This window comes from Syngnathus scovelli, chromosome 10 (genome assembly GCF_024217435.2).
Source record: "Syngnathus scovelli strain Florida chromosome 10, RoL_Ssco_1.2, whole genome shotgun sequence".
NCBI classification, from domain to species: domain Eukaryota; kingdom Metazoa; phylum Chordata; class Actinopteri; order Syngnathiformes; family Syngnathidae; genus Syngnathus; species Syngnathus scovelli.
The window spans coordinates 12,420,552-12,491,930 of NC_090856.1; the positions used below are offsets into that span (position 1 = coordinate 12,420,552).

Sequence of the window (71,379 nt, forward strand, 5' to 3'; positions counted from 1 at the left end):
AAGTGGGGGTGAAGGGGGTGAATATGGTAAGCATAAGGTGAACAAAGTGAATAAAGTTGGAATGGGTTGAATCGGTCGAAAAATATAGAAATTAGAAGGGAAAAACTAAATTTTTGGAAAATTTGGTGTGAATTTCAAAATTGAAAATTTGGAAATTTTGCTAAGTGGGAAGGGGTGGAATAGGTAGGCAAAAGATGAACAGTTGAAAGTTGGAACGAGTTGAATCGGTGGAAAAATGTAGAAATTAGAAGTGAAAAACTAAATTTAGTGAAATTTTGCAAAATTTTGTGCAAATTTTAAAAGTGAAAACGTGAATTTTTTTAATTTGGCAAGTTTGGGAATGTCCCCAATGTGATTTGAATGTGTTGAAATAAGTGAATTTCAAACTGGAACAACAAAAATGTGAAATGTTGAATCTGCCATTAAGAATGAATGGGGAAGAATTTGCCGGAATTTTGTGAATTTTGCGAAAACGGAAAATTTTTTGAACGAAAAAAATGTAAGCACCCGTGTCATGAATATTTGGAATCAGGGAAAAGTGGAATGGAGTGAATCGGTTGAAGTATGTGGAAGTAGTTAACGGACAAAAAAGTGAGCGGAATAAGTAGAATAATAATAATAACTAGAATTTGCAATTCCTGAAGAAATTGCGTGTGAAGGTGAAGAGGTTGAATAAATACTTGGGGAATGTTGCAGAATGATGTTGAAAAGAGTTGAATCGGTTGAAAAATGTAGAAATTACAAGGGGAAAAGGAAATTTGGGAAAATTGGGTGTGAATTTCAAAATTGAAAATTTGGAATTTTGGGTAAGTGGGAAGTTGTGAAATAGGTAGGAAAATGATGAACAGTTGAAAGGTGGAATGGGTTGAATAAGTTGAAAATGTAGAAATTAGAGTAGAAAAACAAAATTGTAGAGAATTTTTGGTAAGTGGGAAGTTGTGGAATAGGAAGGCAAAAGAGGAACAGTTGAAAGTTGGAACGAGTTGAATCAGTTAAAAAATGTAGAAGTTAGAGCAAATCTTGAATCCTAATAGAGAATGAATGGGAATTAAAAGAAAAAAAAATTGCACCAAAAGTTTCTGAAATTTGGAACAAAAGGAAAAAAACGGCTTCAGGAGGTTCACTTTTGGGGTTAAAATGTTGAAATGGGTTTAATCGGGCAAAATTTGCAAAAGTTAGCGCAAATGTAGGTATTTAGGGCACTTAATGTTGAAATATGGTCACTTCCGGTTTGATTTGGGTCACTTCCGGTTTGATTAGAGGCACTTCCGGTCTAGCTGAGGTCACTTCCGGTTTGTTTGGGGTCACTTCCGGTTGAAAAAGGTCACTTCCGGTTGAAAAAGGTCACTTCCGGTTTGATTTGGGGTCACTTCCGGTTTACCTGAGGTCACTTCCGGTTTATTTGGGGTCACTTCCGGTTTGATTTGGGTCACTTCCGGTCTATTTAGGTCACTTCCGGTTTGATTAGAGGCACTTCCGGTCTATTTAGGTCACTTCCGGTTTGATTAGAGGCACTTCCGGTCTAGCTGAGGTCACTTCCGGTTTATTTGTGGTCACTTCCGGTTGAAAAAGGTCACTTCCGGTTTGATTTGGGGTCACTTCCGGTTTGATTTGGGGTCACTTCCGGTTTACCTGAGGTCACTTCCGGTTCATTTGGGGTCAATTCCGGTTTGATTTGGGGCACTTCCAGTTCATTCCGCGTACATTGGGGCACTTCAGGGTCAATCCAAGATGGCCGCCACTCTGGAAGTGGGGGTCAAGGGTTGAATTGTGGAAGTGGGGGTGAAGGGGGTGAATATGGTAAGCATAAGGTGAACAAAGTGAATAAAGTTGGAATGGGTTGAATCGGTTGAAAAATATAGAAATTAGAAGGGAAAAACTAAATTTTTGGAAAATTTGGTGTGAATTTCAAAATTGAAAATTTGGAAATTTTGCTAAGTGGGAAGGTGTGGAATAGGTAGGCAAAAGATGAACAGTTGAAAGTTGGAACGAGCAGAATCGGTGGAAAAATGTAGAAATTAGAAGTGAAAAACTAAATTTAGTGAAATTTTGCAAAATTTTGTGCAAATTTTAAAAGTGAAAACGTGAAATTTTTTAATTTGGCAAGTTTGGGAATGTCCCCAATGTGATTTGAATGTGTTGAAATAAGTGAATTTCAAACTGGAACAACACAAATGGGAAATGTTGAATCTGCCATTAAGAATGAATGGGGAAGAATTTGCCGGAATTTTGTGAATTTTGCGAAAACGGAAAATTTTTTGAACGAAAAAAATGTAAGCACCCGTGTCATGAATATTTGGAATCAGTGAAAAGTGGAATGGAGTGAATCGGTTGAAGTATGTGGAAGTAGTTAACGGACAAAAAAGTGAGCGGAATAAGTAGAATAATAATAATAATAATAAAGGACAGCAATAACAATAGTGTGAAGGTCTTCACCTTCACACTAACTAGAATTTGCAATTCCTGAAGAAATTGCGTGTGAAGGTGAAGAGGTTGAATAAATACTTGGGGAATGTTGCAGAATGATGTTGAAAAGAGTTGAATCGGTTGAAAAATGTAGAAATTACAAGGGAAAAAGGAAATTTGGGAAAATTGGGTGTGAATTTCAAAATTGAAAATTTGGAATTTTGGGTAAGTGGGAAGTTGTGGAATAGGTAGGAAAATGATGAACAGTTGAAAGGTGGAATGGGTTGAATAAGTTGAAAATGTAGAAATTAGAGTAGAAAAACAAAATTGTAGAGAATTTTTGGTAAGTGGGAAGTTGTGGAATAGGAAGGCAAAAGAGGAACAGTTGAAAGTTGGAACGAGTTGAATCGGTTAAAAAATGTAGAAGTTAGGTCAAATCTTGAATCCTAATAGAGAATGAATGGGAATTAAAAGAAAAAAAAATGCATCAAAAGTTTCTGAAATTTGGAACAAAAGGAAAAAAACGGCTTCAGGAGGTTCACTTTTGGGGTTAAAATGTTGAAATGGGTTTAATCGGGCAAAATTTGCAAAAGTTAGCGCAAATGTAGGTATTTAGGGCACTTAATGTTGAAATATGGTCATTTCCGGTTTGATTTGGGTCACTTCCGGTTTGATTAGAGGCACTTCCGGTCTAGCTGAGGTCACTTCCGGTTTATTTGAGGTCACTTCCGGTTTAAAAAGGTCACTTCCGGTTTAAAAAGGTCACTTCCGGTTTGATTTGGGGTCACTTCCGGTTTGATTTGGGGTCACTTCCGGTTTACCTGAGGTCACTTCCGGTTCATTTGGGGTCAATCCCGGTTTGATTTGGGGCACTTCCAGTTCATTCCGCGTACATTGGGGCACTTCAGGGTCAATCCAAGATGGCCGCCACTCTGGAAGTGGGGGTCAAGGGTTGAATTGTGGAAGTGGGGGTGAAGGGGGTGAATATGGTAAGCATAAGGTGAACAAAGTGAATAAAGTTGGAATGGGTTGAATCGGTCGAAAAATATAGAAATTAGAAGGGAAAAACTAAATTTTTGGAAAATTTGGTGTGAATTTCAAAATTGAAAATTTGGAAATTTTGCTAAGTGGGAAGGGGTGGAATAGGTAGGCAAAAGATGAACAGTTGAAAGTTGGAACGAGTTGAATCGGTGGAAAAATGTAGAAATTAGAAGTGAAAAACTAAATTTAGTGAAATTTTGCAAAATTTTGTGCAAATTTTAAAAGTGAAAACGTGAATTTTTTTAATTTGGCAAGTTTGGGAATGTCCCCAATGTGATTTGAATGTGTTGAAATAAGTGAATTTCAAACTGGAACAACAAAAATGTGAAATGTTGAATCTGCCATTAAGAATGAATGGGGAAGAATTTGCCGGAATTTTGTGAATTTTGCGAAAACGGAAAATTTTTTGAACGAAAAAAATGTAAGCACCCGTGTCATGAATATTTGGAATCAGGGAAAAGTGGAATGGAGTGAATCGGTTGAAGTATGTGGAAGTAGTTAACGGACAAAAAAGTGAGCGGAATAAGTAGAATAATAATAATAACTAGAATTTGCAATTCCTGAAGAAATTGCGTGTGAAGGTGAAGAGGTTGAATAAATACTTGGGGAATGTTGCAGAATGATGTTGAAAAGAGTTGAATCGGTTGAAAAATGTAGAAATTACAAGGGAAAAAGGAAATTTGGGAAAATTGGGTGTGAATTTCAAAATAGAAAATTTGGAATTTTGGGTAAGTGGGAAGTTGTGGAATAGGTAGGAAAATGATGAACAGTTGAAAGGTGAAATGGGTTGAATAAGTTGTAAATGTAGAAATTAGAGTAGAAAAACAAAATTGTAGAGAATTTTTGGTAAGTGGGAAGTTGTGGAATAGGAAGGCAAAAGAGGAACAGTTGAAAGTTGGAACGAGTTGAATCGGTTAAAAAATGTAGAAGTTAGAGCAAATCTTGAATCCTAATAGAGAATGAATGGGAATTAAAAGAAAAAAAAATTGCACCAAAAGTTTCTGAAATTTGGAACAAAAGGAAAGAAACGGCTTCAGGAGGTTCACTTTTGGGGTTAAAATGTTGAAATGGGTTTAATCGGGCAAAATTTGCAAAAGTTAGCGCAAATGCAGGTATTTAGGGCACTTAATGTTGAAATATGGTCATTTCCGGTTTGATTTGGGTCACTTCCGGTTTGATTAGAGGCACTTCCGGTCTAGCTGAGGTCACTTCCGGTTTATTTGGGGTCACTTCCGGTTGAAAAAGGTCACTTCCGGTTGAAAAAGGTCACTTCCGGTTTGATTTGGGGTCACTTCCGGTTTGATTTGGGGTCACTTCCGGTTTACCTGAGGTCACTTCCGGTTCATTTGGGGTCAATCCCGGTTTGATTTTGGGCACTTCCAGTTCATTCCGGGTTCATTGGGGCACTTCAGGGTCAATCCAAGATGGCCGCCACTCTGGAAGTGGGGGTCAAGGGTTGAATTGTGGAAGTGGGGGTGAAGGGGGTGAATATGGTAAGCATAAGGTGAACAAAGTGAATAAAGTTGGAATGGGTTGAATCGGTTGAAAAATGTAGAAATTAGAAGGGAAAAACTAAATTTTGGGAAAATTTGGTGTGAATTTCAAAATTGAAAATTTGGAAATTTTGCTAAGTGGGAAGGTGTGGAATAGGTAGGCAAAAGATGAACAGTTGAAAGTTGGAACGAGTTGAATCGGTGGAAAAATGTAGAAACTAGAAGTGAAAAACTAAATTTTGTGAAATTTTGCAAAATTTTGTGCAAATTTTAAAAGTGAAAACGTGAAATTTTTGAATTTGGCAAGTTTGGGAATGTCCCCAATGTGATTTGAATGTGTTGAAATAAGTGAATTTCAAACTGGAACAACAAAAATGTGAAATGTTGAATCTGCCATTAAGAATGAATGGGGAAAAAAATGCCACAAAATCGTGAATTTTGTGCAAACGGAAAATTTTTCGAACAAAAAAAATGTAAGCAGCCGTGTCATGAATATTTGGAATAAGTGAAAAGTGGAACGGAGTGAATCGGTTGAAGTATGTGGAAGGAGTTAAGCGTCAAAAAAGTGAGCGGAATAAGTAGAATAATAATAACTAGAATTTGCAATTCCTGAAGAAATTGCGTGTGAAGGTGAAGAGGTTGAATAAATACTTGGGGAATGTTGCAGAATGATGTTGAAAAGAGTTGAATCGGTTGAAAAATGTAGAAATTACAAGGGAAAAAGGAAATTTGGGAAAATTGGGTGTGAATTTCAAAATTGAAAATTTGGAATTTTGGGTAAGTGGGAAGTTGTGGAATAGGTAGGAAAATGATGAACAGTTGAAAGGTGGAATGGGTTGAATAAGTTGAAAATGTAGAAATTAGAGTAGAAAAACAAAATTGTAGATAATTTTTGGTAAGTGGGAAGTTGTGGAATAGGAAGGCAAAAGAGGAACAGTTGAAAGTTGGAACGAGTTGCATCGGTTAAAAAATGTAGAAGTTAGAGCAAATCTTGAATCCTAATAGAGAATGAATGGGAATTAAAAGAAAAAAAAATTGCACCAAAAGTTTCTGAAATTTGGAACAAAAGGAAAAAAACGGCTTCAGGAGGTTCACTTTTGGGGTTAAAATGTTGAAATGGGTTTAATCGGGCAAAATTTGCAAAAGTTAGCGCAAATGTAGGTAATTAGGGCACTTAATGTTGAAATATGGTCACTTCCGGTTTGATTTGGGTCACTTCCGGTTTGATTAGAGGCACTTCCGGTCTAGCTGAGGTCACTTCCGGTTTATTTGGGGTCACTTCCGGTTTAAAAAGGTCACTTCCGGTTGAAAAAGGTCACTTCCGGTTTGATTTGGGGTCACTTCCGGTTTGATTTGGGGACCCTTCCGGTTTTAAAAGGTCACTTCCAGTTTGATTTGGGGTCACTTCCGATTTACCTAAGGTCACTTCCGGTTCATTTGGGGTCACTTCCAGTTTGATTTGGGTCACTTCCGGTCTATTTGAGTCACTTCCGGTTTGAATAGAGGCACTTCCGGTCTAGCTGAGGTCACTTCCGGTTTATTTGGGGTCACTTCCGGTTTAAAAAGGTCACTTCCGGTTTAAAAAGGTCACTTCCGGTTTGATTTGGGGTCACTTCCGGTTTACCTGAGGTCACTTCCGGTTCATTTGGGGTCACTTCCGGTTTGATTTGGGTCACTTCCGGTCTCTTTAGGTCACTTTCGGTTTGATTAGAGGCACTTCCGGTCTATTTAGGTCACTTCCGGTTTGATTAGAGGCACTTCCGGTCTAGCTGAGGTCACTTCCGGTTTATTTGGGGTCACTTCCGGTTTAAAAAGGTCACTTCCGGTTTGATTTGGGGTCACTTCCGGTTTGATTTGGGGTCACTTCCGGTTTACCTGAGGTCACTTCCGGTTCATTCGGGGTCAATTCCGGTTTGATTTGGGGCACTTCCGGTTCATTCCGAGTTCATTGGGGCACTTCAGGGTCAATCCAAGATGTCCGCCACTCTGGAAGTGGGGGTCAAGGGTTGAATTGTGGAAGTGGGGGTGAAGGGGGTGAATATGGTAAGCATAAGGTGAACAAAGGGAATGAAGTTGGAATGAGTTGAATCGGTTGAAAAATGTAGAAATTAGAAGGGAAAAACTAAATTTTTGGAAAATTTGGTGTGAATTTCAAAATTGAAAATTTGGAAATTTTGGTAAGTGGGAAGGTGTGGAATAGGTAGGCAAAAGATGAACAGTTGAAAGTTGGAACGAGTTGAATCGGTGGAAAAATGTAGAAATTAGAAGTGAAAAACTAAATTTTGTGAAATTTTGCAAAATTTTGTGCAAATTTTAAATGTGAAAACGTGAAATTTTTGAATTTGGCAAGTTTGGGAATGTCCCCAATGTGATTTGAATGTGTTGAAATAAGTGAATTTCAAACTGGAACAACAAAAACGTGAAATGTTGAATCTGCCATTAAGAATGAATGGGGAAAAAAATGCCACAAAATCGTGAATTTTGTGAAAACGGAAAATTTTTTGAACGAAAAAAATGTAAGCAGCCGTGTCATGAATATTTGGAATCAGTGAAAAGTGGAACGGAGTGAATCGGTTGAAGTATGTGGAAGTAGTTAAGCGTCAAAAAAGTGAGCGGAATAAGTAGAATAATAATAATAAAGGACAGCAATAACAATAGTGTGAAGGTCTTCACCTTCACACTAATAAAGGACAGCAATAACAATAGTGTGAAGGTCTTCACCTTCACACTAATAACTAGAAATTGCAATTCCTGAAGAAATTGCGTGTGAAGGTGAAGAGGTTGAATAAATACTTGGGGAATGCTGCAGAATGATGTTGAAAAGAGTTGAATCGGTTGAAAAATGTAGAAATTACAAGGGAAAAAGGAAATTTGGGAAAATTGGGTGTGAGTTACAAAATTGAAAATTTGGAATTTTGGGTAAGTGGGAAGTTGTGGAATAGGTAGGAAAATGATGAACAGTTGAAAGGTCGAATGGGTTGAATAAGTTTCTGAAATTTGGAACAAAAGGAAAAAAACGGCTTCAGGAGGTTCACTTTTGGGGTTAAAATGTTGAAATGGGTTTAATCGGGCAAAATTTGCAAAAGTTAGCGCAAATGTAGGTAATTAGGGCACTTAATGTTGAAATATGGTCATTTCCGGTTTGATTTGGGTCACTTCCGGTTTGATTAGAGGCACTTCCGGCCTAGCTCAGGTCACTTCCGGTTTATTTGGGGTCACTTCCGGTTTAAAAAGGTCACTTCCGGTTGAAAAAGGTCACTTCCGGTTTGATTTGGGGTCACTTCCGGTTTGATTTGGGGTCACTTCCGGTTTACCTGAGGTCACTTCCGGTTCATTTGGGGTCAATCCCGGTTTGATTTGGGGCACTTCCAGTTCATTCCGCGTACATTGGGGCACTTCAGGGTCAATCCAAGATGGCCGCCACTCTGGAAGTGGGGGTCAAGGGTTGAATTGTGGAAGTGGGGGTGAAGGGGGTGAATATGGTAAGCATAAGGTGAACAAAGTGAATAAAGTTGGAATGGGTTGAATCGGTCGAAAAATATAGAAATTAGAAGGGAAAAACTAAATTTTTGGAAAATTTGGTGTGAATTTCAAAATTGAAAATTTGGAAATTTTGCTAAGTGGGAAGGTGTGGAATAGGTAGGCAAAAGATGAACAGTTGAAAGTTGGAACGAGTTGAATCGGTGGAAAAATGTAGAAATTAGAAGTGAAAAACTAAATTTAGTGAAATTTTGCAAAATTTTGTGCAAATTTTAAAAGTGAAAACGTGAAATTTTTGAATTTGGCAAGTTTGGGAATGTCCCCAATGTGATTTGAATGTGTTGAAATAAGTGAATTTCAAACTGGAACAACAAAAATGTGAAATGTTGAATCTGCCATTAAGAATGAATGGGGAAGAATTTGCCGGAATTTTGTGAATTTTGCGAAAACGGAAAATTTTTTGAACGAAAAAAATGTAAGCACCCGTGTCATGAATATTTGGAATCAGTGAAAAGTGGAATGGAGTGAATCGGTTGAAGTATGTGGAAGTAGTTAACGGACAAAAAAGTGAGCGGAATAAGTAGAATAATAATAATAACTAGAATTTGCAATTCCTGAAGAAATTGCGTGTGAAGGTGAAGAGGTTGAATAAATACTTGGGGAATGTTGCAGAATGATGTTGAAAAGAGTTGAATCGGTTGAAAAATGTAGAAATTACAAGGGAAAAAGGAAATTTGGGAAAATTGGGTGTGAATTTCAAAATTGAAAATTTGGAGTTTTGGGTAAGTGGGAAGTTGTGGAATAGGTAGGAAAATGATGAACAGTTGAAAGGTGGAATGGGTTGAATAAGTTGAAAATGTAGAAATTAGAGTAGAAAAACAAAATTGTAGAGAATTTTTGGTAAGTGGAAAGTTGTGGAATAGGAAGGCAAAAGAGGAACAGTTGAAAGTTGGAACGAGTTGAATCGGTTAAAAAATGTAGAAGTTAGAGCAAATCTTGAATCCTAATAGAGAATGAATGGGAATTAAAAGAAAAAAAAATTGCACCAAAAGTTTCTGAAATTTGGAACAAAAGGAAAGAAACGGCTTCAGGAGGTTCACTTTTGGGGTTAAAATGTTGAAATGGGTTTAATCGGGCAAAATTTGCAAAAGTTAGCGCAAATGCAGGTATTTAGGGCACTTAATGTTGAAATATGGTCATTTCCGGTTTGATTTGGGTCACTTCCGGTTTGATTAGAGGCACTTCCGGTCTAGCTGAGGTCACTTCCGGTTTATTTGGGGTCACTTCTGGTTTAAAAAGGTCACTTCCGGTTGAAAAAGGTCACTTCCGGTTTGATTTGGGGTCACTTCCGGTTTGATTTGGGGTCACTTCCGGTTTACCTGAGGTCACTTCCGGTTCATTTGGGGTCACTTCCGGTTTGATTTGGGTCACTTCCGGTCTATTTAGGTCACTTCCGGTTTGATTAGAGGCACTTCCGGTCTATTTAGGTCACTTCCGGTTTGATTAGAGGCACTTTCGGTCTAGCTGAGGTCACTTCCGGTTTATTTGGGGTCACTTCCGGTTTAAAAAGGTCACTTCCGGTTTGATTTGGGGTCACTTCCGGTTTGATTTGGGGTCACTTCCGGTTTACCTGAGGTCACTTCCGGTTCATTTGGGGTCAATTCCGGTTTGATTTGGGGCACTTCCAGTTCATTCCGGGTTCATTGGGGCACTTCAGGGTCAATCCAAGATGGCCGCCACTCTGGAAGTGGGGGTCAAGGGTTGAATTGTGGAAGTGGGGGTGAAGGGGGTGAATATGGTAAGCATAAGGTGAACAAAGTGAATAAAGTTGGAATGGGTTGAATCGGTTGAAAAATGTAGAAATTAGAAGGGAAAAACTAAATTTTGGGAAAATTTGGTGTGAATTTCAAAATTGAAAATTTGGAAATTTTGCTAAGTGGGAAGGTGTGGAATAGGTAGGCAAAAGATGAACAGTTGAAAGTTGGAACGAGTTGAATCGGTGGAAAAATGTAGAAACTAGAAGTGAAAAACTAAATTTTGTGAAATTTTGCAAAATTTTGTGCAAATTTTAAAAGTGAAAACGTGAAATTTTTGAATTTGGCAAGTTTGGGAATGTCCCCAATGTGATTTGAATGTGTTGAAATAAGTGAATTTCAAACTGGAACAACAAAAATGTGAAATGTTGAATCTGCCATTAAGAATGAATGGGGAAAAAAATGCCACAAAATCGTGAATTTTGTGAAAACGGAAAATTTTTCGAACAAAAAAAATGTAAGCAGCCGTGTCATGAATATTTGGAATAAGTGAAAAGTGGAACGGAGTGAATCGGTTGAAGTATGTGGAAGGAGTTAAGCGTCAAAAAAGTGAGCGGAATAAGTAGAATAATAATAATAATAAAGGACAGCAATAACAATAGTGTGAAGGTCTTCACCTTCACACTAATAACTAGAATTTGCAATTCCTGAAGAAATTGCGTGTGAAGGTGAAGAGGTTGAATAAATACTTGGGGAATGTTGCAGAATGATGAATCGGTTGAAAAATGTAGAAATTACAAGGGAAAAAGGAAATTTGGGAAAATTGGGTGTGAATTTCAAAATTGAAAATTTGGAATTTTGGGTAAGTGGGAAGTTGTGGAATAGGTAGGAAAATGATGAACAGTTGAAAGGTGGAATGGGTTGAATAAGTTGAAAATGTAGAAATTAGAGTAGAAAAACAAAATTGTAGAGAATTTTTGGTAAGTGGGAAGTTGTGGAATAGGAAGGCAAAAGAGGAACAGTTGAAAGTTGGAACGAGTTGAATCGGTTAAAAAATGTAGAAGTTAGAGCAAATCTTGAATCCTAATAGAGAATGAATGGGAATTAAAAGAAAAAAAAATTGCACCAAAAGTTTCTGAAATTTGGAACAAAAGGAAAGAAACGGCTTCAGGAGGTTCACTTTTGGGGTTAAAATGTTGAAATGGGTTTAATCGGGCAAAATTTGCAAAAGTTAGCGCAAATGTAGGTATTTAGGGGACTTAATGTTGAAATATGGTCATTTCCGGTTTGATTTGGGTCACTTCCGGTTTGATTAGAGGCACTTCCGGTCCAGCTGAGGTCACTTCCGGTTTATTTGGGGTCACTTCCGGTTGAAAAAGGTCACTTCCGGTTTAAAAAGGTCACTTCCGGTTTGATTTGGGGTCACTTCCGGTTTACCTGAGGTCACTTCCGGTTCATTTGGGGTCACTTCCGGTTTGATTTGGGTCACTTCCGGTCTATTAAGGTCACTTCCGGTTTGATTAGAGGCACTTCCGGTCTATTTAGGTCACTTCCGGTTTGATTAGAGGCACTTCCGGTCTAGCTGAGGTCACTTCCGGTTTATTTGGGGTCACTTCCGGTTTAAAAAGGTCACTTCCGGTTTGATTTGGGGTCACTTCCGGTTTGATTTGGGGTCACTTCCGGTTTACCTGAGGTCACTTCCGGTTCATTTGGGGTCAATTCCGGTTTGATTTGGGGCACTTCCAGTTCATTCCGCGTACATTGGGGCACTCAGGGTCAATCCAAGATGGCCGCCAATCTGGAAGTGGGGGTCAAGGGTTGAATTGTGGAAGTGGGGGTGAAGGGGGTGAATATGGTAAGCATAAGGTGAACAAAGTGAATAAAGTTGGAATGGGTTGAATCGGTTGAAAAATATAGAAATTAGAAGGGAAAAACTAAATTTTTGGAAAATTTGGTGTGAATTTCAAAATTGAAAATTTGGAAATTTTGCTAAGTGGGAAGGTGTGGAATAGGTAGGCAAAAGATGAACAGTTGAAAGTTGGAACGAGCAGAATCGGTGGAAAAATGTAGAAATTAGAAGTGAAAAACTAAATCTAGTGAAATTTTGCAAAATTTTGTGCAAATTTTAAAAGTGAAAACGTGAAATTTTTGAATTTGGCAAGTTTGGGAATGTCCCCAATGTGATTTGAATGTGTTGAAATAAGTGAATTTCAAACTGGAACAACACAAATGTGAAATGTTGAATCTGCCATTAAGAATGAATGGGGAAGAATTTGCCGGAATTTTGTGAATTTTGCGAAAACGGAAAATTTTTTGAACGAAAAAAATGTAAGCACCCGTGTCATGAATATTTGGAATCAGTGAAAAGTGGAATGGAGTGAATCGGTTGAAGTATGTGGAAGTAGTTAACGGACAAAAAAGTGAGCGGAATAAGTAGAATAATAATAATAACTAGAATTTGCAATTCCTGAAGAAATTGCGTGTGAAGGTGAAGAGGTTGAATAAATACTTGGGGAATGTTGCAGAATGATGTTGAAAAGAGTTGAATCGGTTGAAAAATGTAGAAATTACAAGGGAAAAAGGAAATTTGGGAAAATTGGGTGTGAATTTCAAAATTGAAAATTTGGAATTTTGGGTAAGTGGGAAGTTGTGGAATAGGTAGGAAAATGATGAACAGTTGAAAGGTGGAATGGGTTGAATAAGTTGAAAATGTAGAAATTAGAGTAGAAAAACAAAATTGTAGAGAATTTTTGGTAAGTGGGAAGTTGTGGAATAGGAAGGCAAAAGAGGAACAGTTGAAAGTTGGAACGAGTTGAATCGGTTAAAAAATGTAGAAGTTAGGTCAAATCTTGAATCCTAATAGAGAATGAATGGGAATTAAAAGAAAAAAAAATGCATCAAAAGTTTCTGAAATTTGGAACAAAAGGAAAAAAACGGCTTCAGGAGGTTCACTTTTGGGGTTAAAATGTTGAAATGGGTTTAATCGGGCAAAATTTGCAAAAGTTAGCGCAAATGTAGGTATTTAGGGCACTTAATGTTGAAATATGGTCATTTCCGGTTTGATTTGGGTCACTTCCGGTTTGATTAGAGGCACTTCCGGTCTAGCTGAGGTCACTTCCGGTTTATTTGAGGTCACTTCCGGTTTAAAAAGGTCACTTCCGGTTTAAAAAGGGCACTTCCGGTTTGATTTGGGGTCACTTCCGGTTTGATTTGGGGTCACTTCCGGTTTACCTGAGGTCACTTCCGGTTCATTTGGGGTCAATCCCGGTTTGATTTGGGGCACTTCCAGTTCATTCCGCGTACATTGGGGCACTTCAGGGTCAATCCAAGATGGCCGCCACTCTGGAAGTGGGGGTCAAGGGTTGAATTGTGGAAGTGGGGGTGAAGGGGGTGAATATGGTAAGCATAAGGTGAACAAAGTGAATAAAGTTGGAATGGGTTGAATCGGTCGAAAAATATAGAAATTAGAAGGGAAAAACTAAATTTTTGGAAAATTTGGTGTGAATTTCAAAATTGAAAATTTGGAAATTTTGCTAAGTGGGAAGGGGTGGAATAGGTAGGCAAAAGATGAACAGTTGAAAGTTGGAACGAGTTGAATCGGTGGAAAAATGTAGAAATTAGAAGTGAAAAACTAAATTTAGTGAAATTTTGCAAAATTTTGTGCAAATTTTAAAAGTGAAAACGTGAATTTTTTTAATTTGGCAAGTTTGGGAATGTCCCCAATGTGATTTGAATGTGTTGAAATAAGTGAATTTCAAACTGGAACAACAAAAATGTGAAATGTTGAATCTGCCATTAAGAATGAATGGGGAAGAATTTGCCGGAATTTTGTGAATTTTGCGAAAACGGAAAATTTTTTGAACGAAAAAAATGTAAGCACCCGTGTCATGAATATTTGGAATCAGGGAAAAGTGGAATGGAGTGAATCGGTTGAAGTATGTGGAAGTAGTTAACGGACAAAAAAGTGAGCGGAATAAGTAGAATAATAATAATAATAATAAAGGACAGCAATAACAATAGTGTGAAGGTCTTCACCTTCACACTAATAACTAGAATTTGCAATTCCTGAAGAAATTGCGTGTGAAGGTGAAGAGGTTGAATAAATACTTGGGGAATGTTGCAGAATGATGAGAGTTGAATCGGTTAAAAAATGTAGAAATTACAAGGGAAAAAGGAAATTTGGGAAATTTGGGTGTGAATTTCAAAATTGAAAATTTGGAATTTTGGGTAAGTGGGAAGTTGTGGAATGGGTAGGAAAATGATGAACAGTTGAAAGGTGGAATGGGTTGAATAAGTTGAAAATGTAGAAATTAGAGTAGAAAAACAAAATTGTAGAGAATTTTTGGTAAGTGGGAAGTTGTGGAATAGGAAGGCAAAAGAGGAACAGTTGAAAGTTGGAACGAGTTGAATCGGTTAAAAAATGTAGAAGTTAGGTCAAATCTTGAATCCTAATAGAGAATGAATGGGAATTAAAAGAAAAAAAAATGCATCAAAAGTTTCTGAAATTTGGAACAAAAGGAAAAAAACGGCTTCAGGAGGTTCACTTTTGGGGTTAAAATGTTGAAATGGGTTTAATCGGGCAAAATTTGCAAAAGTTAGCGCAAATGTAGGTATTTAGGGCACTTAATGTTGAAATATGGTCATTTCCGGTTTGATTTGGGTCACTTCCGGTTTGATTAGAGGCACTTCCGGTCTAGCTGAGGTCACTTCCGGTTTATTTGGGGTCACTTCCGGTTTAAAAAGGTCACTTCCGGTTGAAAAAGGTCACTTCCGGTTTGATTTGGGGTCACTTCCGGTTTGATTTGGGGTCACTTCCGGTTTACCTGAGGTCACTTCCGGTTCATTTGGGGTCAATCCCGGTTTGATTTGGGGCACTTCCAGTTCATTCCGCGTACATTGGGGCACTTCAGGGTCAATCCAAGATGGCCGCCACTCTGGAAGTGGGGGTCAAGGGTTGAATTGTGGAAGTGGGGGTGAAGGGGGTGAATATGGTAAGCATAAGGTGAACAAAGTGAATAAAGTTGGAATGGGTTGAATCGGTCGAAAAATATAGAAATTAGAAGGGAAAAACTAAATTTTTGGAAAATTTGGTGTGAATTTCAAAATTGAAAATTTGGAAATTTTGCTAAGTGGGAAGGTGTGGAATAGGTAGGCAAAAGATGAACAGTTGAAAGTTGGAACGAGTTGAATCGGTGGAAAAATGTAGAAATTAGAAGTGAAAAACTAAATTTAGTGAAATTTTGCAAAATTTTGTGCAAATTTTAAAAGTGAAAACGTGAATTTTTTGAATTTGGCAAGTTTGGGAATGTCCCCAATGTGATTTGAATGTGTTGAAATAAGTGAATTTCAAACTGGAACAACAAAAATGTGAAATGTTGAATCTGCCATTAAGAATGAATGGGGACGAATTTGCCGGAATTTTGTGAATTTTGCGAAAACGGAAAATTTTTTGAACGAAAAAAATGTAAGCACCCGTGTCATGAATATTTGGAATCAGGGAAAAGTGGAATGGAGTGAATCGGTTGAAGTATGTGGAAGTAGTTAACGGACAAAAAAGTGAGCGGAATAAGTAGAATAATAATAATAATAACTAGAATTTGCAATTCCTGAAGAAATTGCGTGTGAAGGTGAAGAGGTTGAATAAATACTTGGGGAATGTTGCAGAATGATGTTGAAAAGAGTTGAATCGGTTGAAAAATGTAGAAATTACAAGGGGAAAAGGAAATTTGGGAAAATTGGGTGTGAATTTCAAAATTGAAAATTTGGAATTTTGGGTAAGTGGGAAGTTGTGAAATAGGTAGGAAAATGATGAACAGTTGAAAGGTGGAATGGGTTGAATAAGTTGAAAATGTAGAAATTAGAGTAGAAAAACAAAATTGTAGAGAATTTTTGGTAAGTGGGAAGTTGTGGAATAGGAAGGCAAAAGAGGAACAGTTGAAAGTTGGAACGAGTTGAATCAGTTAAAAAATGTAGAAGTTAGAGCAAATCTTGAATCCTAATAGAGAATGAATGGGAATTAAAAGAAAAAAAAATTGCACCAAAAGTTTCTGAAATTTGGAACAAAAGGAAAAAAACGGCTTCAGGAGGTTCACTTTTGGGGTTAAAATGTTGAAATGGGTTTAATCGGGCAAAATTTGCAAAAGTTAGCGCAAATGTAGGTATTTAGGGCACTTAATGTTGAAATATGGTCACTTCCGGTTTGATTTGGGTCACTTCCGGTTTGATTAGAGGCACTTCCGGTCTAGCTGAGGTCACTTCCGGTTTATTTGGGGTCACTTCCGGTTGAAAAAGGTCACTTCCGGTTGAAAAAGGTCACTTCCGGTTTGATTTGGGGTCACTTCCGGTTTACCTGAGGTCACTTCCGGTTTATTTGGGGTCACTTCCGGTTTGATTTGGGTCACTTCCGGTCTATTTAGGTCACTTCCGGTTTGATTAGAGGCACTTCCGGTCTATTTAGGTCACTTCCGGTTTGATTAGAGGCACTTCCGGTCTAGCTGAGGTCACTTCCGGTTTATTTGTGGTCACTTCCGGTTGAAAAAGGTCACTTCCGGTTTGATTTGGGGTCACTTCCGGTTTGATTTGGGGTCACTTCCGGTTTACCTGAGGTCACTTCCGGTTCATTTGGGGTCAATTCCGGTTTGATTTGGGGCACTTCCAGTTCATTCCGCGTACATTGGGGCACTTCAGGGTCAATCCAAGATGGCCGCCACTCTGGAAGTGGGGGTCAAGGGTTGAATTGTGGAAGTGGGGGTGAAGGGGGTGAATATGGTAAGCATAAGGTGAACAAAGTGAATAAAGTTGGAATGGGTTGAATCGGTTGAAAAATATAGAAATTAGAAGGGAAAAACTAAATTTTTGGAAAATTTGGTGTGAATTTCAAAATTGAAAATTTGGAAATTTTGCTAAGTGGGAAGGTGTGGAATAGGTAGGCAAAAGATGAACAGTTGAAAGTTGGAACGAGCAGAATCGGTGGAAAAATGTAGAAATTAGAAGTGAAAAACTAAATTTAGTGAAATTTTGCAAAATTTTGTGCAAATTTTAAAAGTGAAAACGTGAAATTTTTTAATTTGGCAAGTTTGGGAATGTCCCCAATGTGATTTGAATGTGTTGAAATAAGTGAATTTCAAACTGGAACAACACAAATGGGAAATGTTGAATCTGCCATTAAGAATGAATGGGGAAGAATTTGCCGGAATTTTGTGAATTTTGCGAAAACGGAAAATTTTTTGAACGAAAAAAATGTAAGCACCCGTGTCATGAATATTTGGAATCAGTGAAAAGTGGAATGGAGTGAATCGGTTGAAGTATGTGGAAGTAGTTAACGGACAAAAAAGTGAGCGGAATAAGTAGAATAATAATAATAATAATAAAGGACAGCAATAACAATAGTGTGAAGGTCTTCACCTTCACACTAATAAAGGACAGCAATAACAATAGTGTGAAGGTCTTCACCTTCACACTAATAAAGGACAGCAATAACAATAGTGTGAAGGTCTTCACCTTCACACTAATAAAGGACAGCAATAACAATAGTGTGAAGGTCTTCACCTTCACACTAACTAGAATTTGCAATTCCTGAAGAAATTGCGTGTGAAGGTGAAGAGGTTGAATAAATACTTGGGGAATGCTGCAGAATGATGTTGAAAAGAGTTGAATCGGTTGAAAAATGTAGAAATTACAAGGGAAAAGGAAATTTGGGAAAATTGGGTGTGAATTTCAAAACTGAAAATTTGGAATTTTGGGTAAGTGGGAAGTTGTGGAATAGGTAGGAAAATGATGAACAGTTGAAAGGTGGAATGGGTTGAATAAGTTGAATGGATTGAATAAGTTGAAAAAAGTAGAAATTAGAGTAGAAAACCAAAATTGAACAGTTGAAAGTTGGAACGAGTTGAATCGGTTAAAAAATGTAGAAGTTAGAGCAAATCTTGAATCCTAATAAAGAATGAATGGGAATTAAAAGAAAAAAAAATTGCGCCAAAATCTTTTGAAATTTGGAACAAAAGGAAAAAAACGGCTTCAGGAGGTTCACTTTTGGGGTTAAAATGTAGAAACGGGTTTAACCGGTCAAAATTTGCAAAAGTTAGCGCAAATGTAGGTATTTTGGGCACTTAATGTTGAAATATGGTCACTTCCGGTTTGATTTGGGTCACTTCCTGTCTATTTGAGTCACTTCCGGTTTGAATAGAGGCACTTCCGGTCTAGCTGAGGTCACTTCCGGTTTATTTGTGGTCACTTCCGGTTTAAAAAGGTCACTTCCGGTTTAAAAAGGTCACTTCCGGTTTGATTTGGGGTCACTTCCGGTTTACCTGAGGTCACTTCCGGTTCATTTGGGGTCACTTCCGGTTTGATTTGGGTCACTTCCGGTCTATTTAGGTCACTTCCGGTTTGATTAGAGGCACTTCCGGTCTATTTAGGTCACTTCCGGTTTGATTAGAGGCACTTCCGGTCTAGCTGAGGTCACTTCCGGTTTATTTGGGGTCACTTCCGGTTTAAAAAGGTCACTTCCGGTTTGATTTGGGGTCACTTCCGGTTTGATTTGGGGTCACTTCCGGTTTACCTGAGGTCACTTCCGGTTCATTTGGGGTCAATTCCGGTTTGATTTGGGGCACTTCCAGTTCATTCCGGGTTCATTGGGGCACTTCAGGGTCAATCCAAGATGGCCGCCACTCTGGAAGTGGGGGTCAAGGGTTGAATTGTGGAAGTGGGGGTGAAGGGGGTGAATATGGTAAGCATAAGGTGAACAAAGTGAATAAAGTTGGAATGGGTTGAATCGGTTGAAAAATGTAGAAATTAGAAGGAAAAAACTAAATTTTGGGAAAATTTGGTGTGAATTTCAAAATTGAAAATTTGGAAATTTTGCTAAGTGGGAAGGTGTGGAATAGGTAGGCAAAAGATGAACAGTTGAAAGTTGGAACGAGTTGAATCGGTGGAAAAATGTAGAAACTAGAAGTGAAAAACTAAATTTTGTGAAATTTTGCAAAATTTTGTGCAAATTTTAAAAGTGAAAACGTGAAATTTTTTAATTTGGCAAGTTTGGGAATGTCCCCAATGTGATTTGAATGTGTTGAAATAAGTGAATTTCAAACTGGAACAACAAAAATGTGAAATGTTGAATCTGCCATTAAGAATGAATGGGGAAAAAAATGCCACAAAATCGTGAATTTTGTGAAAACGGAAAATTTTTCGAACAAAAAAAATGTAAGCAGCCGTGTCATGAATATTTGGAATAAGTGAAAAGTGGAACGGAGTGAATCGGTTGAAGTATGTGGAAGGAGTTAAGCGTCAAAAAAGTGAGCGGAATAAGTAGAATAATAATAATAACTAGAATTTGCAATTCCTGAAGAAATTGCGTGTGAAGGTGAAGAGGTTGAATAAATACTTGGGGAATGTTGCAGAATGATGTTGAAAAGAGTTGAATCGGTTGAAAAATGTAGAAATTACAAGGGAAAAAGGAAATTTGGGAAAATTGGGTGTGAATTTCAAAATTGAAAATTTGGAATTTTGGGTAAGTGGGAAGTTGTGGAATAGGTAGGAAAATGATGAACAGTTGAAAGGTGGAATGGGTTGAATAAGTTGAAAATATAGAAATTAGAGTAGAAAAACAAAATTGTAGAGAATTTTTGGTAGGTGGGAAGTTGTGGAATAGGAAGGCAAAAGAGGAACAGTTGAAAGTTGGAACGAGTTGAATCGGTTAAAAAATGTAGAAGTTAGGTCAAATCTTGACTCCTAATAGAGAATGAATGGGAATTAAAAGAAAAAAAAATGCATCAAAAGTTTCTGAAATTTGGAACTAAAGGAAAGAAACGGCTTCAGGAGGTTCACTTTTGGGGTTAAAATGTTGAAATGGGTTTAATCGGGCAAAATTTGCAAAAGTTAGCGCAAATGTAGGTATTTAGGGCACTTAATGTTGAAATATGGTCATTTCCGGTTTGATTTGGGTCACTTCCGGTTTGATTAGAGGCACTTCCGGTCTAGCTGAGGTCACTTCCGGTTTATTTGAGGTCACTTCCGGTTTAAAAAGGTCACTTCCGGTTTAAAAAGGTCACTTCCGGTTTGATTTGGGGTCACTTCCGGTTTGATTTGGGGTCACTTCCGGTTTACCTGAGGTCACTTCCGGTTCATTTGGGGTCAATCCCGGTTTGATTTGGGGCACTTCCAGTTCATTCCGGGTTCATTGGGGCACTTCAGGGTCAATCCAAGATGGCCGCTACTCTGGAAGTGGGGGTCAAGGGTTGAATTGTGGAAGTGGGGGTGAAGGTTGGTGAATATGGTAAGCATAAGGTGAACAAAGTGAATAAAGTTGGAATGGGTTGAATAGGTTGAAAAATGTAGAAATTAGAAGGGAAAAACTAAATTTTGGGAAAATTTGGTGTGAATTTCAAAATTGAAAATTTGGAAATTTTGCTAAGTGGGAAGGTGTGGAATAGGTAGGCAAAAGATGAACAGTTGAAAGTTGGAACGAGTTGAATCGGTGGAAAAATGTAGAAACTAGAAGTGAAAAACTAAATTTTGTGAAATTTTGCAAAATTTTGTGCAAATTTTAAAAGTGAAAACGTGAAATTTTTGAATTTGGCAAGTTTGGGAATGTACCCAATGTGATTTGAATGTGTTGAAATAAGTGAATTTCAAACTGGAACAACAAAAATGTGAAATGTTGAATCTGCCATTAAGAATGAATGGGGAAAAAAATGCCACAAAATCGTGAATTTTGTGAAAACGGAAATTTTTTCGAACAAAAAAAATGTAAGCAGCCGTGTCATGAATATTTGGAATAAGTGAAAAGTGGAACGGAGTGAATCGGTTGAAGTATGTGGAAGGAGTTAAGCGTCAAAAAAGTGAGCGGAATAAGTAGAATAATAATAATAAAGGACAGCAATAACAATAGTGTGAAGGTCTTCACCTTCACACTAATAATAAAGGACAGCAATAACAATAGTGTGAAGGTCTTCACCTTCACACTAATAAAGGACAGCAATAACAATAGTGTGAAGGTCTTCACCTTCACACTAATAATAATAATAATAATAGAGAATGGTGTAGAATAACATATGTGTGAAGGCCATCGCCTTCACACAATAACTAGAATTTGCAATTCCTGAAGAAATTGCGTGTGAAGGTGAAGAGGTTGAATAAATACTTGGGGAATGCTGCAGAATGATGTTGAAAAGAGTTGAATCGGTTGAAAAATGTAGAAATTACAAGGGAAAAGGAAATTTGGGAAAATTGGGTGTGAATTTCAAAACTCAAATTTTGGAATTTTGGGTAAGTGGGAAGTTGTGGAATAGGTAGGAAAATGATGAACAGTTGAAAGGTGGAATGGGTTGAATAAGTTGAATGGGTTGAATAAGTTGAAAAAAGTAGAAATTAGAGTAGAAAACCAAAATTGAACAGTTGAAAGTTGGAACGAGTTGAATCGGTTAAAAAATGTAGAAGTTAGAGCAAATCTTGAATCCTAATAAAGAATGAATGGGAATTAAAAGAAAAAAAAATTGCGCCAAAATCTTTTGAAATTTGGAACAAAAGGAAAAAAAACGGCTTCAGGAGGTTCACTTTTGGGGTTAAAATGTAGAAACGGGTTTAATCGGTCAAAATTTGCAAAAGTTAGCGCAAATGTAGGTATTTTGGGCACTTAATGTTGAAATATGGTCACTTCCGGTTTGATTTGGGTCACTTCCGGTCTATTTGGGTCACTTCCGGTTTGATTAGAGGCACTTCCGGTCCAGCTGAGGTCTCTTCCGGTTTATTTGGGGTCACTTCCGGTTTAAAAAGGTCACTTCCGGTTTGATTTGGGGTCACTTCCGGTTTGATTTGGGGTCACTTCCGGTTGACCTGAGGTCACTTCCGGTTCATTTGGGGTCAATTCCGGTTTGATTTGGGGCACTTCCAGTTCATTCCGGGTTCATTGGGGCACTTCAGGGTCAATCCAAGATGGCCGCCACTCTGGAAGTGGGGGTCAAGGGTTGAATTGTGGAAGTGGGGGTGAAGGGGGTGAATATGGTAAGCATAAGGTGAACAAAGTGAAAAAAGTTGGAATGGGTTGAATCGGTTGAAAAATGTAGAAATTAGAAGGGAAAAACTAAATTTTGGGAAAATTTGGTGTGAATTTCAAAATTGAAAATTTGGAAATTTTGCTAAGTGGGAAGGTGTGGAATAGGTAGGCAAAAGATGAACAGTTGAAAGTTGGAACGAGTTGAATCGGTGGAAAAATGTAGAAACTAGAAGTGAAAAACTAAATTTTGTGAAATTTTGCAAAATTTTGTGCAAATTTTAAAAGTGAAAACGTGAAATTTTTGAATTTGGCAAGTTTGGGAATGTCCCCAATGTGATTTGAATGTGTTGAAATAAGTGAATTTCAAACTGGAACAACAAAAATGTGAAATGTTGAATCTGCCATTAAGAATGAATGGGGAAAAAAATGCCACAAAATCGTGAATTTTGTGAAAACGGAAAATTTTTCGAACAAAAAAAATGTAAGCAGCCGTGTCATGAATATTTGGAATAAGTGAAAAGTGGAACGGAGTGAATCGGTTGAAGTATGTGGAAGGAGTTAAGCGTCAAAAAAGTGAGCGGAATAAGTAGAATAATAATAATAACTAGAATTTGCAATTCCTGAAGAAATTGCGTGTGAAGGTGAAGAGGTTGAATAAAGACTTGGGGAATGCTGCAGAATGATGTTGAAAAGACTTGAATCGGTTGAAAAATGTAGAAATTACAAGGGAAAAAGGAAATTTGGGAAAATTGTGTGTGAATTTCAAAATTGAAAATTTGGAATTTTGGGTAAGTGTGAAGTTGTGGAATAGGTAGGAAAATTATGAACAGTTGAAAGGTGGAATGGCTTGAATAAGTTGAAAAATGTAGAAATTAGAGTAGAAAAACAAAATTGCAGAGAATTTTTGGTAAGTGGGAAGTTGTGGAATAGGAAGGCAAAAGATGAACAGTTGAAAGTTGGAACAAATTGAATCGGTTAAAAATTGTAGAAGTTAGAGCAAATCTTGAATCCTAATAGAGAATGAATGGGAATTAAAAGAAAAAAAAATTGCAACAAAATTTTTTGAAATTTGGGACAAAAGGAAAAAAAAGGCTTCAGGAGGTTCACTTTTGGGGTTAAAATGTTGAAACGGGTTTAATCGGCCAAACTTTGTAAAAGTTAGCCCAAATGTAGGTATTTAAGGCACCCAATGTTGAAATATGGTCACTTCCGGTTTGATTTGGGTCACTTCCGGTCTATTTGGGTCACTTCCGGTTTGATTAGAGGCACTTCCGGTCTAGCTGAGGTCACTTCCGGTTTATTTTGGGTCACTTCCGGTTTAAAAAGGTCACTTCCGGTTTGATTTGGGGTCACTTCCGGTTTGATTTGGGGTCACTTCCGGTTTACCTGAGGTCACTTCCGGTTCATTTGGGGTCAATTCCCGTTTGATTTGGGGCACTTCCAGTTCATTCCGGGTTCATTGGGGCACTTCAGGGTCAATCCAAGATGGCCGCCACTCTGGAAGTGGGGGTCAAGGGTTGAATTGTGGAAGTGGGGGTGAAGGGGGTGAATATGGTAAGCATAAGGTGAACAAAGTGAATAAAGTTGGAATGGGTTGAATCGGTTGAAAAATGTAGAAATTAGAAGGGAAAAACTAAATTTTGGGAAAATTTGGTGTGAATTTCAAAATTGAAAATTTAAAAATTTTGCTAAGTGGGAAGGTGTGGAATAGGTAGGCAAAAGATGAACAGTTGAAAGTTGGAACGAGTTGAATCGGTGGAAAAATGTAGAAACTAGAAGTGAAAAACTAAATTTTGTGAAATTTCGCAAAATTTTGTGCAAATTTTAAAAGTGAAAACGTGAAATTTTTGAATTTGGCAAGTTTGGGAATGTCCCCAATGTGATTTGAATGTGTTGAAATAAGTGAATTTCAAACTGGAACAACAAAAATGTGAAATGTTGAATCTGCCATTAAGAATGAATGGGGAAAAAAATGCCACAAAATCGTGAATTTTGTGAAAACGGAAAATTTTTCGAACAAAAAAAATGTAAGCAGCCGTGTCATGAATATTTGGAATAAGTGAAAAGTGGAACGGAGTGAATCGGTTGAAGTATGTGGAAGGAGTTAAGCGTCAAAAAAGTGAGCGGAATAAGTAGAATAATAATAATAATAACTAGAATTTGCAATTCCTGAAGAAATTGCGTGTGAAGGTGAAGAGGTTGAATAAATACTTGAGGAATGTTGCAGAATGATGTTGAAAAGAGTTGAATCGGTTGAAAAATGTAGAAATTACAAGGGAAAAAGGAAATTTGGGAAAATTGGGTGTGAATTTCAAAATTGAAAATTTGGAATTTTGGGTAAGTGGGAAGTTGTGGAATAGGTAGGAAAATGATGAACAGTTGAAAGGTGGAATGGGTTGAATAAGTTGAAAATGTAGAAATTAGAGTAGAAAAACAAAATTGTAGAGAATTTTTGGTAAGTGGGAAGTTGTGGAATAGGAAGGCAAAAGAGGAACAGTTGAAAGTTGGAACGAGTTGAATCGGTTAAAAAATGTAGAAGTTAGAGCAAATCTTGAATCCTAATAGAGAATGAATGGGAATTAAAAGAAAAAAAAATTGCACCAAAAGTTTCTGAAATTTGGAACAAAAGGAAAGAAACGGCTTCAGGAGGTTCACTTTTGGGGTTAAAATGTTGAAATGGGTTTAAAGGGGCAAAATTTGCAAAAGTTAGCGCAAATGTAGGTATTTAGGGCACTTAATGTTGAAATATGGTCATTTCCGGTTTGATTTGGGTCACTTCCGGTTTGATTAGAGGCACTTCCGGTCCAGCTGAGGTCACTTCCGGTTTATTTGGGGTCACTTCCGGTTGAAAAAGGTCACTTCCGGTTGAAAAAGGTCACTTCCGGTTTGATTTGGGGTCACTTCCGGTTTGATTTGGGGTCACTTCCGGTTTACCTGAGGTCACTTCCGGTTCATTTGGGGTCAATTCCGGTTTGATTTGGGGCACTTCCAGTTCATTCCGGGTTCATTGGGGCACTTCAGGGTCAATCCAAGATGGCCGCCACTCTGGAAGTGGGGGTCAAGGGTTGAATTGTGGAAGTGGGGGTGAAGGGGGTGAATATGGTAAGCATAAGGTGAACAAAGTGAATAAAGTTGGAATGGGTTGAATCGGTTGAAAAATGTAGAAATTAGAAGGGAAAAACTAAATTTTGGGAAAATTTGGTGTGAATTTCAAAATTGAAAATTTGGAAATTTTGCTAAGTGGGAAGGTGTGGAATAGGTAGGCAAAAGATGAACAGTTGAAAGTTGGAACGAGTTGAATCGGTGGAAAAATGTAGAAACTAGAAGTGAAAAACTAAATTTTGTGAAATTTTGCAAAATTTTGTGCAAATTTTAAAAGTGAAAACGTGAAATTTTTGAATTTGGCAAGTTTGGGAATGTCCCCAATGTGATTTGAATGTGTTGAAATAAGTGAATTTCAAACTGGAACAACAAAAATGTGAAATGTTGAATCTGCCATTAAGAATGAATGGGGAAAAAAATGCCACAAAATCGTGAATTTTGTGAAAACGGAAAATTTTTCGAACAAAAAAAATGTAAGCAGCCGTGTCATGAATATTTGGAATAAGTGAAAAGTGGAACGGAGTGAATCGGTTGAAGTATGTGGAAGGAGTTAAGCGTCAAAAAAGTGAGCGGAATAAGTAGAATAATAATAATAATAACTAGAATTTGCAATTCCTGAAGAAATTGCGTGTGAAGGTGAAGAGGTTGAATAAATACTTGGGGAATGCTGCAGAATGATGTTGAAAAGAGTTGAATCGGTTGAAAAATGTAGAAATTACAAGGGAAAAGGAAATTTGGGAAAATTGGGTGTGAATTTCAAAACTGAAAATTTGGAATTTTGGGTAAGTGGGAAGTTGTGGAATAGGTAGGAAAATGATGAACAGTTGAAAGGTGGAATGGGTTGAATAAGTTGAATGGGTTGAATAAGTTGAAAAAAGTAGAAATTAGAGTAGAAAACCAAAATTGAACAGTTGAAAGTTGGAACGAGTTGAATCAGTTAAAAAATGTAGAAGTTAGAGCAAATCTTGAATCCTAATAAAGAATGAATGGGAATTAAAAGAAAAAAAAATTGCGCCAAAATCTTTTGAAATTTGGAACAAAAGGAAAAAAACGGCTTCAGGAGGTTCACTTTTGGGGTTAAAATGTAGAAACGGGTTTAATCGGTCAAAATTTGCAAAAGTTAGCGCAAATGTAGGTATTTTGGGCACTTAATGTTGAAATATGGTCACTTCCGGTTTGATTTGGGTCACTTCCGGTCTATTTGAGTCACTTCCGGTTTGAAAAGAGGCACTTCCGGTCTAGCTGAGGTCACTTCCGGTTTATTTGTGGTCACTTCCGGTTTAAAAAGGTCACTTCCGGTTTAAAAAGGTCACTTCCGGTTTGATTTGGGGTCACTTCCGGTTTACCTGAGGTCACTTCCGGTTCATTTGGGGTCACTTCCGGTTTGATTTGGGTCACTTCCGGTCTATTTAGGTCACTTCCGGTTTGATTAGAGGCACTTCCGGTCTATTTAGGTCACTTCCGGTTTGATTAGAGGCACTTCCGGTCTAGCTGAGGTCACTTCCGGTTTATTTGGGGTCACTTCCGGTTTAAAAAGGTCACTTCCGGTTTGATTTGGGGTCACTTCCGGTTTGATTTGGGGTCACGTCCGGTTTACCTGAGGTCACTTCCGGTTCATTTGGGGTCAATTCCGGTTTGATTTGGGGCACTTCCAGTTCATTCCGGGTTCATTGGGGCACTTCAGGGTCAATCCAAGATGGCCGCCACTCTGGAAGTGGGGGTCAAGTGTTGAATTGTGGAAGTGGGGGTGAAGGGGGTGAATATGGTAAGCATAAGGTGAAGAAAGTGAATAAAGTTGGAATGGGTTGAATCGGTTGAAAAATGTAGAAATTAGAAGGGAAAAACTAAATTTTGGGAAAATTTGGTGTGAATTTCAAAATTGAAAATTTGGAAATTTTGCTAAGTGGGAAGGTGTGGAATAGGTAGGCAAAAGATGAACAGTTGAAAGTTGGAACGAGTTGAATCGGTGGAAAAATGTAGAAACTAGAAGTGAAAAACTAAATTTTGTGAAATTTTGCAAAATTTTGTGCAAATTTTAAAAGTGAAAACGTGAAATTTTTTTAATTTGGCAAGTTTGGGAATGTCCCCAATGTGATTTGAATGTGTTGAAATAAGTGAATTTCAAACTGGAACAACAAAAATGTGAAATGTTGAATCTGCCATTAAGAATGAATGGGGAAAAAAATGCCACAAAATCGTGAATTTTGTGAAAACGGAAAATTTTTCGAACAAAAAAAATGTAAGCAGCCGTGTCATGAATATTTGGAATAAGTGAAAAGTGGAACGGAGTGAATCGGTTGAAGTATGTGGAAGGAGTTAAGCGTCAAAAAAGTGAGCGGAATAAGTAGAATAATAATAATAATAAAGGACAGCAATAACAATAGTGTGAAGGTCTTCACCTTCACACTAATAACTAGAATTTGCAATTCCTGAAGAAATTGCGTGTGAAGGTGAAGAGGTTGAATAAATACTTGGGGAATGTTGCAGAATGATGTTGAAAAGAGTTGAATCGGTTGAAAAATGTAGAAATTACAAGGGAAAAAGGAAATTTGGGAAAATTGGGTGTGAATTTCAAAATTGAAAATTTGGAATTTTGGGTAAGTGGGAAGTTGTGGAATAGGTAGGAAAATGATGAACAGTTGAAAGGTGGAATGGGTTGAATAAGTTGAAAATGTAGAAATTAGAGTAGAAAAACAAAATTGTAGAGAATTTTTGGTAAGTGGGAAGTTGTGGAATAGGAAGGCAAAAGAGGAACAGTTGAAAGTTGGAACGAGTTGAATCGGTTAAAAAATGTAGAAGTTAGAGCAAATCTTGAATCCTAATAAAGAATGAATGGGAATTAAAAGAAAAAAAAATTGCACCAAAAGTTTCTGAAATTTGGAACAAAAGGAAAGAAACGGCTTCAGGAGGTTCACTTTTGGGGTTAAAATGTTGAAATGGGTTTAATCGGGCAAAATTTGCAAAAGTTAGCGCAAATGTAGGTATTTAGGGCACTTAATGTTGAAATATGGTCATTTCCGGTTTGATTTGGGTCACTTCCGGTTTGATTAGAGGCACTTCCGGTCCAGCTGAGGTCACTTCCGGTTTATTTGGGGTCACTTCCGGTTGAGAAAGGTCACTTCCGGTTGAAAAAAGGTCACTTCCGGTTTGATTTGGGGTCACTTCCGGTTTGATTTGGGGTCACTTCCGGTTTACCTGAGGTCACTTCCGGTTCATTTGGGGTCAATTCCGGTTTGATTTGGGGCACTTCCAGTTCATTCCGGGTTCATTGGGGCACTTCAGGGTCAATCCAAGATGGCCGCCACTCTGGAAGTGGGGGTCAAGGGTTGAATTGTGGAAGTGGGGGTGAAGGGGGTGAATATGGTAAGCATAAGGTGAACAAAGTGAATAAAGTTGGAATGGGTTGAATCGGTTGAAAAATGTAGAAATTAGAAGGGAAAAACTAAATTTTGGGAAAATTTGGTGTGAATTTCAAAATTGAAAATTTGGAAATTTTGCTAAGTGGGAAGGTGTGGAATAGGTAGGCAGAAGATGAACAGTTGAAAGTTGGAACGAGTTGAATCGGTGGAAAAATGTAGAAACTAGAAGTGAAAAACTAAATTTTGTGAAATTTTGCAAAATTTTGTGCAAATTTTAAAAGTGAAAACGTGAAATTTTTGAATTTGGCAAGTTTGGGAATGTCCCCAATGTGATTTGAATGTGTTGAAATAAGTGAATTTCAAACTGGAACAACAAAAATGTGAAATGTTGAATCTGCCATTAAGAATGAATGGGGAAAAAAATGCCACAAAATCGTGAATTTTGTGAAAACGGAAAATTTTTCGAACAAAAAAAATGTAAGCAGCCGTGTCATGAATATTTGGAATAAGTGAAAAGTGGAACGGAGTGAATCGGTTGAAGTATGTGGAAGGAGTTAAGCGTCAAAAAAGTGAGCGGAATAAGTAGAATAATAATAATAACTAGAATTTGCAATTCCTGAAGAAATTGCGTGTGAAGGTGAAGAGGTTGAATAAATACTTGGGGAATGCTGCAGAATGATGTTGAAAAGAGTTGAATCGGTTGAAAAATGTAGAAATTACAAGGGAAAAGGAAATTTGGGAAAATTGGGTGTGAATTTCAAAACTGAAATTTTGGAATTTTGGGTAAGTGGGAAGTTGTGGAATAGGTAGGAAAATGATGAACAGTTGAAAGGTGGAATGGGTTGAATAAGTTGAATGGGTTGAATAAGTTGAAAAAAGTAGAAATTAGAGTAGAAAACCAAAATTGAACAGTTGAAAGTTGGAACGAGTTGAATCGGTTAAAAAATGTAGAAGTTAGAGCAAATCTTGAATCCTAATAAAGAATGAATGGGAATTAAAAGAAAAAAAAATTGCGCCAAAATTTTTTGAAATTTGGAACAAAAGGAAAAAAAACGGCTTCAGGAGGTTCACTTTTGGGGTTAAAATGTAGAAACGGGTTTAATCGGTCAAAATTTGCAAAAGTTAGCGCAAATGTAGGTATTTTGGGCACTTAATGTTGAAATATGGTCACTTCCGGTTTGATTTGGGTCACTTCCGGTCTATTTGGGTCACTTCCGGTTTGCTTAGAGGCACTTCCGGTCTAGCTGAGGTCACTTCCGGTTTATTTGGGGTCACTTCCGGTTTAAAAAGGTCACTTCCGGTTTGATTTGGGGTCACTTCCGGTTTGATTTGGGGTCACTTCCGGTTTACCTGAGGTCACTTCCGGTTCATTTGGGGTCAATTCCGGTTTGATTTGGGGCACTTCCAGTTCATTCCGGGTTCATTGGGGCACTTCAGGGTCAATCCAAGATGGCCGCCACTCTGGAAGTGGGGGTCAAGGGTTGAATTGTGGAAGTGGGGGTGAAGGGGGTGAATATAGTAAGCATAAGGTGAACAAAGTGAATAAAGTTGGAATGGGTTGAATCGGTTGAAAAATGTAGAAATTAGAAGGGAAAAACTAAATTTTGGGAAAATTTGGTGTGAATTTCAAAATTGAAAATTTGGAAATTTTGCTAAGTGGGAAGGTGTGGAATAGGTAGGCAAAAGATGAACAGTTGAAAGTTGGAACGAGTTGAATCGGTGGAAAAATGTAGAAACTAGAAGTGAAAAACTAAATTTTGTGAAATTTTGCAACATTTTGTGCAAATTTTAAAAGTGAAAACGTGAAATTTTTGAATTTGGCAAGTTTGGGAATGTCCCCAATGTGATTTGAATGTGTTGAAATAAGTGAATTTCAAACTGGAACAACAAAAATGTGAAATGTTGAATCTGCCATTAAGAATGAATGGGGAAAAAAATGCCACAAAATCGTGAATTTTGTGAAAACGGAAAATTTTTCGAACAAAAAAAATGTAAGCAGCCGTGTCATGAATATTTGGAATAAGTGAAAAGTGGAACGGAGTGAATCGGTTGAAGTATGTGGAAGGAGTTAAGCGTCAAAAAAGTGAGCGGAATAAGTAGAATAATAATAATAATAATAATAATAATAATAAAGGACAGCAATAACAATAGTGTGAAGGTCTTCACCTTCACACTAACTAGAATTTGCAATTCCTGAAGAAATTGCGTGTGAAGGTGAAGAGGTTGAATAAATACTTGGGGAATGCTGCAGAATGATGTTGAAAAGAGTTGAATCGGTTGAAAAATGTAGAAATTACAAGGGAAAAGGAAATTTGGGAAAATTGGGTGTGAATTTCAAAACTGAAAATTTGGAATTTTGGGTAAGTGGGAAGTTGTGGAATAGGTAGGAAAATGATGAACAGTTGAAAGGTGGAATGGGTTGAATAAGTTGAATGGGTTGAATAAGTTGAAAAAAGTAGAAATTAGAGTAGAAAACCAAAATTGAACAGTTGAAAGTTGGAACGAGTTGAATCGGTTAAAAAATGTAGAAGTTAGAGCAAATCTTGAATCCTAATAAAGAATGAATGGGAATTAAAAGAAAAAAAAAATGCGCCAAAATTTTTTGAAATTTGGAACAAAAGGAAAAAAACGGCTTCAGGAGGTTCACTTTTGGGGTTAAAATGTAGAAACGGGTTTAATCGGTCAAAATTTGCAAAAGTTAGCGCAAATGTAGGTATTTTGGGCACTTAATGTTGAAATATGGTCACTTCCGGTTTGATTTGGGTCACTTCCGGTCTATTTGGGTCACTTCCGGTTTGATTAGAGGCACTTCCGGTCTAGCTGAGGTCACTTCCGGTTTATTTGGGGTCACTTCCGGTTTAAAGCGGTCACTTCCGGTTTAAAAAGGTCACTTCCGGTTTGATTTGGCGTCACTTCCGGTTTACCTGTGGTCACTTCCGGTTCATTTTGGGTCACTTCCGGTTTGATTTGGGTCACTTCCGGTCTATTTGGGTCACTTCCGGTTTGATAAGAGGCACTTCCGGTCTATTTAGGTCACTTCCGGTTTGATTAGAGGCACTTCCGGTCTAGCTGAGGTCACTTCCGGTTTATTTGGGGTCACTTCCGGTTTAAAAAGGTCACTTCCGGTTTGATTTGGGGTCACTTCCGGTTTGATTTGGGGTCACTTCCGGTTTACCTGAGGTCACTTCCGGTTCATTTGGGGTCAATTCCGGTTTGATTTGGGGCACTTCCAGTTCATTCCGGGTTCATTGGGGCACTTCAGGGTCAATCCAAGATGGCCGCCACTCTGGAAGTGGGGGTCAAGGGTTGAATTGTGGAAGTGGGGGTGAAGGGGGTGAATATGGTAAGCATAAGGTGAACAAAGTGAATAAAGTTGGAATGGGTTGAATCGGTTGAAAAATGTAGAAATTAGAAGGGAAAAACTAAATTTTGGGAAAATTAGGTGTGAATTTCAAAATTGAAAATTTGGAAATTTTGCTAAGTGGGAAGGTGTGGAATAGGTAGGCAAAAGATGAACAGTTGAAAGTTGGAACGAGTTGAATCGGTGGAAAAATGTAGAAACTAGAAGTGAAAAACTAAATTTTGTGAAATTTTGCAAAATTTTTTGCAAATTTTAAAAGTGAAAACGTGAAATTTTTGAATTTGGCAAGTTTGGGAATGTCCCCAATGTGATTTGAATGTGTTGAAATAAGTGAATTTCAAACTGGAACAACAAAAATGTGAAATGTTGAATCTGCCATTAAGAATGAATGGGGAAAAAAATGCCACAAAATCGTGAATTTTGTGAAAACGGAAAATTTTTCGAACAAAAAAAATGTAAGCAGCCGTGTCATGAATATTTGGAATAAGTGAAAAGTGGAACGGAGTGAATCGGTTGAAGTATGTGGAAGGAGTTAAGCGTCAAAAAAGTGAGCGGAATAAGTAGAATAATAATAATAATAATAACTAGAATTTGCAATTCCTGAAGAAATTGCGTGTGAAGGTGAAGAGGTTGAATAAATACTTGGGGAATGTTGCAGAATGATGTTGAAAAGAGTTGAATCGGTTGAAAAATGTAGAAATTACAAGGGAAAAAGGAAATTTGGGAAAATTGGGTGTGAATTTCAAAATTGAAAATTTGGAATTTTGGGTAAGTGGGAAGTTGTGGAATAGGTAGGAAAATGATGAACAGTTGAAAGGTGGAATGGGTTGAATAAGTTGAAAATGTAGAAATTAGAGTAGAAAAACAAAATTGTAGAGAATTTTTGGTAAGTGGGAAGTTGTGGAATAGGAAGGCAAAAGAGGAACAGTTGAAAGTTGGAACGAGTTGAATCGGTTAAAAAATGTAGAAGTTAGAGCAAATCTTGAATCCTAATAGAGAATGAATGGGAATTAAAAGAAAAAAAAATTGCACCAAAAGTTTCTGAAATTTGGAACAAAAGGAAAGAAACGGCTTCAGGAGGTTCACTTTTGGGGTTAAAATGTTGAAATGGGTTTAATCGGGCAAAACTTGCAAAAGTTAGCGCAAATGTAGGTATTTAGGGCAGTTAATGTTGAAATATGGTCATTTCCGGTTTGATTTGGGTCACTTCCGGTTTGATTAGAGGCACTTCCGGTCCAGCTGAGGTCACTTCCGGTTTATTTGTGGTCACTTCCGGTTGAAAAAGGTCACTTCCGGTTTAAAAAGGTCACTTCCGGTTTGATTTGGGGTCACTTCCGGTTTACCTGAGGTCACTTCCGGTTCATTTGGGGTCACTTCCGGTTTGATTTGGGTCACTTCCGGTTTGATTAGAGGCACTTCCGGTCTATTTAGGTCACTTCCGGTTTGATTAGAGGCACTTCCGGTCTAGCTGAGGTCACTTCCGGTTTATTTGGGGTCACTTCCGGTTTAAAAAGGTCACTTCCGGTTTGATTTGGGGTCACTTCCGGTTTGATTTGGGGTCACTTCCGGTTTACCTGAGGTCACTTCCGGTTCATTTGGGGTCAATTCCGGTTTGATTTGGGGCACTTCCAGTTCATTCCGGGTTCATTGGGGCACTTCAGGGTCAATCCAAGATGGCCGCCACTCTGGAAGTGGGGGTCAAGGGTTGAATTGTGGAAGTGGGGGTGAAGGGGGTGAATATGGTAAGCATAAGGTGAACAAAGTGAATAAAGTTGGAATGGGTTGAATCGGTTGAAAAATGTAGAAATTAGAAGTGAAAAACTAAATTTTGGGAAAATTTGGTGTGAATTTCAAAATTGAAAATTTGGAAATTTTGCTAAGTGGGAAGGTGTGGAATAGGTAGGCAAAAGATGAACAGTTGAAAGTAGGAACGAGTTGAATCGGTGGAAAAATGTAGAAACTAGAAGTGAAAAACTAAATTTTGTGAAATTTTGCAAAATTTTGTGCAAATTTTAAAAGTGAAAACGTGAAATTTTTGAATTTGGCAAGTTTGGGAATGTCCCCAATGTGATTTGAATGTGTTGAAATAAGTGAATTTCAAACTGGAACAACAAAAATGTGAAATGTTGAATCTGCCATTAAGAATGAATGGGGAAAAAAATGCCACAAAATCGTGAATTTTGTGAAAACGGAAAATTTTTCGAACAAAAAAAATGTAAGCAGCCGTGTCATGAATATTTGGAATAAGTGAAAAGTGGAACGGAGTGAATCGGTTGAAGTATGTGGAAGGAGTTAAGCGTCAAAAAAGTGAGCGGAATAAGTAGAATAATAATAATAATAATAAAGGACAGCAATAACAATAGTGTGAAGGTCTTCACCTTCACACTAATAATAATAACTAGAATTTGCAATTCCTGAAGAAATTGCGTGTGAAGGTGAAGAGGTTGAATAAATACTTGGGGAATGCTGCAGAATGATGTTGAAAAGAGTTGAATCGGTTGAAAAATGTAGAAATTACAAGGGAAAAGGAAATTTGGGAAAATTGGGTGTGAATTTCAAAACTGAAATTTTGGAATTTTGGGTAAGTGGGAAGTTGTGGAATAGGTAGGAAAATGATGAACAGTTGAAAGGTGGAATGGGTTGAATAAGTTGAATGGGTTGAATAAGTTGAAAAAAGTAGAAATTAGAGTAGAAAACCAAAATTGAACAGTTGAAAGTTGGAACGAGTTGAATCGGTTAAAAAATGTAGAAGTTAGAGCAAATCTTGAATCCTAATAAAGAATGAATGGGAATTAAAAGAAAAAAACATTGCGCCAAAATCTTTTGAAATTTGGAACAAAAGGAAAAAAAACGGCTTCAGGAGGTTCACTTTTGGGGTTAAAATGTAGAAACGGGTTTAATCGGTCAAAATTTGCAAAAGTTAGCGCAAATGTAGGTATTTTGGGCACTTAATGTTGAAATATGGTCACTTCCGGTTTGATTTGGGTCACTTCCGGTCTATTTGGGTCACTTCCGGTTTGATTGGAGGCACTTCCGGTCCAGCTGAGGTCACTTCCGGTTTATTTGGGGTCACTTCCGGTTTAAAAAGGTCACTTCCGGTTTGATTTGGGGTCACTTCCGGTTTGATTTGGGGTCACTTCCGGTTTACCTGAGGTCACTTCCGGTTCATTTGGGTCAATTCCGGTTTGATTTGGGGCACTTCCAGTTCATTCCGGGTTCATTGGGGCACTTCAGGGTCAATCCAAGATGGCCGCCACTCTGGAAGTGGGGGTCAAGGGTTGAATTGTGGAAGTGGGGGTGAAGGGGGTGAATATGGTAAGCATAAGGTGAACAAAGTGAATAAAGTTGGAATGGGTTGAATCGGTTGAAAAATGTAGAAATTAGAAGGGAAAAACTAAATTTTGGGAAAATTTGGTGTGAATTTCAAAATTGAAAATTTGGAAATTTTGCTAAGTGGGAAGGTGTGGAATAGGTAGGCAAAAGATGAACAGTTGAAAGTTGGAACGAGTTGAATCGGTGGAAAAATGTAGAAACTAGAAGTGAAAAACTAAATTTTGTGAAATTTTGCAAAATTTTGTGCAAATTTTAAAAGTGAAAACGTGAAATTTTTGAATTTGGCAAGTTTGGGAATGTCCCCAATGTGATTTGAATGTGTTGAAATAAGTGAATTTCAAACTGGAACAACAAAAATGTGAAATGTTGAATCTGCCATTAAGAATGAATGGGGAAAAAAATGCCACAAAATCGTGAATTTTGTGAAAACGGAAAATTTTTCGAACAAAAAAAATGTAAGCAGCCGTGTCATGAATATTTGGAATAAGTGAAAAGTGGAACGGAGTGAATCGGTTGAAGTATGTGGAAGGAGTTAAGCGTCAAAAAAGTGAGCGGAATAAGTAGAATAATAATAACTAGAAAATGCAATTTCTGGAGAAATTGCGTGTGAAGGCGAAGACTTTGAATCACTTCTTGGGGAATGATGGCGAATGATGTTGAAATGAGTTGAATTTCTTGAGAAATGTGGAAAATAGAAGTGTAATACTAAATTTTGGAGAATTTGGTTGAATTTCAAATTTGAAGTTTGGAATTTGTGGTAAGTGGGAGGTTGTGGAATAGGTAGGCAAAAGATGAACAGTTGAATGTTGGAACGGGTTGAATCGGTTAAAAAATGTAGACGTGAGAGCAAATGTTGAATCTCCATAGAGAATGAATGGGAATTAAAAGAAAAAGCAATTGCGCCAAAATATTTTGAAATTTGGAACAAAACAAAAATAAATAGCTCCAGGAGGTTCACTTTTGGAGTTAAAATGTTGAAATGGGTTCAATCGGACAAAAAATGCAAAAGTTAGCGACTAATGTAGCTATTTAGGGCAGTTAATGTTGAAATAAGGTCACTTCCGGGGTGATTTGGGTCACTTCCGGTCTATTTGGGTCACTTCCGGTTTGAGTAGAGGCACTTCCGGTCTAGCCGAGGTCACTTCCGGTTTATTTGGGGTCACTTCCGGTTTAAAAAGGTCACTTCCGGTTTAAAAAGGTCACTTCCGGTTTGATTTGGGGTCACTTCCGGTTTACCTGGGGTCACTTCCGGTTCATTTGGGGTCACTTCCGGTTTGATTTGGGTCACTTCCGGTCTATTTGAGTCACTTCCGGTTTGAATAGAGGCACTTCCGGTCTAGCTGAGGTCACTTCTGGTTTATTTGGGGTCACTTCCGGTTTAAAAAGGTCACTTCCGGTTTAAAAAGGTCACTTCCGGGTTTATTTGGGGTCACTTCCGGTTTGATTTGGGGTCACTTCCGGTTTACCTGAGGTCACTTCCGGTTCATTTGGGGTCAATTCCGGTTTGATTTGGGGCACTTCAGGGTCAATCCAAGATGGCCGCCACTCTGGAAGTGGGGGTCAAGGGTTGAATTGTGGAAGTGGGGGTGAAGGGGGTGAATATGGTAAGCATAAGGTGAACAAAGTGAATAAAGTTGGAATGGGTTGAATCGGTTGAAAAATGTAGAAATTAGAAGGGAAAAACTAAATTTTGGGAAAATTTGGTGTGAATTTCAAAATTGAAAATTTGGAAATTTTGGTAAGTGGGAAGGTGTGGAATAGGTAGGCAAAAGATGAACAGTTGAAAGTTGGAACGAGTTGAATCGGTGGAAAAATGTAGAAACTAGAAGTGAAAAACTAAATTTTGTGAAATTTTGCAAAATTTTGTGCAAATTTTAAAAGTGAAAACGTGAAATTTTTGAATTTGGCAAGTTTGGGAATGTCCCCAATGTGATTTGAATGTGTTGAAATAAGTGAATTTCAAACTGGAACAACAAAAATGTGAAATGTTGAATCTGCCATTAAGAATGAATGGGGAAAAAAATGCCACAAAATCGTGAATTTTGTGAAAACGGAAAATTTTTCGAACAAAAAAAATGTAAGCAGCCGTGTCATGAATATTTGGAATAAGTGAAAAGTGGAACGGAGTGAATCGGTTGAAGTATGTGGAAGGAGTTAAGCGTCAAAAAAGTGAGCGGAATAAGTAGAATAATAATAATAACTAGAATTTGCAATTCCTGAAGAAATTGCGTGTGAAGGTGAAGAGGTTGAATAAATACTTGGGGAATGTTGCAGAATGATGTTGAAAAGAGTTGAATCGGTTGAAAAATGTAGAAATTACAAGGGAAAAAGGAAATTTGGGAAAATTCGGTGTGAATTTCAAAATTGAAAATTTGGAATTTTGGGTAAGTGGGAAGTTGTGGAATAGGTAGGAAAATGATGAACAGTTGAAAGGTGGAATGGGTTGAATAAGTTGAAAATGTAGAAATTCGAGTAGAAAAACAAAATTGTAGAGAATTTTTGGTAAGTGGGAAGTTGTGGAATAGGAAGGCAAAAGAGGAACAGTTGAAAGTTGGAACGAGTTGAATCGGTTAAAAAATGTAGAAGTTAGAGCAAATCTTGAATCCTAATAGAGAATGAATGGGAATTAAAAGAAAAAAAAATTGCACCAAAAGTTTCTGAAATTTGGAACAAAAGGAAAAAAACGGCTTCAGGAGGTTCACTTTTGGGGTTAAAATGTTGAAATGGGTTTAATCGGGCAAAATTTGCAAAAGTTAGCGCAAATGTAGGTATTTAGGGCACTTAATGTTGAAATATCGTCACTTCCGGTTTGATTTGGGTCACTTCCGGTTTGATTAGAGGCACTTCCGGTCTAGCTGAGGTCACTTCCGGTTTATTTGGGGTCACTTCCAGTTTAAAAAGGTCACTTCCGGTTGAAAAAGGTCACTTCCGGTTTGATTTGGGGTCACTTCCGGTTTGATTTGGGGTCACTTCCGGTTTACCTGAGGTCACTTCCGGTTCATTTGGGGTCAATTCCGGTTTGATTTGGGGCACTTCCAGTTCATTCCGGGTTCATTGGGGCACTTCAGGGTCAATCCAAGATGGCCGCCACTCTGGAAGTGGGGGTCAAGGGTTGAATTGTGGAAGTGGGGGTGAAGGGGGTGAATATGGTAAGCATAAGGTGAACAAAGTGAATAAAGTTGGAATGGGTTGAATCGGTTGAAAAATGTAGAAATTAGAAGGGAAAAACTAAATTTTGGGAAAATTTGGTGTGAATTTCAAAATTGAAAATTTGGAAATTTTGCTAAGTGGGAAGGTGTGGAATAGGTAGGCAAAAGATGAACAGTTGAAAGTTGGAACGAGTTGAATCGGTGGAAAAATGTAGAAACTAGAAGTGAAAAACTAAATTTTGTGAAATTTTGCAAAATTTTGTGCAAATTTTAAAAGTGAAAACGTGAAATTTTTGAATTTGGCAAGTTTGGGAATGTCCCCAATGTGATTTGAATGTGTTGAAATAAGTGAATTTCAAACTGGAACAACAAAAATGTGAAATGTTGAATCTGCCATTAAGAATGAATGGGGAAAAAAATGCCACAAAATCGTGAATTTTGTGAAAACGGAAAATTTTTCGAACAAAAAAAATGTAAGCAGCCGTGTCATGAATATTTGGAATAAGTGAAAAGTGGAACGGAGTGAATCGGTTGAAGTATGTGGAAGGAGTTAAGCGTCAAAAAAGTGAGCGGAATAAGTAGAATAATAATAATAATAAAGGACAGCAATAACAATAGTGTGAAGGTCTTCACCTTCACACTAATAACTAGAATTTGCAATTCCTGAAGAAATTGCGTGTGAAGGTGAAGAGGTTGAATAAATACTTGGGGAATGCTGCAGAATGATGTTGAAAAGAGTTGAATCGGTTGAAAAATGTAGAAATTACAAGGGAAAAAGGAAATTTGGGAAAATTGGGTGTGAATTTCAAAATTGAAAATTTGGAATTTTGGGTAAGTGGGAAGTTGTGGAATAGGTAGGAAAATGATGAACAGTTGAAAGGTGGAATGGGTTGAATAAGTTGAAAATGTAGAAATTAGAGTAGAAAAACAAAATTGTAGAGAATTTTTGGTAAGTGTGAAGTTGTGGAATAGGAAGGCAAAAGAGGAACAGTTGAAAGTTGGAACGAGTTGGATCGGTTAAAAAATGTAGAAGTTAGAGCAAATCTTGAATCCTAATAGAGAATGAATGGGAATTAAAAGAAAAAAAATTGCGCCAAAATTTTTTGAAATTTGGAACAAAAGGAAAAAAAACGGCTTCAGGAAGTTCACTTTTGGGGTTAAAATGTTGAAATGGGTTTAATCGGGCAAAATTTGCAAAAGTTAGCGCAAATGTAGGTATTTAGGGCACTTAATGTTGAAATATGGTCACTTCCGGTTTGATTTGGTCACTTCCGGTCTATTTGGGTCACTTCCGGTTTGATTAGAGGCACTTCCGGTCTAGCTGAGGTCACTTCCGGTTTTTTGGGGTCACTTCCGGTTTAAAAAGGTCACTTCCGGTTTGATTTGGGGTCACTTCCGGTTTGATTTGGGGTCACTTCCGGTTTACCTGAGGTCACTTCCGGTTCCTTTGGGGTCAATTCCGGTTTGATTTGGGGCACTTCCAGTTCATTCCGGGTTCATTGGGGCACTTCAGGGTCAATACAAGATGGCCGCCACTCTGGAAGTGGGGGTCAAGGGTTGAATTGTGGAAGTGGGGGTGAAGGGGGTGAATATGGTAAGCATAAGGTGAACAAAGTGAATAAAGTTGGAATGGGTTGAATCGGTTGAAAAATGTAGAAATTAGAAGGGAAAAACTAAATTTTGGGAAAATTTGGTGTGAATTTCAAAATTGAAAATTTGGAAATTTTGCTAAGTGGGAAGGTGTGGAATAGGTAGGCAAAAGATGAACAGTTGAAAGTTGGAACGAGTTGAATCGGTGGAAAAATGTAGAAACTAGAAGTGAAAAATTAAATTTTGTGAAATTTTGCAAAATTTTGTGCAAATTTTAAAAGTGAAAACGTGAAATTTTTGAATTTGGCAAGTTTGGGAATGTCCCCAATGTGATTTGAATGTGTTGAAATAAGTGAATTTCAAACTGGAACAACAAAAATGTGAAATGTTGAATCTGCCATTAAGAATGAATGGGGAAAAAAATGCCACAAAATCGTGAATTTTGTGAAAACGGAAAATTTTTCGAACAAAAAAAATGTAAGCAGCCGTGTCATGAATATTTGGAATAAGTGAAAAGTGGAACGGAGTGAATCGGTTGAAGTATGTGGAAGGAGTTAAGCGTCAAAAAAGTGAGCGGAATAAGTAGAATAATAATAATAATAAAGGACAGCAATAACAATAGTGTGAAGGTCTTCACCTTCACACTAATAAAGGACAGCAATAACAATAGTGTGAAGGTCTTCACCTTCACACTAATAAAGGACAGCAATAACAATAGTGTGAAGGTCTTCACCTTCACACTAATAATAAAGGACAGCAATAACAATAGTGTGAAGGTCTTCACCTTCACACTAATAACTAGAATTTGCAATTCCTGAAGAAATTGCGTGTGAAGGTGAAGAGGTTGAATAAATACTTGGGGAATGCTGCAGAATGATGTTGAAAAGAGTTGAATCGGTTGAAAAATGTAGAAATTACAAGGGAAAAGGAAATTTGGGAAAATTCGGTGTGAATTTCAAAACTGAAAATTTGGAATTTTGGGTAAGTGGGAAGTTGTGGAATAGGTAGGAAAATGATGAACAGTTGAAAGGTGGAATGGGTTGAATAAGTTGAATGGGTCGAATAAGTTGAAAAAAGTAGAAATTAGAGTAGAAAACCAAAATTGAACAGTTGAAAGTTGGAACGAGTTGAATCGGTTAAAAAATGTAGAAGTTAGAGCAAATCTTGAATCCTAATAAAGAATGAATGGGAATTAAAAGAAAAAAAAATTGCGCCAAAATCTTTTGAAATTTGGAACAAAAGGAAAAAAACGGCTTCAGGAGGTTCACTTTTGGGGTTAAAATGTAGAAACGGGTTTAATCGGTCAAAATTTGCAAAAGTTAGCGCAAATGTAGGTATTTTGGGCACTTAATGTTGAAATATGGTCACTTCCGGTTTGATTTGGGTCACTTCCGGTCTATTTGAGTCACTTCCGGTTTGAATAAAGGCACTTCCGGTCTAGCTGAGGTCACTTCCGGTTTATTTGTGGTCACTTCCGGTTTAAAAAGGTCACTTCCGGTTTAAAAAGGTCACTTCCGGTTTGATTTGGGGTCACTTCCGGTTTACCTGAGGTCACTTCCGGTTCATTTGGGGTCAATTCCGGTTTGATTTGGGGCACTTCCAGTTCATTCCGGGTTCATTGGGGCACTTCAGGGTCAATCCAAGATGGCCGCCACTCTGGAAGTGGGGGTCAAGGGTTGAATTGTGGAAGTGGGGGTGAAGGGGGTGAATATGGTAAGCATAAGGTGAACAAAGTGAATAAAGTTGGAATGGGTTGAATCGGTTGAAAAATGTAGAAATTAGAAGGGAAAAACTAAATTTTGGGAAAATTTGGTGTGAATTTCAAAATTGAAAATTTGGAAATTTTGCTAAGTGGGAAGGTGTGGAATAGGTAGGCAAAAGATGAACAGTTGAAAGTTGGAACGAGTTGAATCGGTGGAAAAATGTAGAAACTAGAAGTGAAAAACTAAATTTTGTGAAATTTTGCAAAATTTTGTGCAAATTTTAAAAGTGAAAATGTGAAATTTTTGAATTTGGCAAGTTTGGGAATGTCCCCAATGTGATTTGAATGTGTTGAAATAAGTGAATTTCAAACTGGAACAACAAAAATGTGAAATGTTGAATCTGCCATTAAGAATGAATGGGGAAAAAAATGCCACAAAATCGTGAATTTTGTGAAAACGGAAAATTTTTCGAACAAAAAAAATGTAAGCAGCCGTGTCATGAATATTTGGAATAAGTGAAAAGTGGAACGGAGTGAATCGGTTGAAGTATGTGGAAGGAGTTAAGCGTCAAAAAAGTGAGCGGAATAAGTAGAATAATAATAATAACTAGAATTTGCAATTCCTGAAGAAATTGCGTGTGAAGGTGAAGAGGTTGAATAAATACTTGGGGAATGTTGCAGAATGATGTTGAAAAGAGTTGAATCGGTTGAAAAATGTAGAAATTACAAGGGAAAAAGGAAATTTGGGAAAATTGGGTGTGAATTTCAAAATTGAAAATTTGGAATTTTGGGTAAGTGGGAAGTTGTGGAATAGGTAGGAAAATGATGAACAGTTGAAAGGTGGAATGGGTTGAATAAGTTGAAAATGTAGAAATTAGAGTAGAAAAACAAAATTGTAGAGAATTTTTGGTAAGTGGGAAGTTGTGGAATAGGAAGGCAAAAGAGGAACAGTTGAAAGTTGGAACGAGTTGAATCGGTTAAAAAATGTAGAAGTTAGAGCAAATCTTGAATCCTAATAGAGAATGAATGGGAATTAAAAGAAAAAAAAATTGCACCAAAAGTTTCTGAAATTTGGAACAAAAGGAAAGAAACGGCTTCAGGAGGTTCACTTTTGGGGTTAAAATGTTGAAATGGGTTTAATCGGGCAAAATTTGCAAAAGTTAGCGCAAATGTAGGTATTTAGGGCACTTAATGTTGAAATATGGTCATTTCCGGTTTGATTTGGGTCACTTCCGGTTTGATTAGAGGCACTTCCGGTCCAGCTGAGGTCACTTCCGGTTTATTTGGGGTCACTTCCGGTTGAAAAAGGTCACTTCCGGTTTAAAAAGGTCACTTCCGGTTTGATTTGGGGTCACTTCCGGTTTACCTGAGGTCACTTCCGGTTCATTTGGGGTCACTTCCGGTTTGATTTGGGTCACTTCCGGTCTATTAAGGTCACTTCCGGTTTGATTAGAGGCACTTCCGGTCTATTTAGGTCACTTCCGGTTTGATTAGAGGCACTTCCGGTCTAGCTGAGGTCACTTCCGGTTTATTTGGGGTCACTTCCGGTTTAAAAAGGTCACTTCCGGTTTGATTTGGGGTCACTTCCGGTTTGATTTGGGGTCACTTCCGGTTTACCTGAGGTCACTTCCGGTTCATTTGGGGTCAATTCCGGTTTGATTTGGGGCACTTCCAGTTCATTCCGGGTTCATTGGGGCACTTCAGGGTCAATCCAAGATGGCCGCCACTCTGGAAGTGGGGGTCAAGGGTTGAATTGTGGAAGTGGGGGTGAAGGGGGTGAATATGGTAAGCATAAGGTGAACAAAGTGAATAAAGTTGGAATGGGTTGAATCGGTTGAAAAATGTAGAAATTAGAAGGGAAAAACTAAATTTTGGGAAAATTTGGTGTGAATTTCAAAATTGAAAATTTGGAAATTTTGCTAAGTGGGAAGGTGTGGAATAGGTAGGCAAAAGATGAACAGTTGAAAGATGGAACGAGTTGAATCGGTGGAAAAATGTAGAAACTAGAAGTGAAAAACTAAATTTTGTGAAATTTTGCAAAATTTTGTGCAAATTTTAAAAGTGAAAACGTGAAATTTTTGAATTTGGCAAGTTTGGGAATGTCCCCAATGTGATTTGAATGTGTTGAAATAAGTGAATTTCAAACTGGAACAACAAAAATGTGAAATGTTGAATCTGCCATTAAGAATGAATGGGGAAAAAAATGCCACAAAATCGTGAATTTTGTGAAAACGGAAAATTTTTCGAACAAAAAAAATGTAAGCAGCCGTGTCATGAATATTTGGAATAAGTGAAAAGTGGAACGGAGTGAATCGGTTGAAGTATGTGGAAGGAGTTAAGCGTCAAAAAAGTGAGCGGAATAAGTAGAATAATAATAATAACTAGAATTTGCAATTCCTGAAGAAATTGCGTGTGAAGGTGAAGAGGTTGAATAAATACTTGGGGAATGTTGCAGAATGATGTTGAAAAGAGTTGAATCGGTTGAAAAATGTAGAAATTACAAGGGAAAAAGGAAATTTGGGAAAATTGGGTGTGAATTTCAAAATTGAAAATTTGGAATTTTGGGTAAGTGGGAAGTTGTGGAATAGGTAGGAAAATGATGAACAGTTGAAAGGTGGAATGGGTTGAATAAGTTGAAAATGTAGAAATTAGAGTAGAAAAACAAAATTGTAGAGAATTTTTGGTAAGTGGGAAGTTGTGGAATAGGAAGGCAAAAGAGGAACAGTTGAAAGTTGGAACGAGTTGAATCGGTTAAAAAATGTAGAAGTTAGAGCAAATCTTGAATCCTAATAGAGAATGAATGGGAATTAAAAGAAAAAAAAATTGCACCAAAAGTTTCTGAAATTTGGAACAAAAGGAAAAAAACGGCTTCAGGAGGTTCACTTTTGGGGTTAAAATGTTGAAATGGGTTTAATCGGGCAAAATTTGCAAAAGTTAGCGCAAATGTAGGTAATTAGGGCACTTAATGTTGAAATATGGTCATTTCCGGTTTGATTTGGGTCACTTCCGGTTTGATTAGAGGCACTTCCGGTCTAGCTCAGGTCACTTCCGGTTTATTTGGGGTCACTTCCGGTTTAAAAAGGTCACTTCCGGTTGAAAAAGGTCACTTCCGGTTTGATTTGGGGTCACTTCCGGTTTGATTTGGGGTCACTTCCGGTTTACCTGAGGTCACTTCCGGTTCATTTGGGGTCAATCCCGGTTTGATTTGGGGCACTTCCAGTTCATTCCGGGTTCATTGGGGCACTTCAGGGTCAATCCAAGATGGCCGCCACTCTGGAAGTGGGGGTCAAGGGTTGAATTGTGGAAGTGGGGGTGAAGGGGGTGAATATGGTAAGCATAAGGTGAACAAAGTGAATAAAGTTGGAATGGGTTGAATCGGTTGAAAAATGTAGAAATTAGAAGGGAAAAACTAAATTTTGGGAAAATTTGGTGTGAATTTCAAAATTGAAAATTTGGAAATTTTGCTAAGTGGGAAGGTGTGGAATAGGTAGGCAAAAGATGAACAGTTGAAAGTTGGAACGAGTTGAATCGGTGGAAAAATGTAGAAACTAGAAGTGAAAAACTAAATTTTGTGAAATTTTGCAAAATTTTGTGCAAATTTTAAAAGTGAAAACGTGAAATTTTTGAATTTGGCAAGTTTGGGAATGTCCCCAATGTGATTTGAATGTGTTGAAATAAGTGAATTTCAAACTGGAACAACAAAAATGTGAAATGTTGAATCTGCCATTAAGAATGAATGGGGAAAAAAATGCCACAAAATCGTGAATTTTGTGAAAACGGAAAATTTTTCGAACAAAAAAAATGTAAGCAGCCGTGTCATGAATATTTGGAATAAGTGAAAAGTGGAACGGAGTGAATCGGTTGAAGTATGTGGAAGGAGTTAAGCGTCAAAAAAGTGAGCGGAATAAGTAGAATAATAATAATAATAAAGGACAGCAATAACAATAGTGTGAAGGTCTTCACCTTCACACTAATAATAAAGGACAGCAATAACAATAGTGTGAAGGTCTTCACCTTCACACTAATAAAGGACAGCAATAACAATAGTGTGAAGGTCTTCACCTTCACACTAATAATAATAATAATAAAGGACAGCAATAACAATAGTGTGAAGGTCTTCACCTTCACACTAATAATAATAATAATAATAATAAAGGACAGCAATAACAATAGTGTGAAGGTCTTCACCTTCACACTAATAATAATAATAATAATAATAAAGGACAGCAATAACAATAGTGTGAAGGTCTTCACCTTCACACTAATAATAAAGGACAGCAATAACAATAGTGTGAAGGTCTTCACCTTCACACTAATAATAATAATAATAATAAAGGACAGCAATAACAATAGTGTGAAGGTCTTCACCTTCACACTAATAATAAAGGACAGCAATAACAATAGTGTGAAGGTCTTCACCTTCACACTAATAATAATAAAGGACAGCAATAACAATAGTGTGAAGGTCTTCACCTTCACACTAATAATAATAAAGGACAGCAATAACAATAGTGTGAAGGTCTTCACCTTCACACTAATAATAATAATAATAATAATAATAATAATAAAGGACAGCAATAACAATAGTGTGAAGGTCTTCACCTTCACACTAATAATAAAGGACAGCAATAACAATAGTGTGAAGGTCTTCACCTTCACACTAATAATAATAATAGAGAATGGTGTAGAATAACATATGTGTGAAGGCCATCGCCTTCACACAATAATAGAGAATGGTGTAGAATAACATATGTGTGAAGGCCATCGCCTTCACACAATAATAGAGAATGGTGTAGAATAACATATGTGTGAAGGCCATCGCCTTCACACAATAATAATAATAATAATAATAATAGAGAATGGTGTAGAATAACATATGTGTGAAGGCCATCGCCTTCACACAATAATAATAATAATAATAGAGAATGGTGTAGAATAACATATGTGTGAAGGCCATCGCCTTCACACAATAATAGAGAATGGTGTAGAATAACATATGTGTGAAGGCCATCGCCTTCACACAATAATAATAATAGAGAATGGTGTAGAATAACATATGTGTGAAGGCCATCGCCTTCACACAATAATAATAATAATAGAGAATGGTGTAGAATAACATATGTGTGAAGGCCATCGCCTTCACACAATAATAATAATAATAGAGAATGGTGTAGAATAACATATGTGTGAAGGCCATCGCCTTCACACAATAAGTACTCATTAGGGAACGCATGATAACATATATATATACAATTTATCTAACAGTTAGCAAAGTACAAGGATAGACGTGGGTTTGGTAAACGGCTCTTTATTAAACAAAACAAACTTCCAAGCGTGTGGCGGCGTGGACTTCCAGACATGAGAGCTCCATGGCATAGGACCGGGTGTGCGTAATGGCCATGTCCGAGCCCCATGCACCGTTCGCGGACAGCCACTCGGCCGAGCGCCGGCCCCCGACTCAGTAGAGTAGGACCGGGCGTGCGTAAAAGCCATAATAGTTTTTCAAACCTTCTATGTCACTCCAAATCCTTAATTCCTTCAAACTCTTTGTCCTCCGTGTCACTTAGAAATGATCGCCGCTAATGATGCCGGTAGTCCTTACGTGGGTACGTTTGTCCTTTATGTAAACAACCGCCGCGCCGCGCCGTGCCACTGACGCCACTTGAAATAGTAATCCATTGGTACATCACGGTTCTCCAAACTTTCTTTCTGCTGCTCGATTACTGTTTTCAGCTTCATATTTTACAACTTGAAGTTTGTAACCTGCAAAATATGAGTTTATTTTTGGTGCCATTTTTCTTAAGCCCACCCAGTTGATGAGTCACGGCCAACAGTAAAATTTAGAGCGCCCTCATCCAGTTTCGTCTGAAAATATAATTTTTTTCAGATGTAGTTTTTTGTTTTGTTTAAAGTCAAAGTCTGCTTTATTGTCGATTTTTTTTTCATATACCAAGAGATTGAAATTACGTTCCCACTATCCCTCGAGATAGTACACATATGCATACAAGCAACACAAAAAAACCCAAGAAGGCACAAACAATGAATAAATAAGAATGGAGCAAGTGCACATACAGCAGACAGTGGACTTGGATATGGTGCTTTAAAGTGTTAATTGCTTTATTTGATGTTTTCTCTATTTTTTATGTTTTGAATATGTTCAAGATAAAGATATAAAAGCATGTGAAGTGATCAACTATACTAAAAATAACATGGGAAGTGGTCAACTATACTTGTAAGTAAGTGATGTCTTAACGATCAAGTAAAAATTTGTGAAAAAAAACATATAAGTCGCTCCTGAGTATAAGTCGCCCCCCCACCCAAACTATGAAAAAAAATGCGATTTATAGTCCGGAAATTACGGTATGTATATTATTTATACATTATTTTCTGTGATTTATACTACGTATTAATATAGTATTTACATTTTTGAAACTATTATTTAATGTTCTATAGATAACATATGCACTTCCCGGGCGCGGCACCGCTGCTGCTCACTACTCCCTTCGGGGATGGGTTAAATGCAGAGACAAATTTCACCACACCCAGATGTGTGTGACAATCATTGGGTCTTTACCTTTTTTTTTTTTTACCTTTTATGTGGTTTAATATACACTTAATGATACACAAACAATGTATGTATGTTAAAAAAAGAGTGACACTACTTTGCGGATTTTCACATATTGCGGTGGTCTTAGAAGCAATTATCCGTGATAAATGAGGGATTACTGTATATCTACTTTTCAAAAATAAAAAAACTTTTTTGTTTCTTTAATTTATTTGCATTTTATTAAACCTACGAATGTGTCAGGTCATTTTGCCGGACACTGTATGTATGTGTGTATGTATACACGTATACATGCACATTAACATACATTTTTTAACTTTTTTTTTTCAAAACAACCCATTGACCCAATTTTCAACCCAACAGTTTTAAGGGCGTATCACTTGACAACACACATGAATAGTCGTGCCTAAAGTTTTCCACATTTGCTGTTGGCACAAATGGGTACTGAAAGCAGGCGAAGAATTGAGGAAAGAAGGTGGGGGAGGATGGCTGTGCTGTGCTGTGCTGTGGGAGGAGGGACGAAGGGAAGGAGAGGAGAAGTGGCCGCTCCCGAGTTCCCGTCGGAACGTGTGCATGTGCGCTTGTGTGTTCGGCACAAGCTTGGAGCGACATGACGGCAGCGGCGACGTCTAAGTCCGGCAAGACGGGGAGCGGCACCAAGGCGGCGCTGGTTGTTCTGGCCCTGTGGTCCGTCATCTCCCTGGTGGTCATCGTGGTGTGGTCCACGTCTCCGGACCTGAAGAGCTCAGCCCGCTGCCGCCAGGACCTGCGGGAGAGCCAGGAAAAGATCCTGGGTGCCGAGGTGCTGTGCGTGCAAGACAAGGACGAGCTGGAGCAGCGGCTGGCGGAGGCGCACCAGCGACTCCGGCACCAGGAAGCTGCACTCGCTCTGCTCGATCAGCGCCTGCGACACGCCAACCAGACCCTGGACGCCTGCTACACGCGTGAGGTAGGCTACAGCTGTGCTTGCTCTGGGGGACACAAGTGTGCGTGCGTGCGTGCGTGCGTGTGTGCGTGTGCGCATGTGTGTGTGTGTGTGTGTGTGTGTGTGTGTGTGTGTGTGTGTGTGTGTGTGTGTGTGTGTGTGTGTGTGTGTGTGTGTGTGTGTGGGCCCCTGGAAAGTCTGGCCAGCCCATGTCATGTCAACCTGTTAAAAAACGGAGCCCATTCCTATGTTCTGTCATGTGCGAAAAATGACAGCATGAAGGCATGAAAGCGGCTCTTTTCTCAGAACTGCATTTGGCCACTTCTTGGAACAATTAGCACTTGATGCAGTCAAGCTGCCGTTCGATGGGGCTCACGTTCGCCTTGGGCCCATTCCACCTCACTCAAGCGTGGCGATATGAATAGCTTCTGTCACCGCACTGCCAAAATTCGGACTTGGAATCTTCATCTGTCCTGTCGAGAGAAAGAAGAGCAGCGGCCTTCTTTGGCATGATGCCACACCAACAGAGCACCCACCAAGCGCATGACCTCATGGCAGATGATGACTTGTTTGTTGATTGGATCCGAGCGCAGAACCGGCAAAGGTCTTGAGCGGCCAATCGGCTTTGACGTGCGGGCTCTGGTGCAGATAGAGAACCTTTCCAAAAGCTTCCAAAACGGTAACAGGGCGTGGGCCAATTTTGCTTTTCAAGAGCGAAATGATCCCAAACTTGGGACGTTTCGCATTTTGGTCTTCAGTCTCGCGTGAATCCAAGCTGAAAAACAGTCACCATGATTCCCGCGACCTCTTGCGATTAAAGGTACGACACAAAAGTCAACGATGCACCGAACCCTTCAAAAGTCAACAATATCGTGACGGACAAGTACGGAGACAGACTGCAAAAAGACAGCCTTCCAATCGACATGTTTGTCCCTAAAAAGCCTGAATTTGTCTGCCATACTGTTGACCCTCTGCTATATCCCGTGAAGGCCCAAAGTGCACCCCCCTCCCCTCGGCCCCCTCCCATTTCAGGCAGTGTGACACAACTTTTCCAGCCTTCAACGTGCTGCATGGAATAAGTGACTGTTTGTGAGTCAGCCCCCGGACCCCCGCCTCCTCCCTTCCTGCCGTGACTCCCTTTCCTTCCCATTTCAGTAGTGGCCGTGTTGCTGGTCGGCCTCCCGCAAGGCACCGGGAATGTTGGCTGCTATTTCTCGTGCTAAGCTAGTGTTAGCGCCGGAGGGGCAAGGGAGTAGCCGAGGTCTTGTCGTTGCTGTTGTTATTGCTCGGCAAGTATCCTGTCGTCAAGGTAACTGACCAACAGCAGCTTCTAAAAATGGAAACTGTACAATCCAAGATGCCATCTGCTTTTACTCAATGCCAGCCGGGACTGATTGAGAACAGAACAGAACAGAACAGAGCAGAAGCAAAAAGTATGGCAGTGAACATCCCCCTGAACATCCCCCAACAGAACTGAGCAGGATAGAAACTAGCAGAATTGAAGCGACCTCAACCAAATCAAACAAACCAGAATGGAACAGAACCAGATATGAGGAGCCATCCAATCCTAGTCTAGTCCAGGGCCTCGGCAGACAACCACAAGGAAGGCTCGGTTCCGTGTTTGCCGTCCCGCCACCTGGTCGATTTATTTATTTTTTGTCTGGTTACACATGCATTTTTTTTACACCAAGTCTACATAGACTCCTGGGAGGTATTCCAGAAAGGAGGTTCAACATACTCTGAGTCTATCCCTGAACTCTGAGTTGACTTATTTTGAGATGGAAGACTCTGAGTATTCAGTTCCAGAAAAGCTGATCTGAGTTAGATTAATCAGTATGTTCACTTGGAGTTACGCGCGTGCACAACTCCTATAAAAAGCCATTATCAATCGAGCCCCGATACAACGAGTCACCATAACAACTGAGGATAAACAGATCACCTTCTTTGACTTTATTGGAGGTCCAAACGCTGAGTTCTGCTCAGCCAACAGAAAAAAAGTAGTGCTCCGAATCCCCGATATTATAAAGAAAATGCCATTTGTAAAAAAGCATAGTGCTATGCATAGAGGTTGCTCTGATATTAGTGCTCATTTGGGGGGGGGGGGGAATTGAACTCATGATGCCTGCACACAAGACAGGCAAGTGTACCACTACAAAATATGTCAAACTCAAGGCCCGGGGGCCAGATACGGCCCGCCACATCATTTTATGTGGCCCGCGATGACAAATTTTTGCATTGACTTTGTGTCATTACCCATATTACAAATTGTCTTCACTTTTTAAAAATTGAGCTATTGCCATCAATTTTGATTAACATTCAGCTTTTTAAACTATTTGAACAATTTTTACTAGTCTCTGATTTCAAAACTAGTTATTCATCAGATTGTTGTGTAGCCCAGTGTTTCCCAACCTTTTTTGAACGAATCGTTCACTCACGAGCCAACACTAACAGCAACACACACATAAATTGAGTATGTGCCGATGCCACAAGATGAAATCTCAAAATTTTCCGATTTGCCACGCATGCACGATTAGCCTTGCGGAAACTGACCTGTGGTTTGGTAATCCTGTTTACAATTCGCTCGGTATTTAATGTTGGACAATTTCCCACGGAACATCTCTCACGTGACACCGGTGTGTTGGGAAACACTGGTGTAGCCTATACCGTATGTATATAGACGACGTTGACAGTCATAATGGCCCTCCGAGGGAAACTATGACCACAATGCGGCCCGTAACAAAAACAAGTTTGACAGCCCTGCATTACACCATCAGGCATCCCACCGCCAGCGAAGGTTATTGAGATCAATTTTACTGTTCAAAGAAAGCAGTAGCGCTCGAAAATATATTCTTCTAGAAATAATGAAACGTCTAATCTGGGTCGGAAGATTCTCTCGTGACGTAAAGCGTTTTGAATTATTACGGCTTCCATGTTGATTGGATTTTGAATTAATGGCCAATCCATGATTAACTGCTTACTTTGTGTGGGAGGAGACAGATTGAAACTCTAGGTCTCTTATTGTACCGTATTGGCCCGAATATAAGACGATGTTTTTTGGATTGAAATAAGACTGAAAAAGTGGGGGTCGTTTTACATTGGGGGTCTAGACATTATAACCATTCACAACACTAGATGGCGCCAGATATCTTTTAAGCGAAGTTACGTCACCGCGCCTTAAGTCTCGCGTGAGTTACCTCAGCTTATCGCGATTGTTGCAGCTTGTGCGCAGCGGTAAATTAAAGGTTGCAGGTATCGACTGAGTATATTGCTGTGATCGTGTGCGCCCTTGACACAAAGTGAGTATATACATTTCATTGTTAATACTGTCCACTGTTGTGCCGTTTGTCTGATCGCGGTTTGCTTTGTGTGTGTGCCGTTTGATTGACAGCTCCGGCGCACTCCTTTAAATTTGCCTCACATCGTACGAGTAGCCGTTATGCGGCGACACAGCGACTAACGGTTGCCAGCAAATGTATTTTGTTGTCTCGATGACTTATGTTTGGTGTGTTGCCGAGAGTATTTCATTTATGATTATTTAGTACAGTGGAATCGTTACACGCAGTTAGTTATGTAATGTGTGCCGTCTACGAGTGTTGTGTGACGTCAGACGTTGAGCGTTGATTTACGTGCTGTAATTCTGTCCGTTGCAGAACCACACACACACACACACACCCCACAAACCACACACACCCTTCACACACTTCACACAATACCAGTTTGCCTGTATGCCCCTATGAGCCACAGTGCCTGTTACTTTTTTGCCAATAATTCAGTAAAGCAATCAAAACTGAACCACATCTTCCCTCCTGTGTTCTGACTGACACCCGGGGGCGAAAAGAGCATAACCATCCGAGCCAACAGTCCTCAGGTTCCCCAACAATAGCGGTAGCAGTTTGCATTATTTTATCGCAATGTTTTTCCTTATTCTGATTTGTTTCCGACTACAGTTACAGTTAGACGTCGCTTTGATGGTTAATGCAGTTATTGCAATTTTGTTGTTTTATCACAGTAGATTGGTTTATTTACATTTCAAAAACCAGAAGCCATCCATTTACAAACGTGATTGCACTTTAGTTTACATATTTAAATGTTCAGATATTAGGATGTAATAGACAGTTTTTCCATGATTTGAATGAGGCAAAATAGCATGCTTTCTCTCTCGAATATATTGTCATAATCATTTGCTTCGGATGTACTGTAATTATTTTCTGCATAAAAATTAAATTTGGTGTTCAAAATTCTTTTTTCAAACTTGAGTCACAAAGTATTTTTTCAAATTTGAGTCTTGGAAAAGAGGGGGTCGTCTTATAATCAGGGTCGTCTTATATTCGGGCCAATATGGTAAACCTGCCAGCAAGGAGGTTATGTTCACAGAGTAAGTTACCGCAGCAACTGACCCAGAGTTTAAGTTACCTCTCTTTCTAGAACGGTTAACTTAAGGTTTCCCTCATTTCCGGGGTACTTCACTCAGAGTTTTCACATAACCCGCTTTGTGGAATACCTCCTTGGTCTGCACTAAGGGTTGGACATGCTTCCCGCTTGCCTGTTGTTCTCTGGAACTGTCAAAACTGACATTAAAAGTCGTGATGGGTACGGCAACACCGATGAGTCGGCGCATGTGTCGAGCTCACAGCGCGAAGCCCCGTGTCGGTGAGCGTAAAAAGCGCACGTGACCGAACAAGCAGCATTGTAGTCTGTCAAGGAATCGCGCTTTAGCTCAATTAAAGGAAGCGCATTGTCATTGGGATGGAACTGTAAGGGAGCAGACAGTACAGCCAAGTGCGTAGCGACAGAGACTTTATTGTGGGGAAAGATGGGAATAGTGGGCGCTGGAGCGGCGATCTGGCTGAGGCGGACGGGCACTTCTGCGGGAATACCAAAATGGTTAAGCGAGTCAGGCTTACAGGAAAGGATGAGCGAAGCGGCATCACGGGACAGGATGACACGCGGGTTTACGCTGGCAGCGCTGATATAGCGCTGTCCATGAGGCCGTGACAGGTGGCGGCGATTTCGCTGACAGGAGGGACGTGGTCATGTCGCAGGTGGTGCCAGCACGTGACAGGATCTGCTAAAACAATATCTGATCTTTTGCGGTTCACCCTCGAAGTTATCAAGAATTATGGAGCAGCCCCAAGTCAGATACTGGGACAATCAAAAGACCCACTACACTGCACTCCAGCCTCATCTGTGCTGTGTGAGTGTGTGTTTTCAACGGCGGGAGAAATTGTGTCCAAAAAGCGCAACAGGCTAAATTTCAAAACATTGGAAAAACGTATTGTTTTAAATAAAAATGAGTAAAAAACAAATCTCAGTGCACAAGCATCCTCTTTCACAACACGTTCACTTAGATTTTCATGTTACAATACATGTTCACTGTAACTAAGAAATAAAATATATTTTCAGTTTAAATGAATATATGAAACAATACAATATAAAATATAATTACCTAAATTAATTAATGTATATACTAGGTCATCAAATCAGTGTCAGTCGTGTCTGTCAACTGGGTTGCCTGTAGTATTTTTAAGGTCCAGCGTCAGCGACACAATATCGACACAGTGTCAATACAGTTTGGCAACGTGTCGAAACGATTCATGGACCCATCACTAATTAAAAGTCATTAGCAGCGAGTGCTGCGCTGCGATTTGGCCTAATGCGTTTAGATGCTAACATTCTAATGTTAGCACGTCCATGACGTTTAATTTGACAGTGCGCGCGCGTGCATGTATGCGTGTAGGCAGTCCTTATGGCCAACATGAGTGTGGTGCGGGAGGGAGCGGAGCTTCTGCAGCGGGCTCAACTCAACTTGACCAATCAGCTGCAGCGTCAAGAAGGTAAACTGGCCGACGGGAGCGAATAAGGGGCGGCCGCGGTAATGGTGTTGTTTGCATCCAGACCACGCGGAGGCGATGCAGCACAACTTGACTCAGAGCGACCATCTCGTGGCAGTTTGCTCCAACCTGAAAGCGGCCGCCGACAACCACGCCGCCGCCGCGCACATTCAGACGCGTGCTTGCGAGGCCAAGCAGGAGTTTCTGCGCAAACAGCTGTGAGTTTCCACACGTCACACCTGAACGAGTTGCCATGGAAACGATCTGCCAATCAGTAAGCTAATAGTGCCACCGTTTTAGCGTGCTAGCTCTGCTACCTGTTCAAAGTTGGTCTTTTGTCTTGTGTAAGCAGAGCCGATTCAGACCTCCATGGGACCCTAGGCAAAAATATGTAAAGGGTCCCCTAACTCAAGTCGTCCTGCAAACTGGCAAGCATACAGGCGCGGGCACACACACAGTTTTTAATGGCTGTGTGTGTGTGTGTGTGTGTGTGTGTGTGTGTGTGTGTGTGTGTGTGTGTGTGTGTGTGTGTGTGTGTGTGTGTGTGTGTGTGTGTGTGTGTGTGTGTGTGTGTGTGCGTGTGCGTGTGTGTGTGTGCGTGTGTGTGTGTGTGGTTTTGAACAAAGTCGTAACTTTGCTGCATTTGTCCGCGTCCTCCTTCAGCGCCTTTCTATTTTTGTCCCTTTAGTTTTGCTTCTGCTCGCTAGCTACAGCAGCCGGCACCAGATAGTAACACACCCCTTCCTCCACACGCGCTCTGGTTGATACGGACTGTGGGGGCGGGTGTTAATTAATATAAACCAATCGTCTTTCCCTCCTCTCATGCTCCTGGCCTGAGTGGCGTGGCCTCTCTCTGATAGGCGCGCCGCCGCACCGGCAGACTTAAAAAAAACAAAAACACAACAAAACAGAGAGACGCAGGGCAATCCGAGGCCGGCGCTTCGGGAATACTAGCGGTTCTCCCGATGGTTAGTCCGGGCGTGGACTCAAATCAAGTTTAATGTAAAAAAATTAACAATTACTAAGTTTTAAATAATCAGTTGCTCCCCCTCCTACTCAGTATCAGCATCTACACAAGTGTACAAATACGATAACAAATACAAATTTATTCAACAAAACATCGGGAGACAGACAGATTGCGTCCAATCTGTTCATCTGATTATCTGTCAATCAGTCTCACACACACGTACATGCACACACACGTACACGCACACACACCTACACGCACACACACCTACACTTGCACACACGCACACACACCCTCCTTCCTCTCTCTCACACCCTCCTCCGTTGTTTCGTTTGCAACGAAATTTCATTGGCTAAACGAATGGCTAGTGAGCTGATGGATCTCAACTACTACAACTTTCGAAGCAACAGCAAAACGTTGACAACAAAACACTTTTTCCTCTCACACTCTCTCCCCTGTTGATTCAATTGCACAGACTTAAGTTGGACAGGCTAAACGAAAACGAAACGCTAGTCAGCTGGTGGTTCTCAACTCCTACTTTTTAAAACAACAAACAGTAAAACGTTAACAATAAACCCTAGTTTACAACACATTTCCGTAATGACTGTATCAAAGGTCTGGGCATGTTTTCACTCTGCATTGTGCAAGATTTTCACTCATGTTCCATACGAAATTAACCACAGAATAAGGTCCAATGGGGAGCCTAACCATAAAAAGAGAGGGGTGACGTTGCCTTGGTTACCTGACTACTGTTGTCTTTACTCATTGTCATAAGAACGCCTCTTTCTTTGCCCGATTTAAAATGTTGCAACATCTTTGCGGCTACAAGTCCACGACATGCTTCTGCAAGCCATGCAGCGCTACTAGTCTACAACAAACGTGACAGAATCTGTTGAGTTCACAACATTTATCTGAAAAGAATCTCACAGAGGCAGAAGATGTCTTCGATGGCCAGCGACCTCTGCAGAGGGGCGCAAACCAGACACACAGCAAATGTGGCTGAGATTCGCGCTCTTCCTCTAGTTTGGTCGTGCCTTTTATTGAGGGAAAAACAATGGGGCAAGTGTACATAAATGCATAGTTTCTTAGACAGGAAGGACATTCCACAATTCCATCTCATTACCACAGAACAACAGGGATACTCTTATGGACCTTATGGACAGAGCAGTATGGTCGTCTCATGACTTTAGCTTAACAAAGACGTAGTCTTAGTACCCCTAGGATGCATACCTCTGTGGCGTACTCATGACTTCTACTTAAATGAAACGTTTGTCTGCTTCAGCCATCCCATAACAACCTCATGATCTGTTCATGTATAGCTAACTATGGGGTTTATTGTATAGCTCGACTCACGACTCCAGTCATGAGCTCTGTTGGATTTTGTCCACAATTTAGGGAGCGCGTTATCTGCGCCTCACGGCAAAAGCCTTTGCCAATCACCTGTTATCCAATTTACTCACTGCGTGCTCGTTTGATTTCTTCAGATTTAGGAAAATGCAAAGACACTGAAGCAGAAATTAGACTTAGACAGATTGGTTGAGTTCAATCACAATTCTTGTTCAAAAAGCTCTGTTTTCAGGAAAGTACAATACAGCGCTGGGCCCTTCAAGAGCGGAAAGTCTCCATTCAGAAAAGGCAAAGTCCAAGGTTGTTAGATCAGTTTTATATTCAGTAGCACATTGTGGGCTGGGATTGATGGGCGATGAGTCTTCGGGGTGGGGCAAGTTCGAAGGAGAGTCTGCTTCCATGGGAGTGGTGCTGGTTATGGGCGATTCGGTGTGTTGGTGGGGGGCTGTTGGTGTGTGTGTGTGTGGAGGGGGCTGTTGTCTTCCATCCCGTCTCTCGGCCTTGGCGATCATCTTTGGCCGAGTTCTCGGGTGGCTCCTTCTGGCACCCACTGGTTTTATCTCCACGTGACCTTCCTGTGAACATTCTTCTCCAATCTTGGACATACACTGTCGTACCGCATTCAACCGTATCTTTTCTTTGTTAGACAAACTATTTCCCTCTGTGCAGAGCGTTCAGTAGTAATCAAAAACTGGCGTCTAGCATTAGTCAAAACATAAGATACAATCAAGTACTGAACGGTCAAGACGACTCTGGCCGTGTCCATGATTCAGAGAAAAAACATCAGGCATGCATTCCACAGTTCCTTAAGGGTCATTAAGCAATATATCAAAAGTCATTTGTTATTTCAAAGTCCTCAGAAATATATATATCAGATCATAAAGTTATAAAAACCTTTCTCATCACCACTTATCAAAAATGTCTAGTTATGTCTTCTTTATTGATTTGGAGTGTAGGTATAATTATATGCTTCAAATGTTTCTTTTATTTATTTAATATGTGAATATACTTGTCTGCTTATGTACTTTATTCAATGAGGTTTGAGCATATCTGTTTTTGTAGCGAGGCAGGACTTTTTGTATTTCGACCTCATTCCTTCAGCTCCTTAGCTGGCCATATGCCCCCAAGTCATTATCACAAGGCCAAACTGTCACATACTGCGGAAAATCTTGCACACATAAGTAGATACATAGAATCCAATGATAAAAAGTATATTTTTCCCAACAGAATCAATAATGACGTCATGCGCGTACAGCGCAGTGCGCATACTGGCCGCGCCGCTACTGTGTGTAAGGATGTGGAGCTCAATATTTGAGCAGATGTGACCCCCTGCACTCGTCCATCACTACACATTGTCAAAGTGCACGAAAAACATCTTGTCGTCCAAGTTAGCTAGTTGCACTAAATGTAGCAGGTCTTATTTATAATTAAAACCAATTTACCCAGCGAGGGTACGAGTTGATCTGGTGCCTTGTGTATACACGGGTCGTCCGAAGCAACTTGACACGGTCGCGTTACTAGCCTTCACGGCATCCTCACAGTTGGGCATTATGCATATATGACATGATCAACTTTGCAGATACATAAGGAATGGGTCAAAGCACTAAAGCAACATTGTTACCAAAGTTATATTTATCGGCTTTGCGTATTAGTGTGTGTGGAGAGGACAGAATTTCACAAATGATTGTCTATCATGTGATTCACAAAGAGGGAGTGGATAGGATACAGAATAGTTCACTGCTGAAAAAGTACACTTGCACAGCCACCCAGCCAAGGATGGTTTAATGTTCTGTTAAGTTTGACATGAGAACACTCTTTACACAATATAGACTATTAAATATTAAACTAATCGTGTGTGTGCGTGTGTGCATGCGTGTGTGTTCACCTGCCTATAAGGCCTTTTTAATTTCGATATTGTGCAATGAGTGCTCTCATGTCAAATTTAACAGAACATTAAACCATCCTTGACAGTAGGCACCAGATCAACTCGTACCCTCACTGGGGAAATTGGTTTTAAATTTAAATAATACATTTTGTAAGCGTTAGAGCAGTGGTGCCCAACCTTTTTTGCGCCACGGACCAGTTACGTATCAGAAATATTTTTGCGGACCGGCCTTTATATAAATAAACGATACATTTATATAAATAATACATTTATAATAAATACATAAATACGATGAAATGAAATGATACGACTGGCATAAAAACAAGTATGACTTAAAAATAAAACTAACCATTACGTTGAATTAGTGGGAGCACTAAGCTTGTTTCTCAGAAACGAGCCGGTCCCATCTTGGCGTAATCGGAGACAATGACACCCAAAGTGGTTAAGGTTTGTCTTTTAATGCAGGATGCTTGGTCTCCATGTGCCGAAGCAGTTTTAAAGGCTTCATTGCCTCGTTAGCTAGCCTGTTGCCACATATTATGCAGAGTGGGCTTGGCGCGTCAGGTTCACCTGTGGCGATAAATCCATATTTTAAGTAGGACTCCAGAAATTTTCTTTTAAATGCAGCTTTCCTTTTCGTAGAAGTCATAGCCTCTTCTTCTTCCGTCTCCTCATTGGGGGTTTTTCCCTTTCCAAAGAAGCTTTCCAAACATCTCTGTTTCTTGCTGATATTTGCTTGCTTCGCGGGCTCGACTGAGGTGACATGTCACGTGACCGAGACGAGCGTCTTGACCTGAACCGATGGCTGTAATTGGGAAAGAATCGCTAATCTTTTAATATTTTTCAAAATAAACTTTTACTCATTTTTGCTAGCTTTGTGGGCTCGACTGGGGAAACATGACACGTGACCGGGACGAGCGTCTTGACCTGAATTAATTGATCGTCGATAAAAAAATAAAAGTAAAAATTTTGTTTTTCTTCTGTGCGGCTTGGCGGCCCAGTCCGCGGACCGGGGGTTGGGGACCCCTGCATTAGAGTGCATGGCTCGTAGTATAGCGGTAAAGCCATCGCCTTGACAGTGTTTTCTTATTAATTTGTGTCACGGGTTCAATCACGCATTCTACTGTTGTATTTTTTCTTTAATTTTTGAAATGTAAAGGAGACGTTTTGTTCTACGTGTTTATTGAGGAATTGAACAGTTTTGCAGTTCGACACTTATGTGGCTTGTGATGAATTTGTAGTCAGGAAACACAAGATTAATGAACTGGCTTTGCCCTTACGGCCACATCTGGATTAGGGGAGCCAGTACTTGGAAGCGAGTTGAATCGTGACATCGGGAAGCTATGGCAATCTTTATTCCACTTTGACTTGGTACGCATCTATCCAGTGACTTTTCCATCGTAATAAACTCGGTGAAATCTGATTTTCAGAGTCGACACTGGAATATGACTTTTGCCCCACTGTGAAGGGCTGACTCTCAGTTTGGTTCAAATTTTAACACAAAACCAAAATCCCGCCCTTGGCTTTGGCAACACCAACAGGACAAAAACATAGCAAAATCATGCTAGTTTTCATTTTTGGGGGCGGGTTGAGTAGGTTTGTTCTTGCGTTTGTCTCTAGTTGACTTGTGTTGTTGTGTGTGTGCCCAATAATCATGGGCACATTTTTGTACTTTTGCACTCATGTTTGTGTGTTTTGCGTGTCTGTTTGCACGTGCTTTCCTTTGTTGACATGCATGCTCGCATGTGCTCACGCAGTGTGAAGTGTCAAAAGGTGGCGGCGGAAGCCTCTCCCCCTCCGCAGCAGAACCCGGCGCCACCTGAGTCCCGGTCCAGTAGGCTGTGCACGGCGCCCACCATTGTCGCCTTGGTGTTTGGCTCCCGCCTCCTCGTCAACTGAGTGAGTGACACCTGCCTGCTCGCGCCATGATGATGTCATCGCCGACCGTTTCTAATGCGTCCGTGCGTGTGTGTATGTGTGTAGGGGAACCTGACGCAGGAAGCCGAGCACTGTGGTTTGATAATGGGTGGACCCTGGAGAGACTATACACTGCTGTACAAGAACACGCACACGCGCGCGCACACACTCACAACTATACACACACACATATATATATATATATATATATATATATATATACACACACACACACACACACGCACGCACGCACACACACACACATACGTACACGTGTACACACACACACACGCACTGCCGTTTTTGATAAGATGCGGACACGTTACTGCCACCAGAGGTCGCCACTAATTAGCCGAAACCGTTGAATTCACGCTGAGTATTTATTTCAAAGCGCTCACTACACAAACTTGCAAGCTTGCACCTGTGTGGCTTTTTCTTTAGCTTGAAGACTGTCGTCTCTCTGCTTCATCCCCAAGTGCGCCGTTTGCTCTCCCATCCCGCGCTGGGCTGCTCAGGGGCTGCCACAATTTCTCATGATCGCAGATAAGAATAGCCATGTCCCTACCGTGGCTAATAAAGACATCTTAAACAACTTTTGTCTTCTCATTGGACGGTGGCAAAATGTTTTACTCCATATTGGCACTTTTACGCTTCCATATTTATGTTCTTTGTCAAACTAAATCTGCCACGTTAGTCAAGAATAATATCAAGAATATTTGTTGTTCACCCCTCCGTGAGTCGTCACCTTATCGTGGTGGAGGGGTTTGCGTGCCCCTATGATCCTAGGAGCCATGTTGTCTGGGGCTTCATGCCCCTGGTAGGGTCACCTATGGCAAAAGGGTCCTAGGTGAGGGGCCAGACAAAGCACGGCTCACCCAAGCCCCTTATGACGAAAAATCACCGGGGTCCCCTTCTGGAGCCAGGCCTGGAAATGGGGCTCAAAGGCGAGCGCCTGGTGGCCGGGCCTTCGCCGGCACAGCCCGAAAAGAAAACGTGGGTCCCCCTTCCCATGGGCTCACCACCTGTAGGAGGGCCAAAGGGGTCGGGTGCAAAATGAGCTGGGCAGCGGCAAAAGGCAGGGACCTTGGTGGTCCGATCCACGGCTGCAGAAGCTGGCTCTTGGGACATGGAACGTCACCTCTCCGGCTGGAAAGGAGCCCAAGCTGGTGTGTGAGGCAGAAAAGTTCCAACTAGACATTGTCGGACTTGCCTCCACACATAGTTTGGGCTCTCGAGAGGGGTTAGGGTTTCTTCCACCCTGGAGTTGCCCACGGTGAGAGGCATCGAGCAGGTGTGGGCATACTTATTTCCCCCTGGCTGGGCGCCTGCACATTGGGGTTCACCCCGGTGAACGAGAGGGTAGCCTCCCTCCGCCTTCGCGTGGGGGGGGATGAGTTCTGCCTGTTTTTGTGTCTATGCACCAAACGGTAGCTCAGAGTACCCACACTTCTTGGAGTCCCTGGAGGAAGTGCTGGAGAGCGCTCCTTCTGGGCACTCCATCATTCTACTGGGTGACTTCAATGCTCACGTGGGCAATGACAGTGAGACCTGGAATGGCGTGATTGGGAGGAACGGCCCCCCGATCTGAACCCGAGCGGTGTTCTATTATTGGACTTCTCTGCTCGACACGGATTTTCTATAATGAACACCATGTTCAAGCATAAGGGTATCCATGTGTGCACTTGGCACCAGGACACCCTAGGCCGCAGTTCGATGATCGGATTTGTAGTCGTGTCATCGGATTTGCGGCCACGTGTTTTGGACACTCGGGTGAAGAGAAGGGCAGAGCTGTCAACTGATCACCACCTGGTAGTGGTTTGGCTCCGATGGTGGGGGAAGATGCCGGTCCGACCTGGCAGGCCCAAACACTCTGTGAGGGTCTGCTGGGAACATCTGGCAGAATCCCCTGTCAGGAAGAGCTTCAACTCCCATCTCCGGCAGAGCTTTTACCATGTCCCGGGGGAGGCGGGGGACATTGAGTCCGAGTGGACCATGTTCCACGCCTCCATTGTTGAGGCAGCCGACCGGAGCTGTGGCCGTAAGGTCGTTGGTGCCTGTCGTGGCGGCAATCCCCGAACCCGCTGGTGGACAACAGCAGTAGGGGATGCCGTCAAGCTGAAGAAGGAGTCCTATCGGGCCGTTTTGACCTGCGGGACTCCGGAGGCAGCTGACAGGTACCGGATGGCCAAGCGGAACGCGGCTTCGGCGGTTGCTGAAGCAAAAACCCGGGCGTGGGAGGAGTTTGGCGAGGCCATGGACAATGACTTCCGGACGGCTTTGATGAAATTCTGGTCCACCATCCGGCGTCTCATGAGGGGGAAGCAGTGCACCGTCAACACTGTTTACAGTGGGGATGGAGTGCTGCTGACCTCGACTCGCGACGTCGTGAGTCGGTGGGGAGAATACTTCAAAGACCTCATCAATTCTACCTACACGCCTTCCATTGTGGAAGCAGGGCCTGGAGACTCTGAGGCGGACTCTCCAATCTCTGGGGTCGATGTCACCGAGGTAGTTAAAAGACTCCTCGGTGGCAGGGCCCCGAGGGTGGATGAGATCCGCACGGAGTTCTTAAGGGCTCTGGATGTTTTGGGGCTGTCATGGCTGACACGCCTCTGCAGCATTGCGGGGACATCGGGGACAGTGCCTCTGGATTGGCAGACTGGGGTGGTGGTTCCCCTCTTTAAGTGTGTTCCAATTACAGGGGAATCACACTCCTCAGCCTCCCTGGTAAGGTCTATTCAGGTGTGCTGAAGAGGAGGGTCCGTCGGGAGGCCGAACCTCGGATTCAGAAGGAGCAGTGTGGCTTTCGTCCTGGCCGTGGAACATTGGACCAGCTCTACACACTCGGCAGGATCCTCGAGGGTCCATGGGAGTTTGCCCAACCAGTCCACATGTGTTTTGTGGACTTGGCGTTCAACTGTGTCCCTCGGGAGGTTCTGTGGAGGGTGCTTCGGGAGTACGGGGTGCCGAGCCAACTGATAAGGGCGGTTCGGTCCCTGTATCACCGATGCCAGAGTTTGGTCCGCATATCCGGCAGTAAGTCGGATTCGTTCCCAGTGATGGTTGGACTCCGCCAAGGCTGCCCTTTGTCACTCATTCTGTTCATAATTTTTATGGACAGAATTTCTAGGTACAACCAAGGCATTGAGTGTGTCCGGGGACCTCAGCATCGCGTCTCTGCTTTTTGCAGACGATGTGGTGCTGTTGGCTTCTTCAGGCTGTGATCTCCAGCTCTCACTGGAGCGGTTCGCAGCCGAGTGTGAAGCAGTCGGGATGAGGGTCAGCACCTCCAAATCCGAGTCCATGGTCCTTGGTCGGAAAAGGGTGGAATGCCCTCTCCTGATTGGGAATGAGATCCTGCCCCAAGTAGAGGAGTTCAAGTATCTTGGGGTCTTGTTCACGAGTGAGTGCAGGTTGGAGCGCGAGATCGACAGGTGAATTGCTGCAGCGTCGGCAGTAATGCAGACTCTGTACCGGTCTGTCGTGGTGAAGAGAGAGCTGAGCCAAAAGGCAAAGCTCTCAATTTACCGGTCAATCTATGCTCCTACCCTCACCTATGGTCGGTCACAAGCTATGGGTCGTGACCGAAAGAACGAGATCCAGGATGCAAGCGGCCGAAATGAGTTTCCTCCGCAGGGTGTCCGGGCTCTCCCTTAGAGATGTTAGGTTACGGATTTTAGTTATTGATCTGACTCCAAATTGCGATCAACACTTAACACATAAATTGCTATGTCCTAATCCACACACTGGCGCACCTAACAATTTTGCGAGTTCGTTCTGTCAAAGAGAAGACCAGTAGATCAATCAGACCAAATTTACCAATTGTTTATTCCTGACAAAGCGCACTAATACAGGCCTGGGTCCCGGGTCCCTCACACTAAAAATCGTGCGTTTTTGTGACCACCAAAAGACGACACATTCTTCCGGGTTGCCCAGTTTTAAAGAAACACAATATGAATATTAAAGCATGCAAAATATTGTGAGATGATTGGTCGATGGCCATCTCCTCCCCATGTCGGTGTTATCGCTGAGGTCAGGTGGTTGGATTTCCCCGCGAAGCCCGACCACATGGACGTGCTGTTGTTCTCGTTTCTCACCGACCTTGAGGTGTTCTCGTCCGGTACTCCCTGTCTGGGCCTATCCACAACACTTCAACGAAAACAAGTTCATGCAGTTCGCCTCCACATTCTTCGCCACCCACCAATCCACACGAGCACTCCAATACTAGATATTATATTAATATGATTATAAATTTAACACAACCTTAAAAATATGTTTGCAAACTGTCGAAAGCACATTTCCCTTTATTCACTCTCATGACCTCATTTATGAGGTCATCACCCGTTACTCTAGCAAACAGCTACCAGCGCGCTGTCGGTCCTTCCTTCCCCCCGCTGCTCATGTTGAGTCACCAGGGTATATTGGCCCATCGGTGGCAACGGGCCAACGGTTTTCTCGATCAACCGGACAGTGAGTGACCTAATACATGGAATACAACAACAATCGCATAAAATCATAATTGTAGTAAAAATAGCTACAGCAACAAGCACAGACATGATGAGGCCTTTCCAGCTTCCGAACGTTTTCATCCAATCAGACCAAATATCGGTGTGTACGCCTGAATGATCTTTCATCTTTTTGTTCAGTGTCCTTAGTCCTTCCAACGCCCTGGTCAGTCGGCCTCCTGGTGCCGTGTTTTTGGGATGAAAGTACAACATGCATCACCAAACATTCCACACACAACATGTTCCTTAGCCAATAGCATGTCCAACGCAATTCTATTTTGGAACGTTGCAGCCAATTGTTCATGAATTGCGGCAAATGATTCAGCTGTATAATTACCCAGTCGTTGGACATTGTAACGAACGTAATTAATACGTTCTACATTTTTATTGGGGGTGATCCATAGGAAGATACTTTCGAATCCCGAGGACACTTGATTAACGAGTTTATACTTATCTGGCACACCCCGGGGCACTCCTATAGTGTCAATATATGTTGAATCGTCGTCGCTCAACCACGGGGGCAAAACGTCTCTTTTGGCTTGCTTCAGGAGCCCCGCCAGTAGGGACTCCAGGTTCCAATTGAGATTCTGTATTTCAATGGGGACAACCACCACAGGCATTATCAACGACACGAGGGCACAGATACCTGATGCATTCTTCGGCAAGCGATCCTATAATTTGTCATCGCCACACCACAACCAGATGTCACTGGTCTTCCTCTGCTCCTTCCATCACTGCTGGGTGAATTCTGGCATGTCCTGTTAAAGCTTGAAAACAAGTGAATTTTGAAAAAACTTTGTATATCACAATTACAAATTGAAACCTACTCACCCATTTCTATTTTACCACTCCCCCCTTTGACACATTCACCCAATGTGTCATTACGTATCAAAAGGAACCTGCAAAGCGTCCCCCCTCATCACCACACTCATTGTAGCCAGGCCCGCGAAACCTCTAGTTACCATCTGGGCCCCGGGACCATCACCCCAAGTCCTTGAAACTTGACTGTCCACCACACACACTCGGCAACACAAACAAAAATCATCGCACTCCTGTCAGTGAGCTTATAGCCCGGCTGACAGCGGACATTTGTACACACAAAAACAGACATCAAGTATCAAAATAAAAACAGTCATAAAATGAATCCTGGCGCCCGCGGATCATGTCTTGAAAACCACGTCATCAACAAGTTCATCATAAAAACCAAAAGGGCAAGGGTTAACATATTCTTGTAAATCCAACACAAACTTTCCACGAATGCAATCGACAACCTGCAAGAATGAAAACAAGTTACGCAAGCAACGCGCAATCCACTCCTTGGCTGGTGGCTGATGCTGCAAAAAAAATCGAGTCACACAGAAAAGCAAAGCAGAGCGTGCTATTGTCGCAAACACGTTCAAGCGTCAAACAATTGGTCACTGTCCATCTAGTCCGTCACCCCGTCGGGTGAGCTCAAAGTCGTCACACGTCAAATCGTCCAAAGTCTTGCTGTTCGATACTACTTCTGTCTTGTCTGACCATATCACTGAAATGGGCCTTCTCCATCGCACCGTTTTGTTGTCGATGGTGCCCCTGATAAATCATTGAGCCATGGTTCCGGTCAGAACTCATCACTTACCAGTTCCAGACCCTCCAGTCTGTACCACCCCTTCAGGTGAGAGGAATTTTATCCTCAATTGCAAACACATCACCCCAACTTCAGACCTCTCTGGCCAATCATACTGCGCACACACAGTCATAGATGATCACATGCGCACGCACCCATCTACACACTCGCAGACACACACATCCGTCTCTCTCAGCTCTCCTATATACTAAGCAAAGTTAGTATGTTAGTGTGCAGGCAAACATTGACTCCTAATAGTAAATCTTCACATTTGGACATACTTGTCAACATGACCTATTGTAAAATCTCCAATTCAATTTTCCATAAACTCGCCCATCAGATTCATCGCAAATTGTCATATATGTCTATCTGGGGGGACGACTGTGGGACCCGCGTGTGAGGGGAGCCTCCATAACCTCAGATCGCTCCTACAAACTCGATCTCTATTAATTATCCTAATTAAATTCAATAAAGATGGGTCCGACTATTCCCTCTGGATTTTTACGTCATCATTTGGCTCTCCCCCTTTTTCCTGTTGTCTAGCTCAAATATGTTTCTCAGTCTGCTTCTCTTTATTGCCCCTCTTGGCGAGTCTCACTCCCCCCTTTTTCTCTTCCTAAAAATTCTGCCTGTCACACCATCCAGCACCTCTCCCTGCTTCCTTAAATTGTCACCTATTTCCACTCCTTTCATCCTCTCCCTCGCGCGGTCTGCCCCCCTCTGCAAAGCTGCAGCTCCACACAGGGAGCGCCAAGCCCTCTCCCTAGAATGGGCGGTTTTTAATGTAATTTACGTCATTGCTGTCCAGATCTTCTATCCTCAATCTCCCTTGCTGTCAATCCCTGTTAAAATGCCAAAATGCCCCTGTTCCTCTTGACTGAATCCACTTTAGTCCAAATGTCCTATTCTAAAATGTATCTAACTCGACTTCTACTTCTTAAGCCTGACGAGCCAAAATATCAGATCTCGCTCTTGTTTCTTACTGTTTTAGCCTATTTGTTTTATCCAAATCTGTTCAATCTCTGACTATGATGCTTTTCTCTGTAGCTCTACGCATTATTCAATTTTTTATCAAATCTCCTCAGTTCTGTCAAACTCAGCGCACAATGACCCAAGCTCCACCCAGTTTGGTAACGCCACAGCAAGGAGTGCGATTTGGCCGTCGGACACTTCCAACACCCAAGCGTCCCAGAGGCCACACAGAGTGTCTTCCATGCCTTGGTCCGCCTCTTTCGGCCAACGATATTGAGGCCGTTTGATAGGCTGCATCTCATCCATTTGGAGATCAATAGGGGCCACCGAATGACAAAACCCGACATCAAATGGACCCTGGGACCACAGTGTGTCGGGCAAGGCCGCCAGCATTACTTCAGCGTCCTCATGATCAGTTAACTCCCTACCGTGTGTGCGGGACACCAACATCATCTCCAGCAATCCTGTGTCTGCCATGGGTTGTTTAATTTGGTATGCATTCTGAGACTCAGACCAGTACAAATTAGGAATGTGAGTTTTCCGCCAATCGGTCTGTTGCAACAACTGCTTGACCATTGAGCTCAATTGTCTGGCCTCGTGTCCTGGGGCAAGAGCCAGCGAAATGTGTGGCACCCCTTTCATTTTCATTTTGAACCACTGCATTTGTTCATATGTCAATTCAGTTGCCGCTGCGACTCCCTCTTTACCAATCAAAATGCACGATGACGTTAAATCCCACATGTGCCCTTCAATTTCTTCAAACAAATCCCGATATACATCATCACTTTTTCGGTCATAATATAGAGTGCAATGCAAAGGATCAACAGGTGGGTGGTATGGCACCAGTGAGTAGATCCAGGGCTTCCACAGTAGGTAGGTTGAGAACACACCGCCACCAGCAGGGGTCTCTGGCTCCAGCCTGGCCCAGTAGATGGTTGCAGTTTCTGCTTCTGCCGGTAGGGGCGCCATCAGCCACTGACCATGTTGTTGTAGCTGCTGTGAGCACTGGATGCTGACGCCATCTGGAAATTGAATAATCACGCCCTCTGGCCCACACAGAATTCTGGCTTGAACGGCTGACAGCAAATCCCTTCCCATCAAATTGATCGGAGTGTCTGTCGAATGGATGTATTTGCGCCACCTGTCCGGGTGATCACAGTTTCAAGTGGTTTGGTAAAAAGCAGAGTACGTGGTTGTCCTGAGAAGCCGACTAAAGCTGTTGTTTTCTTTGACAGTGAGGATACAGGAAGGGCAGTGTTTATTGATGAATAAGTTGCTCCTGTGTCCACCAGCATCTTCACAGGTTTTCCTTCCACTGTCACATGAAGCATTGGCTCCGCCGGGCCACTGCTTTCCTGGCTCCCCGGGCAGCCCTGTTGCATCGGCGCCCCGGGTTGGTATGGCGGGCCTCTGGCTGGCCGGGTGGCTCCGCGCGGTCGATACTGTGGGCATTCTTTTGCCCAGTGGTCGGTTTCGCCGCAGATGAAACATGCGTTGGGCGAATGGGGTTTGTATGCTGCCCTCCCCGGGTAAGCAGGTGCACTCCCTCCCCGGCCTCTGTATCCGCCCCGGAACTGGCCCCTTCCGCGCCCCACCACCTGAAGAGCCTGTGACATTTGCATTTCCTTTTTCTGTGATTTAGACTGTTTAGCTTCACCATGCATTTTTGCCTACTGTAATTTCAACAACTGTTTAGATAATGCGTCTGTCTCGTTTTCAACTTTATCTTGTGACTCAGTGAACATTCGGCAGTGATGCAAAAGATGACGTTTAAATCGTTCTTCGGCACAAACCAGAATGTCAGGATCTGACATTAGCTGCTTCTTCACATCTGGCGGAAGTCCATCCAGCAGCGCCATTCGGAAGAGCACCTCTGCCTCGTGCGTGAGAGCCGGATGGCGACCTGTGGTTTCAATCCAACTCTCCACACGTTACATAATGTTGTGCAGGTGACGTTTTCACATCATAAGGAAACATAGTGGGGGCCAGATCGGTGGGTTGTGGGAAAGTCAATTTAATGTTTTCAAACAGGGGCGCTGCTACTTGTGGCAAGGGCACCTCCCTCCCCAGTCTCGCTGTGCCTGCTGCTTCCTCAATCGCCTGCAATTGCACTAGGGAGCATGCTCCTGCCAACATCTGGCGCATGTCACCGAGTGTACAGCTCTGCCCACTCATCAGAGCCAAAAATTTGTTTAGCCACACCTTGCCTCCTCTGTGAAGTGGGGGCATCTTTTCCATCATCGCGGTCACATCACGGAGCACCATGGGCTCGTAGTGCTGACCGCCCGATGTGGTCATCAGCGGACACATCAATTCATTTTTCTGCACCTCGGCCTGTGTCATCTGTCCCTGACCACGCCGCAAATTATATTTTCTCCGTGTCTCTCTCTCTCTCTCTCTCTGTTGCCCATTGTAACATCTGCGCTTCCTGTCTACGCTGCTCATCGGCTTGATCAATTTTCTTTTTTAGCTCCTCATTCTCGGCAGTAAGTCTATGCCAGCTTTCTCCTTTCGTCACATTGGACGGTTGAGGGCTCGGACCGGGGGTGGAGGTGTCCACGCGGGATGTGTCCACGCGGGATGTGTCCACGCGGGATGTGTCCACGCGGGATGTGTCCCCCTCCCGGGCCCGTCGCCTCTCTTTATTTACTGCTTGTTCAATCAACTGTACAATACTCTGATCCGCCCTTTCGCATTCGCCCTCGACATCCACTACCATCCTGCCACCCAACGTCACCACCGGAGCCATTACTCCGGGGTCGCCGTATGGCGGCGGTCCAACATAGCTCACTCCGAGTGTCGGGGCACTCGGGTGTGTCACATCATGCAAAGATGGATAAATGCCCTTGTATTCATTTCTTTCCTTGTCTATTTTCACCGCTTTCTCCACCCTTCTTTCTCATGCTCTTGTTAGCCTGCAATTGTCCAAATCAAAAATGTTATTTTCTTTTAACTGTCTTTCTTTTGAACCTCTAAATCGCTTGTGTTGCTAACCTAACCTAACCTTAAAGAAAGGACAAACAGGTTACTCCCAATAGCTCCTCATTATTTACGAGTTAGCCCCCCTTTCTTGAACATTCTCTGATCCATGCCGTCTTCC

At 40.7% G+C, this 71,379-nt stretch overlaps 1 protein-coding gene and 1 long non-coding RNA gene across 4 annotated transcripts; both read left to right on the top strand.

Moving 5' to 3' along the window:
* The first annotated feature begins 7,624 nt into the window (after positions 1–7,624).
* On the top strand, positions 7,625–15,588 carry LOC137840703 (uncharacterized). The gene is made up of 2 exons (XR_011087618.1): positions 7,625–10,902; positions 12,663–15,588. It is a non-coding gene; the product is annotated as an uncharacterized lncRNA (long non-coding RNA).
* A 33,228-nt stretch (positions 15,589–48,816) lies between these two features.
* On the top strand, positions 48,817–61,788 carry si:ch211-1a19.3 (uncharacterized). Of its 3 annotated transcripts, none has more exons than XR_011087554.1 (5): positions 48,817–49,273; positions 54,987–55,083; positions 55,145–55,354; positions 55,433–55,508; positions 61,037–61,175. XR_011087554.1 is itself a non-coding variant. In XM_049731568.2 (5 exons), exons 1-4 carry the CDS (start codon positions 48,935–48,937, stop codon positions 61,176–61,178), a joined length of 732 nt encoding a protein of 243 aa, XP_049587525.1. In that variant the 5' UTR covers positions 48,822–48,934; the 3' UTR covers positions 61,263–61,788. The 3 variants fall into 3 exon arrangements, 1 of the variants encoding a protein (XP_049587525.1); XM_049731568.2 differs by lacking the exon at positions 55,433–55,508 and adding an exon at positions 61,263–61,788 and having other exon boundaries at positions 48,822–49,273; positions 55,145–55,298; positions 61,037–61,178; XR_007483992.2 differs by lacking the exon at positions 55,433–55,508 and having other exon boundaries at positions 61,037–61,182.
* Positions 61,789–71,379: the final 9,591 nt, after the last annotated feature.

Bases quoted from the DNA above. Each gene is read 5' to 3' on its own strand.
- si:ch211-1a19.3 (XM_049731568.2), top strand. From the start codon at position 48,935: ATGACGGCAGCGGCGACGTCTAAGTCCGGCAAGACGGGGAGCGGCACC. The intron at 49,274-54,986 runs GTAGGCTACAGC...GTATGCGTGTAG, and splicing joins ACGCCTGCTACACGCGTGAG to GCAGTCCTTATGGCCAACAT. The intron at 55,299-61,036 runs GTGAGTTTCCAC...GTGCTCACGCAG, and splicing joins GAGTTTCTGCGCAAACAGCT to TGTGAAGTGTCAAAAGGTGG.